The 72,089-nt window shown below is 40.1% G+C and overlaps 1 long non-coding RNA gene across 4 annotated transcripts; it reads left to right on the top strand.

Annotated features, from left to right (window-relative positions):
- The first annotated feature begins 25,845 nt into the window (after nucleotides 1-25,845).
- On the top strand, nucleotides 25,846-51,681 carry LOC137477355 (uncharacterized). Of its 4 annotated transcripts, XR_011000946.1 has the most exons (4): nucleotides 25,846-26,002; nucleotides 46,649-46,785; nucleotides 49,943-50,066; nucleotides 50,658-50,690. It is a non-coding gene; the product is annotated as an uncharacterized lncRNA (long non-coding RNA). The 4 variants fall into 4 exon arrangements; XR_011000948.1 differs by lacking the exons at nucleotides 49,943-50,066; nucleotides 50,658-50,690 and adding an exon at nucleotides 50,758-51,681 and having other exon boundaries at nucleotides 25,848-26,002; XR_011000949.1 differs by lacking the exon at nucleotides 49,943-50,066 and having other exon boundaries at nucleotides 25,848-26,002; nucleotides 50,658-50,756.
- Nucleotides 51,682-72,089: the final 20,408 nt, after the last annotated feature.

Below are 72,089 nucleotides of genomic sequence, written 5' to 3'. Positions count from 1 at the left end.
CAAATAAACACCAGCTAATAGCTGTATTTTCTGCTAAGCTGTACAGCTCAGGTTATCAAAGATATATGACTTGGATTAAAACTACAGTATCCAATATTCAGAATTTAGCAGGAGAAGACATATTTAAAATTAATATATATTATGCTTATTTAGGGGAAAAAAGGAGATTACATCTGTTGCTGCTCTTCACATGTTTTGAGAATTCTTAGTGTTGAAACAAAAATAAGTGATGCATCATGAATAAAAAAGGCATTCAATGATTTTCATGGTATCAAAGTAAAGGCAATAAAAGAAAATAGGCTTGGAACAAATTAAAGAACAAACTTTTTCATTCAGAACACAGATAAACTGTGGAACTTATTCATGGTATCAAAGTAAAGGCAATAAAAGAAAATAGGCTTGGAACAAATTAAAGAACAAACTTTTTCATTCAGCATACAGATAAACTCTGGAACTTATTATCATAAATTACAGAATCTAAGAATGTCTCCAAAAAGGCAAATTGGACAAATTCAGGGAGGACAGTCCTGTTGATGTCTGTTTCAGCTGACGACCCAGACAGAAGTTTATTATAAACTGCTGATTTCTGTGCTGTTAAGAGAAAAACACTCAATAAATAGCATTGCTCCATCGCTCCATCACTGAATATACTTTATGTTCTTGGGGCAAAGCTAACATCAATCAATCATTTTCCATACATAATAATTAAGACAATTTGTTTAGGGAAACGAAACCAGTTTCTAGAAATGCAGAAAGAGCAGAACCTGAGCTCTTTGGATGCTTCCAAAGTAGAGCTAAGTAGCATAATTCATGATTTTATAATTGAGGCATAAGCATCTTCCTGTGATGAATATGCAGCAGTTTTGACTTCAGGGATAAAACCTGCAGGGATATGTTTAGATGTACAACAGCAAAAGGATTTACAGCAATGAGAAAGCACTAAAAAAATCAAGTTCCTGATAACTTGTGTAATTAAAAGATCTTCAAAATGTTCTTTCAACTATCTAAGAAGAAAGAACCATTGTCAGGTATAGTGTCTTTTAGCTGGTGGAAATTTCAACAGAAAATTCTGTAGATGGGTGTGTGTGTGTGTGTGTTTATGTGTTGGAGAGCAATATTGTACAAAACAAGACAAGTGAGGGTTACTCACCATCAGGATAATATGGGGAAAAACAGAAAAATATTTGTCATTGCCTTTTAAGGGACCTCATAACTGTCTCGCACACATTCTCAGTGCTCAGCCCAAGTTTCTGCATGACCACCTCTGTGAACTTGGAACAACGTCAGCACTGAGGATTCATGTGCAGGCCAACATCTGTGCCAGTACTCTGTCAAGCATCAGTACAAAGATGTTATGGAAAGGTTTGGGTGTTTCCTCTGTTGCATTTCATTTTCACTGCACGTCACTATGATGAGAGAAGAACAAAGAAAGATTTTCAGCAGGCAGGCATTGTTCTGGGGAGGATGGGGAGGTGTTCCCAGGTGGAGCAGTGCTCTGAAGGAGCCCTCATTCCTCATTCCTGAACATCTCCTTGGCTCACAAAACAAACCGTGGTGCCAGGATTAAGTTTCTAATGGCACTGAAATACAAATAGGCACAAAATAGACTGAATTCAGCCTCTTGTTTTGAGAGAGAGCATGAAATTATGATTCCTAAACCTCATCAGCACAAAGCGTATCTGCGGCCAATAAAGAAAATAAAATATATGAGCTGGATTTCTCAACGTTAAAAACAGCTCCCAGCCAAAAATGCTGTAAAGATGTCCCTTTCTGTCATGGCTTCATCAATGCATCAGGGGGCATTATTTTGTGGAGTGGATACTAAAATCAAAAATATGATTAAGTCTTTGCTGGAGATTTTTTTATCCCTTCTCCATTTGCTAACAATATGCCAATAAAAAATAGCACAGCACAACACAATGTAGATGGAAGTCAGTTTGAGATGAAAATATACAGCAAGATAAAACAAGAATTGATCTGAGCCACAAAATACAGAGGACAGCTTGAATCATTCCGAGTTTAAAAATATGTCTGTCTTCAATACCTGTCTCTTCCCTTTTTCACATCATCAGAGGCTAGATGTGAAAATAAAATACACTTGTATGGCATAAAAATCTCTTCTTGATATCTTTCCAAACTCCCCTTAAAAATTCTTTAAAATGCCCAGCCTTATGTTAGACACGGCTTCTGTCACCGGCCTCAACGACGAGCACCTGAATCATGCAAGTGCTCAGGAGAGGAAACCCTCTGAAGAAAAGCCACACCTCTGAATGAGCCCAGCTCAGAAGAGACAGTCACATGAGCTGATGCCTTGGAAAGTCCTGGACTGCAAGAGCCTCAGAAAACCTCCAAACCCCTGAACCTTTGTAAACTTCTTTCAAGGAGTCTGGGGCAAGCTGAATTCTGTATGGAGGGGTGCCATGGGATTCATAGATTAGTTGCTTTCTTAGTTTCGGGGGGTTTCTGTTTTACCTTGTTACCTTTTAATGCAAGTGGAATAAATTTGTTTTCTAAAAAAAATAAAAACAACCCCGTTCTGTCAGTTTAGTTTCACAGATGTTTCCATTTCCAAGCAGAAGCCCTTGATGGTGCTGAAAGTTACTCAGCATTGTTGTAATTTGCATAACATTAGCCATGATGTTTTTATTTTGAAAAGTTGAAATGTTTGCAGCTCATCATAGCACAGCCCTAATGGTGTTCAGTACATCTGCTTAAAAAAACAGTTGTGTCTAGGCAATGCTCTACCCCACAAACGTTTTTTACAACTTTTACTGACTTTCAAGGTTTTCAGTAGAGATAGAATTAAAGCCTCTGCTTTATGTACGCACAAATTAGGAAATAATGAGTGGGTAACAAAGCTGTGTGCTTCTATACTGCAGCTGTATCCTTACATCTGCCACTATGCAGCATTATGCAGCCACCTCACGGACTTTGTTTGAATGCACTCATAAAATTAATGTCTCTTTCTGTAGGTGGCAAAGTCAGCTAAACAGGTGTAACAGGAAATTAAAATAGGGAGTAGAAGCAATGATGGCAAGTAAAACACATCAGTAATGGAATCATTGCTCCAAGTCTTTCTTTTTTCTCTTTCTACCCCTTAACACCCCTGCAAATAGGTAACTACTCTTGATTTGATGTTAAGCTGGATCCTAGTTAAAAGCAACAGCAAGAAAAGAGCACAGATTTCAGAGATGAGCTTTGGTTAGCAGAGATGGAATATAATGTTCATCTGCAGCTTTCTCCCCTGCCTTGGTTTTGCTCTTCTTTCTATGTTGAGACCTCTCAAATGAAGCTTAAGTCCTCAGTATCTGTCAAGGTGCATCAGGCTGCCTTTTAAATTAGCAGAAAATTTTATGATAAAGGAATCCATTTCTGTGAACAAGCAGAAAGTTCAAGACTTGAGATCAGGGGTTTTCCTGACAAACGTCTTTGACACTTGTTCTCAAAATCCTGATGAACTTCTTCCCATCTTAATTTCTACTCTCGTTTATTACAAATTTTCTTTTTTTTTTCCCAGCTTGCTTTTTAAAATTGCTTTCTTCAAGTGCCTTGCGCTTGATGTAGCAACTTCCTTAGGGCTTCCTCAAACATTTAAAAGAGCCTTTCTCTTCCCACCTGCCACAGTCCCAGTTCCTGCTCAAACACGCAGCACCAGCTTCTTTGGTATGTAACTCTTTCCAGTTGCATTTGTTTATGAGCTCCTGAGGCAGAAAATTACTGTATGCTTACAAAGCACATACTGCATGTACCACACAAGGAAAATTCAAAAATAAACATATCCACCTCCTTAAAATCTGACACATCTATATGGGTTTGAAAGACAGTAAATCAGAAGTGCATCAGTGTAGTGTTTGTGCACACATTTTTATGCTCTTGATGAAATTATTAGATAAATAACACATGATTAAACCAAGCCAAGTGTGAATCAGGGCGTTCAAAATTTCAAATCACTCCATTAGCCTAGAAGAATTTCATTCACAGCCCCTCTCAAACGAGAAGTGAATAAAAAAAAGGAACTGTTTCAACTTCTTGTTATATCAGCCATATATTTTACTAATCTCTAGCTTTCCAGGCATTCCATAGCCCTGAAACTACAAGCAGTTATACAGAAAAACAGTTGTATGTTTTTAATGATGTCATTTGCTCGCAGCACGATACCAATTAGGCAGCTCTTGGCCATTCAAACCCCAGCTAACTGTCAAGGAAGTGCTGGCTTACCATCCAGCAGTCTAAAACAAAGATGTTTTATAAATATAAATAGAGAAAATAAGGTGCAAGGCAATACTGAACGTATAACTCAGCAGCTTTTAACTGTTCCTCAGGATATGCTTACTAATAGCATGCAAATAACCAAATGTGAGTTTGTAGGCAGCTGAATCAAGGATTTCCTACACAGGTAACTAAAACCTGTGTGAAGAAGTCAGTTGAAAAGAAATGGATGAGGAGGGATTATTGCTGGTTTAATGCATTTATTACAGTAAATGTGCGAGGGAAGGGGGTTGACAGGTAAATATTGAAGCAACCATGTGAAAGAAAAAGTGTTTGCTCTGAGCATGCCATGCTAAGGAGCATTTTCCCTTGTGTTTCCTTGCTAGCCCGTGATGGGCAGGCTGCTGGGGGAGGACATGCAGCACTTTTTGGTGTGCAGATGTTAATGCACTGCTCAGCAGGCCCACAGGACTCATGCTAAATTCAGCTGGAATCCAGTTGTCACAAACTACCTGGCTGCAGCTAATTAAGGACTTTAGCAGCTTCTAAGAGTAAATATTGTCCCAAGGACAATACTTGAAAGGAGATTGAATTGGCCCTTTTTTTACAGATGTAACCACTTTATTCCAAATATTGTTGTTCAGTAGCTGGAGTTCGTAGGATCTGCAAGATTAAAAAAATTATCCTTTTTGCCTTCTGAAGCATTTTTATGTCATAAATGGTAGGTAAGGATTACTGTGTAAAACGTGAGTTGAATAAAAAATAACAGTGTCCAACAATATTGGCTATGATGAGAAAAATGTGTAACTCAGTGAATAGTTTCATTTCCTTTGGATTTGTGTTATATTTTTTTATCTGAAGACACAAGGCTTTCAGGATCTCTCTCCAACTTGAATTAATTCACTCATCCTGAGTAAAAGTACTAATAGGTTCTGGCTACTCTATTTTCATTAGACTAATCACAATTTGATATGCTTGAAAATACTCTCGCTTTGCCAAATTTTGCTGGAATTATCCAAGTAGTTTAAAAGTTATTAAGGCATAACACACAATATGCAAATATTAAAAAAAAAAAATTCCAGAGTCACAGTAAGTAAGTAGTCCAGAAAAACTCTTTGGTGATTTGTATCAATAAAATGGAAAATTTAACTGTTCTGCATGTATCCTGATCAAGTCAGGAGAGTGAAAGCAAGCAGCACAGAAATATATAAAACCGACTAATGATGCCATAATATTTGCAATTAAACAGGAGTAAGTGTCCAAGCTGAGGGAGACTAGGAGGGACACCATGGTTACACAGCCATGGAACAAATTCCCACAACTTGAAATTAAAAATCAACTAAAACAATACTAAAAATTTTAACCTGATGTTTTGATGTCAGGTTTTGAGGTATGCTATTTATAAAAAAATGCAAAGTGTATGATCCACAGAAGGCATTTGGTTTGCCAAACTGACCACACAGCAGTGCCTAGGAAAAATAACTGGTTTTCAGTGGACCACTTTTTAGAGAGGTTTGTTTTTCACCCAGAGCCATTCATTATTGCCTAGCTTCTGACAGAGTCCTGTTTGTTAGAAAGATGGGGAGAAAGAAATGGTGGCTTAGTAAACATTTGAAAAATATATCGGACAACTGTGAAAACCTCCTGCGTATGCGTGTTTGGTGTTTTTTAAGTCAACTTGGTTTTCAAGTCACAGATTTTACTCTGAGAAAACATATTTTAGCTGGTGAAGATTAATTTCTTTCCATCCTGCTGTGTCTGCCAGCACCAGCACTAGAGAAAAGCAAAGGAAAGGTAAAGTAACAGATGGGAGTGAGAGAATAGAAGGGTCATTTTTTGTTTGAAGGTTTCATTCCTGTGTTTTTCTTCACTTTGAGCAGGAAAGAGGTTTATTCTGCTGAGCAGCACGACCCATAAGAGTGGGACCATGGCACTGCCATCCCTTTGTCCCCTCTGTCCCAGGGTCTCGTGCATCCACAGTCACGCAGATAAGCAGTAAAGAAACACAGGCGACTATTTCCTCCCATGCTGAAGCACTGGCAGCCCATGGGATAATGGAGATTTACTTGCCCAGATGTGTGCCAATTAAAAGCAACAATCAGGAGGAGGGGTACAAAAATTGCTGGTTTCTAGAAGTTCTGTCCCTCTTATTAATCAAAGTTCAGGGCTCTTGCTTTGAGTCTGAAACTTAGGGGGAAAATATAGCCCCTTTCTCAACTTATGAGGATTTTTTTCTCCTTTCCATATTTCTTCCTCTATTCAGGATCCATTCTCTCTTCCTTAGGTTTGGCACCTCTATTTTCATTTCCTGAAAGCTCGTGTCTGCCCAGTTTTTGCACCATGCATTGAACTGCACTACAGCAGCCCTTGGTCACTGACTGTATGTGCATAGGCAGCATGACCCAGGCAAAGGAGAAAACCCAATACCCTGAGTCTGACCAAGGAATAAAACAGCACCCTGACATCTGTTGTGCTCACTCTGAATTTGTCATATGACACTTTAGGAAGTCCTACATTTAGCATAATAATTTTGTAATGCACCAGGAGCCGAGATTTTTGCCATAACTGAGGCTTGTCAAAAATGGTGAAGAGTTACCTGCTGTCTTTGCAGTGTGCTGGCAGTGGCTCAGATTGCAGGAGCTGAATAGCACTGGAATCTGGCATCTGTTTAGCAGGATGCCTGAGATTTTATGGTTTCATTTGGCTTCTCTCCTGTAAGGCTAGCATCAGCTTTTATTTTAAACAGAAATCTCCCTATCAGGAGAAAATGCAGGAGATGATACCAAGGGAAATGTCAGGTAATTAAAGATAAAAAATACTGTATTGCTTACATTAGAGGATAACTCATCCAAGCCTGCACAGACAGTTGATGCTGAAGAGGAAACCTCCAATAAGTGAGCATAAACCCAGAAACTTTAGTGCATATGTGAATGTGGTGTAGCAATGCACAAGGTGTAGCTAAACCCTTCCTGCCCTTCCTGAGGGAATTGTTGGCTCCAGCCTTCCCTGTAAAAACACTGGAGCCCCACAGGAGCATTTGCTTCTTGCTGGAGCCCACCCACCATGTCCCACAGAAAGCCACATTGGACACGGGTTGTTTGCAATCACTGTAGAAATTCAGGCTCACCATTTTCATCCATTTTTAACCTATATCTGAATTTATCCTCTTGTTTGCTGAACTTCAGGGGAGGGAGGTTTATCATCTTTGCCTTACAGGAAGGCACCAACATTCTCAAAGGATCTGAACCTCCAGAGTCTCCCAATGTAATCCCTCAGGACAAAGCCTGCCTGCAAAGCCAGTCTGCCCAGTCACACCACAGTCAGGAGTGATAAACCTCACCCATGGGCTTGGAAAATCCCATCTCCAGACTGATGTACAGAGGCTTTCACTGCTCCACTGATGGCCAGCACAGCCAAGGAGCTGCTGTTTGGATAGAAGTCCACAAAAGAGAAAAGATGACTAGGGAAAGATTTATTCAGCTCAGTGAAGAGCTTAGCAAGGTGATTTGTAGGAGTAGAGAGCAGCTTAGAGAAAATTAAAAATGGCAAAAGAATAGGAAAGGTATACAAAGCTAGAAGCTAAACCTGTGTAAAAACCTGAATAGGGAGTAAAGTAGAAAAAGTGCATGAATACAGCAAAGGAAATACAAAAGGCAGGCAACAAGGAGTACGTGAGCAGCATAAGCAGCCAAGATCCAGGCCCACATCAGTGAGAACAGGGGGCCAAAAGGTCACAGAAAACACATTAATGACAGAGATAAGGTTGATATCCCTGGAAGCCTCGGTTCATCTCTTTGTTTCAGACTTCATGGAAGAAGCTGAGGGGATCATGATTCAGCGACAGATTACTAGAGGGGCTGGTGGCAGTGACAGGGAGTGAAATGAAGAGACAATCCTAAAAGGCTTTGAAATTACTCCTGAGTAGATAAGCTGTTAAAGAAAGAATTGCAATTCACCTGATGCCAGTGCACTTATGACAGAATAGTTAAGTGGGACTAGCAAGGTAAACTGGTAAGGAACCTTTGGAAAATAAAATTAAATGTTCACAGTGAGCCTGGAAAGGAAGAGAGGGTGTATAACCCAAAGAGACCCAGGAAGCTACAGAATCAAAACTTCCTTTGTTGCTGATGCTAGCTGGGAATGAAGTTAATAGCCCATTCATAGCATAAACTGGTATGACATCACTAAACTAGTCTGATCCATCAGAATTATAAAGAAATTACATTCACTTGTAAAAATGCAAAATATTAAAAAGGGGGGGTTAAGTATTTCAGCATTGCAGCCTAAAGTAATACATAAGTGTACATTGTTTTAAAAAGTCTATCAGAAAGCTATAGTAACAATGTCAGGCCAGTGTGAAGTGTTCCTGAAAATCCTACCACTCACATCTATTAATGAACAATGCATTTACATCGCAAAATAAAATTCAGAAAAATGTGTGGCAGAACTTCCTCTTATTTAGAGTGAAATGGGAGAAAATAGCTTTAAAATCAAGCCTTTAAGTAGAAAAAAAATCAACCCTAATTTCCATAAACAAACAAACAAGAAATTCCCGAAGAAACACCTAATTTTTTTGTAATCATCAGTGAAAACATAAGAGTAAATCTAAAAAATACCAACAGTTGGTTTCATATAGAGAGGCTGCCATGTGCTAAAGCGGATCAAGATGGATGTAGAGATGAGTGGAGGTAATCAACATTTACTGTGGTCCAAATCTATCTTGGGTTTGCTGGAGGCCCTCAAGGCTAATATTCACATACAGAGAATCCATATTAGGATTCTGCCAAGTGAAAGGTTTTGGTGATAAAATTCCTCTGTTGTTAGAAAAGAAACATGATAATGCAAGTTCACTTATCGTCAGACCTACAGGTACATTTAAATATTCCTAGCATATTTTAATTTTTTTATCATCGCTTGCAGGTTCTCGGATAGCTTAACGAACAGAACCAACCCATAAAGTTACATTTGAAAGCAATAATAATCTTCTCTTCAGAAAAATAACAGAAACTGAATGGGTGGAATATTTTGTGTGTCAAATATAAAGAAGGAATGTTACCTCCAAGTCTCAAATCTGAGATTATTTCAGGAAAAGAAGTCTGTTGGTAGGTACAAACTGAAGTTCAGGTTCTTTGTATCTATTCTCAGCTATCCTTTGACTCAGGGTGTGACCTCTGACAAATGATTTCTAGGGAGACTACAAAGCAGAAGGAAAGGGATCACTCACACTGTGATGAAGAACAGATCAATGCTCCCCCTGACATAGGAATGGCCGTCCTGGCCCATCTGGCCCCCTGTCTCTTCTTTAAAGTGGCCCTAAAAAAGAATCAGTGGGTGTCTCAAGAAGGCCAAAAGATCACCTTAAGTATACAGTGCACTTCTCTGAATCTTCTACAGCTTCCTGAAATCTGCGGTTTAGGAATTTCCTACACCTAGTATATTGGATTGCGCCCCACAGGAAAACAGTAGTTGTGTGCAAGTAACACTGGGATCAAAATCAGCCTGCTAAGTTTACTTTGAAATCTGTGGGAAATAATTTCCCCTGCTGACAACATGGCTCTGAGCTCCCTTGCTTAGCAGTAGTTGAGGTTAGTTCCAATATGTTATACTGAAACCTGGGTATGTTACAGAAAAAGGGACAAAAGATGCACTGAGGCATTAGGAACTGTTTGGGACTTTTGTTGGGATTTTTGGTTAGTTGGTTTTTTGTTTGTTTGTTTTTGTAGGAGGTAGATGCTAAAGAGAGATTCTAGCTGCAGCCTTTATTGGATTCAGAACATTAATTAAATCAGTTTGATCTGCAGGGCTTAATGAGACTTTCCTCTCTGACTGGGGTCACTGTGAGGTCCCAGTGCAGCAGAATCTTATTTCTGCACACTCCTCTTCAACCTCTCACTCTATCCCACCATCAGTGACAGTGGGATGGACAGCTTCAATCTCTTGCTGCTCTGCTCCACCACTGCTTTAGGGACACCTCATTCATTGTGGGCTGGCCTTCTTAGAGAAGTTGTACACAATGCTGGCCTTCTTCCTGAAAAAAAACGGGTCCAGAAAAAACATGCAGATGTCTTGTTCAGTCCAATTAGGAGAGCAATAGATCTTGAGTTCTGTTTTGTGGTAAGACAGGCACACCCATCTGCTGCCCTGTGGGTACTGGAGCTGGTAAAAGAAATAAGAAATTCCATGTTGTGATCCTCAGGATCCTGAGGAATTAAAAAAAAAAAAAGAAACCTAGCAAGCTTTTCACCTAGCTGTGTTGATGTCAGTGAGAAAAACACATCTCAAAACAAATTCCATCCACTCCTGATTCGCAGAAAGCTAACAGTACAGAAAGCCACAGCATTTTCCTGTTTGAGCTGTCTGTTGGGCCTCACAGAAGCGCACTTCCATTACTTTCTGTGAAGGATGGCACTATACCACAAAGAAACTTGCACCTACTCCTATTAGGTAATTAGCACTGAAAGTCATTGTTTTGGGGAACCATTCAGAGAAAAATAAGATTAAGTCCATTTTTCACTCATCCCTGGTTATTAATGGCAATTTTAGCTAAATGTATGAAGAGTGTATCTGATCTCTGCTGTCACACAGCAGACAGATTTTAACTCAATTACTCCCCTCTCACCTTATCTGAATGTATTTTCCTGGATGAAATTAGATCAGCTGTTATCTCTGAACACACACCTCATGAATTGTGGGTGGAAATATCCACAAGGAAAAACAGATGCTCTGGTGATTGACAGAAACCCCTGAAACACTGTCTACTCCACAGAAACAAAGGCAGAGATGTCACAGGGATGATTTACTAGCCTGTATCACACTGGCAGAGAGGCATTTTTGTATGACTAAAGGTCTGGTCTTTTTGCAGAACAAGTAAATATACGTGCCTCAAATTCTATCTAATCTAATTTGCTGCATAAAATTAAAAATATGAGTGTAGCAACTATTAAATCAAGTGATTTAAAAACAGTGTAAGGTGGAATGAAAAAAATCATAGTAGAAAATCCCATAACTGCATGTTTTGGATAAAATCAGTGAGAGAAATAAAGCTAAGTAACACCTAGGTGACTGCAACCAGTGGAGAGATTATATTTTGCTGTATGTAGAGATCAGTCTAAACCCTGCATTTGTTTATATTTCCTCTCAAGTCTTAATATCAGTATTGTAGAGCACATGTAGTGACACCAGAAAGGGCTGCCATGCTCCAGCATTGCAATTTTCCTTTTCTTAAAAAGACAAATAAACAACCCCAAAGGCTTTAGGAAGCTATGGATTTTTTTTTTTTACATAAATCAATAGCATTTTGATCCTAGTTGTAGTGAGTACTAATCAAACTCTTGTATTTTAATACTGGCCTATGGCACATGACTTTGTCTGTGATAGCAATGCCTGCACCACAGGGTCGGATCATGTGTGGTGAATTCCCAGTTACCTGCATCCTGACAGACCTGAAAGGTCACATTTCCTATCAGTTCATTAGCAATTCTGTGCAAAAAGAGATATGAGCTGTGTGTTACAGTGACTTAAAATTAATGGGGAAAGTCTTGGAGTTTGTGAACAATTTATTTTACTTTGGAGACTTGCTGCTTCCCCAGGGAATCTTGCAAGGGCAGGGATGGCACCAGGAAGGCAAGAGGCTGGGAACCCATAAGAGAAAAGTCAACAGTAACAAAAGAAGTACCTCAGCAGGCTGGAGCAAGGAAAGAGATGTCTAAGATTTGGATTTTGATTCATTCTCTCTTTCTCATGTCCCCAGAACATGCACTTGAAAGCTACAGGGCTCTCAGAGGTGTCCTCTCACCAGAGGTTGTGCCAGTGCTCCTTCCATGGCATGAAGTTTCCCCATTCTGCACTTAGTCTGCACAACTCTCTTGTCCTTTATCTAGAAATTTTCTGGAGCATGTGTCAAATAAAACCCTAAGGTGCTTCTCTTCAGTTGTTTGATAGCAGACAGGACATCTCCACTCTGATTTTTACAAAGGCAAAGGTTCATCAGTAAATCCTTAAACAAGACCGTGCCAAAGTGTGTCTGCAGGAGTGTCTTGTATATCACCTGCAAAGTCTGAAGGAAAAGAATTGCTTGATTATACAGCTTTATGTAAAGACTAGTGTTTTCATTACACTGGATTATTCTCAAAAGCCTTTTCATCAAATGACTTCACAGATCTGATCATTTGCATAAATGTTTCCAAAGCTGTCTGGCCTGAGCCTGCCCACAGCAAGAACTGAACATCACATCATGGAAAAGGAACAGAACAGTTTTGGGAGAGGGGCTTCCTTCAGAGTGTCATGTTTGGAAAGCGCTTCCTCCGTCCCTCAGAAGTGATATACTGTGCACCAAGTACTAGAAGGAAAAACTCAGATTTATTCAGAAGGCTGATTTCATTGCTGAAAAAAACCCCAGAAATTTGAAAAGACAGGAAAATACACAATGCTGAGAGATTCATTACTTAGTCGTACAGTGCCAGGTAGACCAAGAAACTTTGCCCAGGCACATAAATTGTAATAATTCTCCCTGGTGTTATGATAAATAATACAACCTGTGCACAGGCTGTACACTTACATGCCAGAATAACCCACTTGGCAGGTGACTGGAGACCAGTATGCTCAAGCTATTTAAATGACCTCTTGTTCTCAAGTTTTATGAAAGAATTAATGACAAGAACCATCAGGCTGAGAAAAGCATATACTGTGTCTATTGAGATTTTATCATTTGATATATGAATGGCCATTTTTGGGATTGAGTGATGAAGTTAATTTTGTTTTAAAGGCCTAGTGAAAATGAAAAGCATACACAGAAAATGATTTTTTAATGTTCTTGGTCATGTTAGAATTACTAAAATTAACACAGGATGTTTTAAAAACATCACCTTACAGGCTCTGGATAGAAGATGCCGCATATGCAGAGTGCCTCTTTCATTGTAACTCCAGCATCTTGTCAGAAGCCATTTAGTCAAGTCAGATTGCTGAGTTGTATTTAGTTGGATTCATCAAATAAATGGAGCTGGCTGTAGATGTAGTGTTTTCTTTTAGCAAGCAAAACTCATTAATTTAATTCTGGAAAAGGTCTGCAAAGAAACTCCAGGAAATTTCACTGGGGGGACAAAATGTATTTTAACTGATGAGGTGTAAAGACTGATAGTAAATGACTGATAATGCAATTGTTGAGCTGTTGTAGCAAAGTCTGATCTTGCAGTAATCAAAAACATTTGTCTTGATAAGCATGAGGAGCAAAAACAAGAAATGGTACTATTCCAGGGTTTCCTAATGAGAATTGAACAAAGGGAAAGGAACCTACTCCTAAGAGAGTAGGTCGTGGTACATTATAGCCCATGAACTTGGGAATTTTTATTCTCCTTTTTCCTGGCAGCACAAGCTTATTTGGAAATGAGTTTGTATAGCATGGAAGCTTAGTGGACAAGTGAGAGCACTGCTTGTAGAGCTTGTAAATTTGAGAAACTTAAGGCTTACAGTTGAAGGAAAATTTATTTTTCAAAGATAAATTCGGCATTACAAATCAAAGAACACTCTTGTGACATAGTAAGACAAAGAATCAGCACAGAAAAATGGATACTTTATGTGATTACACCCATGATACACCAGTGCTCAGCTTTTAGTAAGTAATATAAACTCCCTTACCAGTCTACTAGAAATTGCAGGGGGAAAAAAAGGAAAAAAATCTAAACAAAAACCCAAAGTACCCACAATAAAAAGATACGTCTCTACAAATGCCAAAGCTTTCTAAAAAGCTTTTTAAGAATGTGCTTTCCTGAATGTCTCCATTTGCATTAGAAATACATAGATTGGGTTGGACTGAATAATAAAGCACCTTTTGTGATTCTTTTTGTTCAGCCGTGGTTAAATGCAGCAGTTCCAGGTCACACACTGTGACTTTCAAAAGAACAGAATAAGGAGTCTTTCAGCACACGTGCCCATTTATGAGAATTAGGATCCCTAGAGGAAGAAACTTTTCCTACTTTCTGAACTGATGCCACTAATTTGTCCCCACATACTTTTATGTTGTGACCAAGTAACAGGATAACAGAAGCATTTTTAAAGATTTAAACTATGGTAAATATTTTTGTCAGGACATAGTGTCTTAAATAGATCTGTTACTTCATCTGAGCAATGAGGACTCAAAAACAAGAGCACAGGAGACATAAGGAGAACAGAAAGAGTAAGTTCAGAGCAAGAAAGCTGCATATTTTTTATTCATTCGTTAATTTCTTAAACTACATACTTTCTAAATCTGTGTTCATAATGAGGTACAGAGGCAATAAATAGGCAAATAACCTTTCACCCATGATGAATTCCTACCCGTTTCTATTCTCTGGAAATTGGAGCTTAATCATTCCCTACAGGGTATATGGAGAAGTTAATCTCTTCAAACCACTTCCATGCAAGTTGTTGGCCACGTTCTGTGTTTTAGGACTCAGAAAATAATGATCACAGTGATAAGAATACAACTTAGCCTTTCATTATATTTATTATATACACAAAATTCTGATCTAAATTGCCTGCATAGTTTTTGTGTCCTGACTCTATGCCAGAGGAAGTAAAGATGGAGTGTTTGGCAGTAAATGGGCAAAAATCCCATATGCAGTGACATACCCGATGAAAATCCCACTGAAAGCAGGGAGGAAAAGAGTGAGGGGATTAAAAATGCCTGTTGTAGAGGGAAAATGGACCTGTCTGACAGTTCAATAGTATGCTCTGTGAAAAGCCTAGACAACCTCTATTAGCACTGCTGATGAGATAAAGGTGGTGTTTTTCCTGAGTGCAATGGGGGCAAAAACCTACAACTTGCTGCGCAGACTGAATGCCTTTGTTAAACCAGGAGACAAAACATTTACTGATAACATGGGAAGAAAATCTCTAAATTCACTGGTGATTTGAAGAGCATTTCAGTTTTGATAAGCAGAATAAAAGGAAGGTTAATATTTCTGAGTTTGAGGTTGAATTAAGAAAATGAACAGAGCTTTGCCATCTTGATGAGAGTTTAAAGCATGGAGAGCCTCAGTAGTGTGTTGTATGCAGGAAGAAGCAATCCAAAAATATCTGTTTGCTGGGGCTTTTTATACCCTAAAGTGTTCCCTAGAATTTGATATTTAATTCTTATCACACTGCACTTCAACAACAATATATTATCACCTTAGCAAATTAACCAGAGATTGAGCCAAAAGTAAAATATAGGCACCATTTAAATTGTCCATGCTTTGCTTTGAAGATGCAGAAATTTGTGAAAGTAATATTTTCTTAGGAAATTTTTTTTGGACCAATTTTTCTTACAGTACACTTGCATGGGAATTTCTCTCCCAAGTAGAACAAAATCCAGCCATTCAAAATTAACCAGCAGTTTCATTAACCAACTGTTCATTTTATTTTAAATTAAAATTGGTTTTTCTTCTTGCTGATACTTGCTAAGAGTCAGATCATTCTATCTGGGGATAAACAATTGATTAAATTTATATCTGTGCATCTGCAAGGCCTCAGACAGCAAACTCTGTATCTGTTCAAGTTTACTGGGCCTCCTTTATGCAGCAGAGCCAGAAACAGGTCCAAATGAAGGTGTAAGTTGCTGTTGAGACAATGAATAACAAAATTCAGCTTTTCACCAGGGCCTGATGTTCTTGGAATGTTTCATTAGTACATTGTTAAATAATTGGCAACTTGGTTTGATTATCAGAGCATCTATTCATTAATTGCATCAAATCAGAGGGAGGGCTGAGGGTGATGGTGAGAAGGAACAAACATACAGAGGAGGATGAGGAGGAGGAGTTGTATTAAAAAAAACCCTGAAATGAATCTTCTTTAAAATCTTTTTCCTTAGCAAGATTGGGTGCAAAGGTCTGAATTATCAGTCCACATGCTCTGACAATATGTCAGCAAGGAATCTGGAAAGTCTCCATGTTTTTGTGTGGTCAGTCCTTTCCACTGAGCTGTGTCCCAGTGACCAATCAGTCCCTCCAAATCAGCTGTTATTTATCTCTATTTGTATTCTGAGAGCTTTCTGCAGGTGTGCACCTACCCTACCCACCCCTACCATCCTTAGGACTTGTGAACTTCCCTCTGCCCCGTTCCAGCATCAAACAGGGAAGTGCAAGAGTTGAATTCTGTCCAGAGTTACACAGAGAGAATGGATATAAAAATAGGCCTAAACTGTAACCACAGAGGAAGAACAATTCACCTCCTCAGTCCTTCTAGTACCAATTTTTGCATTACTTTATTACTTAACGTTCTCCTTATCATTTACTTTTACATTTCGTTTTCCACTTAGTTCTGCTTCTGATTAATTTTCTTACAGATGCACAAATGACAAGCTTTTCAAATGTTTGGGGTTTTTTTAACAGAATTTATTTGCCAGATTGGCCTTCTTCCACAAAGTCTAACAACTCCAATGCTCAGAGGCTGTTAGGACTGATTCTTTTCTAACAATATCCATGCAGTCAGGGCTGTGATTAATTCTCCTAGAAAAAAAAAAATCTATGCAGTTGATAGCTTTAAAAAATGTATAACATGGATAAGTGTCACACAGCTGGCTATGAAAAGAGAAGGATATTAATCACAACATTTAGATTAGATTATAGATGCAATTGAACTTTTTTCTCCCTTGCTGCAAACATGTTTAGAAGAGTCAGTGCTCTTCTATTCTAGCAGGGAGAAAAACATGTTTAATTTACACAGATGAAAAGGCTTAGCCTTACTTTCAAGATCATCTCATGAATTTGATAAACATGACTCAGTGGAGAATATAGGTTTGAAGACAAGAATAACCCTTTGTTTAAGATTCAGCAAACCTCTAGAAGAAGAAAAATCTTAGAGGTGAAAGACATCAAACATGTTTGATGGAGGAAGCTGTACTGTGTTAATTAAAATCTCAGACTGGCTTTATGAAGCACGGAATCTGTGACCATTGGAAGCGTCACTGTGAAGCTGGTGCTTGGTTTTCTCTCAGGCCTACCCCTGCTCTTAGCAGACAAAGGGAACACTTCTGATGCCTCCAAAAGAGATCAGAGCATTCCCATATTTCTGCTTTTGGTTCTCCTCCTCCTTTAACAACCTGTCAGTCAAGAGAAGAAGGGCAACAGGGTTTTATTTTTGTTGTGGTTTCAGCAGCTGTTTGCTCAAACATACATGGGATGGGGAGAGAATCAGAAAAAAGGGACTGAGATAAAGGCAGCTCATTAGAACAAAAAATAATTCTAATGAAAAAATATATACAAAATGAGGGATGTGCAATCAGTTGCTCATCCAATGTGCAGCCTGTCCTGAACTGTGGGCTGCAACCCCCAGCCAACTTCCCTGGCTTTATATGCTGAGTGGGGCGCCATGTGGTCCAGGACATCCCTTTATCCAGCTGGGACCAGCTGTCCTGGCTCTGGCTGTGTCCCCTCCCAGCTTCTTGTGCCCTGCAGCCCTGCCGCTGCCAGGGCTGAAAAGCCCTTGCCTTAGCGTAAGTTCTGCTCAGCAGCGTCTGAAACATCAGTGTGTTACCAACCTCATTCTCATTCTAAATCCAAAATACAGCACTGTAATAGCCAGTAGGAGAAAAAGTAACAGCTGAAACCAGAACACTTTTCCAGCTGGCTGCTGGACTGTTGTCAGTTCCTCCCAAAATAAGCCCATGTTTATATTGAATCTGAGGACAGGCTTTCATAGCAGTCTTAGTAGCAGGGAATGGCATTTTCAGCAGTGGTTGCTGGGGTGGTTTTTCAGGTGTTTTTTTAATCTGATTTGCTGCAATAGCCATTGGCTTAAACGGTGTTTCAAATGTAACAGGAGATAGAAGCCAGTGTAAGAACGTCATAAGTAAAACTCTTGACACAGCAGAGATGAAGCAGTGCAGGAGATGCTGCAGTGCTTTACAGGCCAAGCTGTCCATCAGCAGGCTGCACAGCAGCCACTGCTGTCACCCAGTGCTCAGTTACTCACAGAGGGAATGGGCCTTTTCCTGGATGTGGGAAACAGCAAATCCAGCACCTAATTCACAGACACCTGCTCCTCCCTCTTTTGTTTTTCCTCATAAAACTCTGATGAGATTCATTTCCTTAGGAAGCATAAAAGCAATCATTGATAATAAGCAGAAAAATTTTCTAAGTCAAAACCCCCAATTTAATTCCTAAGTATCTTCGTCTAAGCCATCACAGATGCAGGTAAAGAACCTTTTTGCCAGATAAACTTTTTGCTGTGGAATTGTGCCCCTGAGGTAGAGCAAACTTGTCAACAAAGAGTTCTTCAGGGGATTTCAGCATCCCTCAGCAAAGTCAGGACATTTCTATCACTGCAATCACCTTGTTTAGCTGCACAATTTATTTTGTGTTGCTCAAAGAAAGAATGATAAGAACTGTTTGGGGAACAACCACATGTCTTTGGGCTAACTGCAGATGTTAAAGCTGCAGATTTCTCCTGAAAGCCATCTTCAAAATTACTCCAGGTGAGTCTGATTGTAAACTTCTGTTTTACTAAGATGGGCTGAGACATGTCAGAAACCTCCAATTCCTTTTAACCAACTGTTTCTGTTTAGATTTCTTCACATATTTATGTTAAAAAGTCTCAAAGACACAACAGGTTGGTATAGGGAATAAACTAGTCTAAAGTCCCTAACTCTCATTCCAGTCACAGCATTGCAGTTTTCCAGTCTTTGGGATGATTTTAGTTTGATAAAAATTAGTTTTTGAGGAATGCATCTTATACTTTTCTTTTGAAATGTAAGTATTAGAGCAGGTAATGACCAGAAAAGGCAAATGAATATACTTAAAGACATTTTATTCAATATGTAGCTTGGTGCTAAACCATCATTTCAAATAAAATGTAGCAAATTACTTTTTCCCAACTATAAGCACCATTTTTTTCCTGAAGATTTTTGTCATATGACCCCTACCTCACTAGTGAGAATGTGTTATTTGCTCCCCACTAGCTTTTTTAATGGCCACTCAATGGGGTCATATTTCACCTTATTTATTACATCTGCATCTGGTCAAACTGTTCCTAAAAAAAAAAATCATTTATTGAAATAATTTAGCCTTTTTTTCCAGCTCTACAAAATATCCATAAGAAGAATGTGACTTTTATTACTTCATTCCTTATTCATAAGTGTTTGTCAGATCACTTATGTGAACAAATTATTGCCTGTGGAATTTTCTCAAATCTTCCAATCATTCCTTGCCATCTGGTCAACAAGGCTGGCTTCATTAGTCACACAGTCTTATTTACATCCTTTGATATGCAATAACCATCCTCTTGGAGCCCAAACTGGGGATGTCCAAGTTAGAAGCAGAATTCATTCCAGCCTGGGTTGCCTCACAGTAGATCTGCAGTGGACTCTCAGGAGCACACAGAGTAACAAATATTTACTGAGGGAAAACTTGAATAAACTGAATTTAGAGAAACTGTCTAAGATTTACTTGGAAATGTTCTAAAATATTTTTATTCTTGTTTTTTTTTTTACCTCCCACACAAGGAAATAGATCTGTTTTCCTATATGTGTTGAGTTTTTATGCTCAGCCCACTCCTGAAAGGAACAACAAGATCTGCTGGTTGCCTGGAATGCATCTGCTTTGCTTTACATGTCATACACAGGCACATGGAGATGTGTTTGTGTCCTGCTGTGTGTTGACATGTCACAATTGTACACTGGGTCATGAATTCATTGTGCTTCTCACCTGGTTTATGTAGCAGCTGAGGCAGTAAGTTTCCAGCCAGGAATGTTCATATAAATAAACAAATATATATTATGTATTTATAAATATGCCTCTGAACACCTTTTACACAGCATCTGCAGGGAGACATTGCTTCACATTTCTCACAGAGGCCTCCACTTAAACTCTGGTCTCTCTGTGGCCCCACCACTCATGGGTCTCTTGTGGTGAGCACTGGTGGGAGGGGAGGGAGCAGGAGCTGCCTCGGCTCTCCTGCCCTGAAGGTCTGGCTGTCCTCCTGGGGATGCAGGGCTGTGTCCTTGCTCCTTGCCTTTCCTTGGCCAGCTCTGGCTCTGTTCATCTGCTGCTGCTTTATTGACTGCCTGTCCATCATGCAGATGGATTATGAAGTACACATTCTTCTGGCTCAACTTGCCAAAGGAAATGTCACTTTGGCTGAGACGTTAAAGCATTTCCACCACCTCATTCTCTCAACACTATTAATAGACAATAATTTCTTGTTATGTATCTTTTTCTATTAAACATTTTCATTTAGCATTCACACCTGGCAGTTTTCATTTGCTTTTCTAATGGCTCATTAAAAAGCAAATATCATGGTTAAGGAAATGGTCTGGGAATCTAATATGTCATGTGAGCTAGGTGTAGCTGATAATTACCATGTGTTAATACTTGAAGGGCCTGGCTGCTTCTGGGCAACCCAAATCAGTGGAGACACACCAGAGATTTCCTCCCCTGTGTTTGTGCTGTCACTGAGGTGTGAGCAGGGAGCCTGGAGATCCCGCACTGCTGGTGAAAGCAGATTACCTCCAGGCAAGACACTCAGGTTACCAAGTCAGGAACTATCTCTTAGTTAATTCTTGTGGAAAAAAGACAAATGTCAGCAGTAGTTAGCAAATAGCAGCAAATAGTGTTTAGTAAGTAGTAGAGAGTAGTTAGTAAAATATGGAACTTATCACCAAAAATCTAAATGTTGTACATATGAATGACAGAGCCTGGGTTAGAACTCTGTGCTTTTGTATTCCTCCCTTGGGTTGCTATGCTCTTCATGGACTCTTGGATTCCAAAAGGAGGGATTCAGCACTTGGATCTTTGGAAGGGAAGGGCTGGGCTGTGACATTGCTTGAATTCCAGGATAACCTGGGGACACATCTTCTTGGTGTCCCACAGGCTGGTGAGCTTGGCAAGCACTGCCTGTGAGCCTCCTCACAGGGCTCAGCCAGGGCTCCTGCTCTGAAACATCTGTCACCCCCATCACCCTTTGGGTAGATCTGTCCACTCTGTTCTACACATTGTGCATTTTTTCATACTGTACACCCTAAAAACCAGCATCTTCTACAGTTTTTATTTTGGATGCCCTTGGTACATGTATAATAGCTGTTTGTTAGTTTCAGAGAGGAATATTGTTTGAATTATCATTTCAAATTAATACATTTTGTTACTCAACAACAAATTCAAACATGCTGGGGGCCCGATTTAGTTGGGAAATAAAAGATGTCAGTGGGACAGAGCAAGGCCTGAGAGGGGATAAGAAAGAAGAGCGTGAAACTCTAACAATGCAACAGATGGATTCCTGACCAGAGGCTTAACAACCAGTGGTCCAAATCCAATAAATTTTATCCACAAATTTAGCAGAAAACTATTGCCTGTGAAAAACCACTGACTCTGCCTCAGGGCAAAAGACAAAAAAACCTCATCACACACAGAGCTCCAACAGAGGACTCCAAAGATTCTTCTGTCACAGCTGAGCTGAAGGCTTTGATGTATCACCCAGTGCTGTAACCCCTGCCCTAATGAATTAATAATTAAAAAACTTATAATGGGAATACTGAGACAGTTATCAGGCTACCAGAAGGATTAGGAGGAGCCTGATTAATCTAATCTTGGAAACAGTCAGAGAGATTCAATGTGTGTTCATTCCCTGTGTGGTCCTTCCCATCCTTTCAGGGATTTCTGTTCCTGTATAATCAGGTCACATCAGCACCCACAGGGCAGTCCCAGTCCAACTTTCTCATTTATTCATTACATCCTGAAGTGGTTAATTCATTTAACTGTTTTCTGGAAATTATTAAGGCTGTTGATGGGTTTTTTTATACAGCTAACCTCTTCTGTATTGGAATAATTTTTAATATTGTTTCCTACTTCTGCAGTTAGGTTAACATACACTTTTAAATTGAAATATAGATGCATTCAATTCTCTTGGATGTTCACCACAGCTCTCTGCTCCACATGAAGCTCAGGGAGTGTCTTGGTGCCACTGTGGGACAAGGGCAGTGGTCAGCCTTTAGGGGACATCTGATGTCACTGATTTCATTCTTTTTCTTCTAGCAAGTCCTTTCAGACAATTGAGCCTCACCTCCACGTGTCTCTCATTCCTCAAACACCAGAAACGGAGGCAATTCAGTGTCACTGGAGAGGGTCTACTGAAAACCTCTAGAGGTTTATAGGGTAATTAAATAGGAAAATAATTTAATAGGATAATTTTTATGTTTATGCCATTTTGCACATTGGTCCTCTTTTCAAAAGAAAACTCAAAACACAGTGTGAGGTAAGATTTTCCCTCTCTCTCTCTTCTTTTCAAGACAATGCCATAAATATTACACAAGAAGCTAATTCTGCCAAAGATATGCATGTCCAGGAAAGCAGGAAAACTAACACAAATACTTCTCTGTAAAGAAACTCAGGGTTTGGGGTTGTTTTGTTGTTGTTGTGACTTGGTTTTTTGTTTAGTTCATTTTGCTTTGGGGTTTTTGTTTGGTTGATTCTTTTTTTTTTTTTTTTTTTTTTTTTTTTGTTTGTTTGTTTTTTTGTTTTGTTTTGATTTTAAGTCCTGGCTTTTGTTTTTCATAGCATAAAACTGGGAAGTTATTTTTCAGTGGGACATTTTCTTTTTTAGCTCTAGAATTGACACATTATATATATTGCTGGATGCAAGAGTTAGAATGACAACAACTGCCAGAGAAGCACTAGAACAGTGGCTTAGACATAAGGTTAACAGGTTAACCTTCTATGGAAATTCATAAGTTTTAATCTTGACTGTGTTGGGTTTTTTTTATTTTATTAAACAATTCTATGCTTTGTTTCATTTTCTAGTGTAGCATGAGAGAAGCTCTGGCAAGCAACTGAGTCTGTACATGGCACTAGAATTACATAAAGTCTTAACTGTATATTTTTAAGAGAACCAGAAATTACATAAACAAAACTAATGAGGTGTACCATGAGGTAGCAGCCAGTTGGTACCATTTACTTATCTAGATATTATAAAATATTTCTCTAGTGTTAAAAACCCTTTCCCGTTCAGGAGAGGTCAGATGGATTAAGCCAAGTTGAATAACATGAATTCTTTTCAAGCTTGAAGGCTGAATTGATTATGGTGTATCAATCAAAAAGAGATAATTGAATTAATTAAATTTCTTCTTTTAAAAAAATACAGATGGATACAGGAGGGAGGATATATAATTCTGCCCTAATTCAGTCCTATGGCTAGAAAAAGTTTATTGGGTTTCACAGAAATGGCCCCATTTTAAAGCCAAACATGAGATCCACTGTGTAATTTCTCATATCATATATGGGGTAAAAAGTGCATAATCAGGTTGTGGAGTTGGTAGGCTTGTGCTTTTTTATTATTTTGTTTGATATTGATTCGTATTTATAAAAATGTATTTTTAAATGTGATCCAGTCATTTTGGGCAAGACATTACTCCTAGCTCTTCAAACTCCTCAAAGCTTCAAAGAATATATCTGGCATGCGTACACACATAAATTCAGTTCTTTTTCTGAAAAATTCATTATCAGTTCTTATTCTTTAAAGACACTTGGGAAAATAACCAATTGCAGGCCACCTCTGCAGTTTTACAAAAACCACTGTTTTATGGACTGAATAAATGAATTTGGCCATATACCTGACAAACGTGCCACTAAAAATTCTGTATAAAGTTTTAAATTGTAGGAAATATAAATGACTGAGCTATAAATGTCTACATAAGAGGGTCTGGAGAAAATGCTGACAGGCCCCTATCTCCAGTGATGCTGCCAGGTGCTGTTATAATTAGTGCTTTGGAAACAAGGAATTGTTCATTTCTGCAAGCAGAGTATAACCTTGTGTGCAGTCCAGGTCTGTTAATTTGAGACTGAGCCTTATTTCAGCACTTGGACTACTTGAGAAGAAAAAGCTTTTGATAGAGAATTTTGGTGCTGAATAAACATCCTCAGGTCTAGATTTTGGGTTGCCTTACTCAGCAGAAAGTGGAAGGAGTAAGAAAGATATGAGCGTTTTCAGCTCATTTACCATGTAGTTTATGAAATAAACCTATGGGCAGACATTTAAATGAGCAAAGTGCTGAGGAAAAATGGTTTCTCATTCGGCATTTCGGCTGACAGGTTGTTAAAGTCAGTAAGAAAATCATTCTCTTATTCTCTTTTCTTTTTAAAAATAAGAGTGTGCATGTAGCAAAAAAAAAAAAAAAAAAAAAGCGCAACACTGGACAAGGCAGGATTGAAAAAAGGGAAGAGCACAAGACAAGATCTCTCTTACTATGGAGATTCAGTAACGTTTTGTAAGAAGATGCAATTCAGTCAATACAAAAAAGCCAGAGTATGCAGGTTTTCCATCACAGCAAGAAATGGTTTAGTGTTCTTATCCTGCCTCTGCTAGTCTCACTCTCTTTGCAATTAGACCCTAATTTATCTATTAATGAAACATATGTGCAAATATTTTTGACACCTTGGGGTGTATTAGGAGGCTGAATGAGTGCTATTCATCACTGCCCACAAACTGGAGTATACATTCTCTTTTTCAGACTTCCTGAGAAGTAAAAGGTCTAAATGTGACTGCAATATAAATGAAGAAAGACATTAGGGCTGGTAAGGTTGAATTATTCTCAAAAAAAGAGAAATAATAACATGTACTTTTGTACTTAGGGCAAAATTTTCATGTTTCCTATAGGCTGATACACTGTTCTTAAATTGGCAATTGGCTGCCAGTGTGACCCACAGAAAATCAGGGAAAAGCTCACCTTATAACTAATCCATAGTGGAAAAGTTAGATGTATAATTATAGAGATAGGTATTGGAGGAAAATAAAAAAGTTAAATTTGATAGTTAGACAATAGCTGCAGCTGTGAAATTCTGCATCTCACTTTAATGGTTGCACATTAGCCTCCACTACTGACATTATTAACTGTATATCATTGCTGTGAGGAGCATCCTCTTTGTCTCACTAAAATGGGGTTTCTCTAAGCAACAGACAGCCTCAAGGATATTTTGTGTCCAACATTAAGGAATTCTACACGAAGTTGTAATGTCACATGGGGCAGGGCACTTCACTTGGATTTTGTATAATCCAAATCAGGCTGCTGTGCTAATGAAGAGTTTAAGTTCCTGCAGCTGCAAAGGCGGAAGACACCTCAGCTGCGCACTCATGGCCATCATGGCCCTCAGATATCTCACGAGTTCCTACCTTCCGAGAGCCAGGTGGAAAAGCAGCTCTGAACATCTACATCAAAAATTCATTGCTGACACCACCGAATCAGGGCTCTTGTGCACTGCGAGTGGTCTGAGAGCAACAAATGGAAATTTACATTTGGAATCTATTGCCCTCAGTGCTAATCTGGAACAGAAGGTAAAACACAAACAGGGAAGCTGGCTGCAACAAATGTCCTTAACAGAAAAATGTGGAGATAAAACTGATAGTTATCCAGCTCTTGGAGTCCACAGGCAGTCATCCCGATGTTGCAATAACATCTTTCTACCTTTATGAAGATGAAATGGCTAAAAGTCAACAAAGCAACACATTTCTTAATGGAGGGAGGGGGAACTGTGACCCACAGTCTGTCTCTGGCCATGGAACTATCACTCTGTGAAGTGCCATCCCCCCTTCCCAAATGCACATGTGGTCATTTACCCTGTTCACGCCTTTCTTTGTTGGTTCCCCTGGATGGGCAATGCAAATCAGCTGTGCCTCCTCATTTAATCTGAAGTTCACTATCTACAGCTGCTGCCAATGAGCCAAACCTTCCCATGGCCCCTCAGCTGAAAGATTTCACAAAGCACACCCAAACTATAAAAGAGCCAGCACCAACACAGCTATGCTGGTCAGTCTTCTGGATTTCTGTGCTGGGAGTGGCATCTGATGTCTTCTAAAGGTACTTTTGTACAATGTTTTTATGTACCTGGTGTTTTTTATGTACTGTTTTATGTGTCGTGGTTTTTTTACCTGGTTTTGAGTTCAGTATTGCTGCTTCATAAATTAGTCCTTTTATAATTTCTGGGTTTTGTGGGATAATGCTGAAAAATATGAAAGGGTTGTTTTAAATGTGAAGAAAAATGGGGGACTTTTTTGTCCTTGTTCAGTTGTTTATATTTTTAATTGTGATTTAGAAAAGTTATGTGGTGTGACTTATATGCCCTGGAGACTAGCCTAGCTCCAGCCTGACTGTTGAGTGAATTATAGGGTATTATAGAGCACCTTTATGCTCATTTCAGGGTTTCCTATCTGCCTTACAAAGTTATCTCTCTGCTGGTAATTCCTAGGCTGACTCCTTGGTGCTGCTTCTTTTTTTTGCTTCTGTGACTGTGCCACCCCTCCTGGGGCTAATGGTGAGAAGTAAATGTCCATTGTAGAGCAGAGTGCATGGAGAGAGTTCCCCAGATGGGTTCTGTGCTCCCCAGCTCCACCTGGCCTCTGGGGGAAGAGGTCATAGTGATGCCTTAAGTTTTGGCTTTCATATTTTCCGGATTCTGAACTGCATTAGTATATAACTCTGAACTTCATATGAAGTGTTAGCAAGTTCCCCTCAGTTTGGTTGGACAAAATAATCCTTTTCCAGGCAAGAAGCAAGGACACCATTACAGCTTCAGGCCCCAAAAGTATAAGCAACAGGGAATTGAGGAGAGCAATCTGGGAGGATGGAACTTCCTAACCTGAAGCTGCAATTGGACAATTAACCCCAATATGCAAATGGATCAAAACTTATAAAAGTGTGAGAACTCATGATCTGTCATCCATCTTGGCTAGAGCCACAGCCGGGCTCTTGTACTGCCCAAGGTGTATCCTTTAAAGGCCTTTTAATGAATTCCTGTATTATTCCTTTAATTCTGTCTAGTCTCTGTTCCTCTCAAGGCATTAATAGGAGGGCTCTGGGAGTTCTGATTTATTCAGCTTTGAAGGTGGAATTGAGGTTCAAATTCAGGAGGCAGAGAAGTGATAAAATCTTTAGAGGTTATCACTAGACAGAACAATTGATACTACTTTTGTGTCTGGTCTTTTCTGGTGGAATGCTTTACCTCATGGCTGTTCATATGAATGAAATCCATACCTGGTTAATAAATCTATGGGTATTTTCTTGACTTTTTTTCCCCTACTCTTGTCTGTATATAAATCACTCAGGTGATGCTGCTGACAGATCCTGCGGCTATATTTAATAATAAAAGCATGTGTTTTCTTAAGCTAATTACCTTTGCTACCCTTGAGATTAAGTTTCTGCTTCTGAAAAAAAAAGTGTTTTAAACTGCACACTTTGTGGTTTGTTGTTGCCTTTTGGTTCTGTTTATTTTTTCTCATGTAGCAACACAAGGCTATTTTCTAACTGAGAACCTCTTGTGAGGTAAAAGTGAGGCCCATGGTGATTATATCCAGTCAAATAGCAGGACTGTAGGTGGAAATATATATTATATACGAGTGTGCTGAGTGGCACTGTGAGACTCTTGTAAACAAAGCTGCCAATATGTTGCATCTTGAACACTTCAACAATTATGTTGATTGGTTTTTTCCCTCCTCTCTTTGTCGGACAACACTCATAAGGGTTGATGATTTTTCACTGATAAAGCTCCTGAAACTTTCTTTTCATTTTTGTGAAAATACAGAATAAAGGCATATTTAAGACAGCGTTTCACAGAGTAGATGAGCTCCCAAGGGGCTTAGTTTCTTAGGGTTGGCAGATAATAAAGGAAGAAGCTTGTTTTGATGAAAGAGTTTGGAGACTCTGAATGAGTAATGACAACTAGTACATATAGAAGTAGGAATGTTTTTCCCTGGCTTTTGACCATGGATGAATATCTTAAAGCTTGTCAGCAAGATAAGTAGTTTGAAACTGTATTAATGATTGAAGTGAAAGGAGACTGTGGGAGGCAGAAGAGTAAGAAAAAGGGAATTCATACAGTGCTGTGGGTGGCTTTTTTCTTTTCAAGAGCTTCACTAAAGCATAAAGGTGATAAATACAGGGTAAGGACTGAACAGTTGAAAGATTCTGATGGAAAGAAGAAAACATAGTTTGACATTTAGAGAATATCCACGGAGCTGGGCTGAAGAGTAGGAGTATGAAGCACATCTGAATGGCAAGAGCAACAATCTACCTTAATTTGAGCCTTCAGGCATGTAAAATCGTATGAAGAATTGTGTTCCAAATATTGGGATAAATGGGGCCATAACCAAAAGAAAGCTGATAGGAAGAAGCAGCTAGTGAAGGCAGCTAAGAATGGGAGCTGTAGAGTAACAAGAAAGAGTAGTGGAGGCAGATAATTGGCAAGTTGGAAATGGAGAAGTAAAAAAAAGTTCCATTAAGTATTCTTCTGTCATTAATTTTTTTGTCACAGGGTGAATCAGAAAGGGGGGGGAGTACTTATTTTTTTCCTTTATGCCACTTGGCATTTGTAGAACTGGAGTGAACTCTGCTTTTCGACCAGTCCCACCAGGGAGAGAATCCAGCCTGACATAAGTGATCTATTTGGTTTTCATATATCCTGTTCTCCCAGTGGACTTCCTTTGTGGAGTTGAACAAAACCAAAAGAAAAGTGTGCTAATGTCAGGATTGTGTTGAAAGAAGAAGAATAGTTGAAGAGCTATTTCTGTGTGTGTAATTGTGTAGAAGGCAACACTGTGTTTGGCTTATTGTAATGCTGTGGGTTTTTAATGGTAACTGTGTGTGACTTTTCCAATTTACTGTGATATTTATTTTTCCTCTTCTTTCATGCTTTCCTATGCACTGCTCTGAAAGTTCTCCTTCTTACTTAGTGAAACTCTACCAGCTTGTATTGGTGGTTAAAGAGTATCATAAGATAGAGATCATTGTTAACCTTCTTTTCTATCCCGAAGTGTAATTTTAACAATTAAGGTATTTGTGCAATGGGAAGGAAGTAATGCAGCTGAAGTGACATTAAGAGGGAAAACTGCTGTTATTAGAGCTGCTATCAGGTTAAATTAGTATCTTCACAAATAATTGCTTTCATCTATTGAGCCTCTTCGTGTTGGAGTGAACTCTGACCACTCCCATATGTCAGAAATCTTTTCATTAACTCTTTTGGGGAGTATCAGCAAGCACACTGGAGCTTTTCCTTTAGCAATATGGCACAGAGGATTATCTACCAGGCATGAGTGTCTTCTCTACATGCAGTTAAACTAAAAGCATATGCTAGTGTGAAAACCACAAACAGTAGTTTTTTAATTATCTTTTGTGGATGTGTTCAAAAAAAAACCCATCAAATCCTGCCCTAATAAGGTCAGATTCTAGCTCCGTTTTGTATGTAAAAGGCCTGCGAGGGAGGCTTGCTGACTACATTTGAAATCTTAAACCTGGTGACAAACAACATGTTACATGGGAATGCATTACACAAGTTTAGAGATGCCACTGGGTTTGAAATCAGGAGGGACCATGAATATCAGCTGCTTGGGCTTCCTGCTTTATATAAACCATAGAAATCTCACCCAGAAATTCCTGTGTGAGGCCCATCACTTCTGGTTAAGCTGGGATGCAATCTTTTGATGGTTACATGGATTCAAAACTTAACATGATGAAGAATACAGATCAACCCTTGTTAAATTTAATGGGGAAGATAATATACCTGGGTAACAAAGGTAGCATACATTTGTTTAAGTTTGACATTTGATACTTCAGCCTTCAGCAATCTGAAGAGGTGGTAGAGCAGCTTGTTTGCCTGAACAGTTCTAGTTTAATATGGCAATATTTTCATGTTTACAGTGCTATGCATCATCTGGATTCAGTGCCTATCTCCCAGCTCTTCCTCAGAGCTGCACCCTTTGAAGGTGATCTCTTTGTTCATGGAGGTTGCATCATCCTCACCCTCAGCAAAACCTGCCTGGGCTTGTTTGAAGGGGACTTTTGTCTGTAGCTGGAGGCAGTAAAACACAGCTTTCAGCAGAGCCTCTTGTACTCCCTGCTTAAAAAGTCAGCTCTGTAGGAGCTCCAGGTGGATCAGACAGTTTGCTGATTTTCCCTTCCTAGGTAGGCTGGCTTCAGCATGCTAAAGTTTAGCTCTGTTTACTGAGATTATCACAATAAGAGTATTGGCAATCCTACTATTTGATATGCTTCCAAACAAATATTCCAGGATGTCTAATTTTTTTCAGTCTTCAAAACTTGTCTTGGCTTATCCTGAACAGCAAAAATCACAAAAGTTAGCATAATTCTGCGCAAGTAGAGGCATGAAAATGTTAGAGCATCATACCTGATATTACTTCCTGAGAGGTGATTGTGTGGCACAGTTGTGTGCTGTGGAGTTTTCAGTAATGACACATCTGAACTTCAGGTGGATAGTAGGTATTTGAGTCTCTTGCTGAAGCTGGCTGATGTCTCTGTGACTGAAGTTCATGCTTTTAACTATCAAAAAGGACTTGTTTAAAGACCTTTTTGTCAGGGATTGCCCAATATTACTGTGATGGAAGGAGAGTTCAGAAATTCATTGGTTTTATGTTGCAGCTTTTAAACTCTCTTCATCATTATAACTACCCTGGGGGGCCAGTAATGCTTGGTTTGTTGTGTAATTCTTCACATTTGGCGTCATCCATGGAAGTTTTTTAGCTTGCAACCATAGTAAACTACACCTGTGAACTTGTGAAAAATATTAAATTCGAAATATAGGGTTGAAAAATCAGAATTAGCTAAAAAGTGAAAGGAGGCATTGTAACAAGACTGGAAGTAACTTAAAATCTGCATCAAAATCTTTTCTCCAAGTGAACTTGAGAGTGTCAAACTGAAGCAAGTTTAATTCTAGGTGTGAAAATGGAGCATGAAGCCTTCAGGAGGGAGCAGGTTCTACTGACTTGAGAATGCTACTGGAGTCCTCATATTTACAAAAGCCTTGCATTGCGGGGAATTGGTAGCCAATGATAGCCATCTGATAAAGTGGGTCCAAAAATTGTCTCTATGCCACATATGGTTTTTATCTAAACAGTTGTGTTATATTTTAAACTTGGAAATGAATTCTATTTATTGAACAAGAAGATCTTTTTGAGTGGGAGTGCTCCATGTTATGTGTTTGGGGTTTCTTTCTTACTCTCATTTCTTTTTACTTAGCAGGGTAGGGGGTACTAATGTTACTTCTGAGTTTGTTAATTTAATAGAAGTTAGAGGCACAGTCACTCAGGCAACAACACATAATCACATAATAAACAGCAAGACTGCAATAAACATATTGCTGTGTTAGGCATACAAGGAAGAAAATGTGCAAATAACAATGCAGTGGGTGTATCCCTCACAGGCTGAGTTTTCTGTCAGAGCAATTAAAAGAAAAAAAATCAATGGCACACAGAATGAAAAGAGGTGAACACAGAAACCTCATCAGTGATGATGAGCTTCTGTGGGAGCATGCTGGAGCCAGGCTGGGAGGTGTTTTTGTAGGGAAGATGCAGCTGGTTTTAGGGGATGACTCTGGCTCACGGAAGGGAGACTTGTATGAAGATATGGAAGGGCCCAGCCTGCACTTGCTGCATTAACCCTCTGTGTACAGCCAGCTCGTGTTTGAGGACATGTGGAAGTGTCTTTGGGAAAAACAGCATGTCCTCTGTGTGACATTCACATTCTCTGGACAGAGAGACATAATTCTGTCTCTCAGGATTTTTGGAGAAGCACAGAGAGAAGAGAAAACAATCTTTATCTCTGCTCCTTTGTTTTGCCCACGTGGAATGTGGTATGGAGATTGTTTACCTGCAGTGATTGCTGGATTGGATTCTGGTGAAGGTTGTTTGGGTTCAGTGACCAGTGGGATCCAGCTGTGGCTCGGGCTCTCAGCAGAGAGTCACGAGTTTGAGTTAGATAGGTGAGAAGCAAGTATGTAGAATAGTACAGTATCTCTTTAAATAGTATATTAATGTAATATAGTACAGTTTTAATAAAGCTATCCTTCAGCCTTCTGATCTGGAGTCGGACATCATCATTTCCTCCCTGAGCTGGGGTTCGCCACATTTTACTGTATCCTGTGCTCTTTAGCCATGACCTCTGGCTACTCCCAGGCTGTGCCAGCTCCTGAGGGCTGTGCTGTGTTCTCTGTGCTGCTGCAGGCAGGAGCAATGTGGGTGTTCTTGCAGCACAGGGGCTACTGTCTCATTTAGCAGGCACAACACATGCACCTTTTGCCTTGTAGCCACAGCTCAGGGGTGGGGGAAGCAGCTTGCTCTGCCATCCCTGCCCAGACAAATGGTAGCAGCTCTAACTGTTAATTAGCAGGAGAACAGATGAAAGACACCAGACTAGAGAAGTGATAAAGACCTAAATAGAGGTGTGTTTCCCCATTTCTTGGTTTGGGACACTTATTCTTAAAGATCTGTATCATTAGGAGTATCTGAGAACACACCACTTGATGCTGACAAACGCAATCTTCCAGCGTGTCCTGAGGCACAGCAATACCTGGTAATCCTGTTTCCTCCAAAGCTCTTGATTCATGGAGGGTGTTTTGTGCTCTTTGTGAGCTCCAGACTCCCACCTTCTCAAGAGGGAGAGAATGCTGTAGATGTACAGTGAGAACAGGAGAGATGTCTGATTGCTAAGGATCTAATATAAATTTCTAATTGATAGGAAAAAGACTTTGTGGGTTTTCATAGTCTTAATGATTGAATGTGAAGGTATTTTCAGTCTGCATAGAATATTTTTCAGCACCACCTATTTCTGTACATTTTACTCTTTGGAATGCTGAACAAATGGAGCTAATGCTTAATGGAGAATCACTCTTCTTATTTTTGGCCTGTAAAAGGGAAGTCTGTCTTGTCACTATCTGTTAGTGACTTGATTGAGCTATTTACTGTTTTGCTATATATATTGATCTAATGCTGGCACTGAGGAGATGGTTTACAGTGACATGGGTGACTCAGGCATAAAAATCCAACGTCATTCCAGAGCCCACTGCTGGCTGAGGAGCAATTGTGAGCTTTGCTGTCAGAAGGGATCATTAGGGTTTTGCCCTTAAGATGCTGTACACATGAAATGTGTCCAGTGCAACAGGGAATGTGGTGACCATCACACCAAACCCTGCCTCTGATGGCAATAACTTCCTCCAAGCTGCTGTCCCTGACTTACGAGTGCACCTTGCCTGTTTCCCCCTGAGCTGGTTGAGCACCAGTGAGTGGGATTTTACTGCAAAGCCTTGGCCCAGTAGCTGATCCCATCACAGATGTCCTGGGCTGTCCCTGCTGGAGCTGCACAGCCCACCAGGTGTGTTAGCTCCTGCTGAGGAAGTGTGGGAATGTGCTGTGTGTTGTTGCTAATCAGAGCCTCTTTGGAGTTTTTCAGTATTTTAAGGATGTGGTGATAAAGGAAACCTGCTGGAACAGAAAGATTGTAAGAAAAACAATGCCACCATGGCGATAATATATATTCTGTGATGGGTTGCACCAGTGTAGTTCTTGATGAACTCTGTCTCAAATGTGTCTGAGTTTATGCTGCACTCCCACGTGAGGAACAGAAAAAAAAACAATCAAAATGTTATTTTAAAGCACTAGGTGTCTAATTTCTGTGAAAAAGGAAAACTGAGGTGAGTTGTCCCTGCTGCCTCAGAGCAGGGATGGGTGTGAGAGAAGCCCCCACCACTCACTGAGCCCTGCTGGCTTGGGACGTGGTGTAACAACAAATGAGTGCAGGATCAGACCTGCAGCAGAGAGCCGGTCTCAAATTCATGCTGTTGCTTCAGACAAATAACCAGGAGATCTGTTCCTTTTTACATAGCACTCATTTAGCATGCCACACCAATAAAATCTCATTGTCTTGTATTCAGTTAGGATGTATTCCTGTTTGTATTTCAATTTGATGGGTGTATTTCAATTACTGGTTCTAAGCAGCTCTGGAAAGATGTCTAGATCCTCAAAATACTTAGAGATTTAACTCCCATTTTACCTGGAGGCTTCCTAAAAGTTTAGTGTGGAAAAAAAAAAAAAAGCTGGAAGTATAGAATGACTTGGATTATTTTTGGTCCCAGTGTCTGCAGAATTATAAGCTGTGGAAAAAATAGAAAGTATTGGCTAAAGAAGAGGCAGCAGGAAACAAAACACCCTTTCAAACATCCCCACTATGTTATTCTAACAACAATAAAAGAAGGGAAAATAAAGCAAAATGGTGTTTGAGTAAGGTTCAGCAGTTCAAGGGGACCCAGTGTCCTGTGAACCAGCCAGCAGTGCATCAGTTAAAGCCTTTGGATTTTTTCTGGGTAAACATAAATGTGATTCTTCTATCGAAGTAGATAATGTGTGTGTCATCCATACAAATAGCACAAATGCATCTTTGCTAAGCAGCACTTAACAAGTTTTCTGTGTCATCCCCTTTTATTTAGTGCCTCTTACATTTGTTTTTCTTTCATCTCTGAAAGCACAGATCATTATATGCTATTTCTTAGATGTTGATATGAAAGCATCACTGTTGCTTGAAATTTATATCTTAGAATCAGTGAAATACTTTGCCATCTAGACACATCCATGTTTTTCTTATTGGTGCTGATCTTCTGAATTTTTGTGTGGCTTCCTGAGGAAGGTGACTTTTAATGTTCCTGGCAGTGTTAGACTGACAATTTCAGCTGAAAGAATTGCCTATCTTGTTATCTGTTGAAGAAGTGGAAAGTTTTGAGAAGAGAAGAAAAACCTGCTATGAAACTATCTCTTGCAAACATGGTATATCTTTTATTATTAATATGAAGGGAATTTATTTCTTGGCCTCCTCTATATTATCTTGTCTTACTTAAGCAAGTACAACAATCAAACACTTAAAGCATTGAAAAAATTTGCTTTTCTGGTTGTAACTTAGAATTTTGTTAGTTAATGTTAACAGAAATTTCAAGGGCTTTGGTCTAACATGAAGCATAAATTATTTTAACAATCTACTAGTGTGTGTGTATATACTTGTGTTAGTTCTAGATGTTTTGACATGCAAGGCATGGTTAAATTTAATGTCATTATACTCAATAACTTCAGAAAAACACAGTAAAGGTTAAAGGGAAGTATGTTATTAGTAAGGTATATTTTGAAAATGTTACATGGGGACATTCTTTGCTATTCAGTCACTTAGTATTTCAGATGTATCCTGGAATATGGCTTTTCAAGAAATAAAATTACTCCTACAGAGTTAATTTTGAAAAATATTTCTCTCTGTTTCAAAGACTCTTTAAAAAAAGGTTCAGTTATATCAGTAGTTTTAATTTAATTTGGCTCTACCACTGACTGGCAGTTATGCTATCTAATGATGCGAAAGTTTCCAAGAAAGTTTAAAAGATTCTGCCCAATAATATGGCAGCTGTTTTGTCTAGAGAACTACTAGAAAATAATTTCATTTTTTGTGATGCATAAATAATTTTCTTTGTTGTAACATATGTTTATAACACATGTAAACTGAACATTTTATGTTTACCTTAAAATGTTAAAGAAACGTGTTGCTTTCCAGCCCAGGTCACTTACTAGTGTTCTCAACCGTCTTATGGCTGGAAGATCTAATTTTAAAAAGCATTTATCTTTCAGCATGGAGCAAGCTGGTTTTCTCCTGAAGTGTTCTGAAAATTGTCAGAGACTGGAGGGTGCCCACTGCTGGGTGGCAGCAGAGCCCAAACCTCTTCTGGCTGCAAACAGGAAAGGTGACATTGGCTCTCACTTCAGAGACAAAATCTGAGCTCTCACTGGTGCTTCCTTCAGCTACGTCTGTTGTTGCTTTCTCCTGCTGAAGGACAGGATTTGTTGTCTTAATTAAGCAAGCCATGCTTAAGGGTATTCCTTGTTAGCACTCTGCTTTCTGTCCTGATGCCTCTGTGTTCTGGAAGAGCTGTGAATGTTCTCTTTCAGCTAGAAGAAATAGTAACATAAGCATTATTCTGAGATCTGCCTAAGTCTTTAAATGCTGTGCTAGGTTAATTTGTCCTCTTCCAGGGGCACAGCTATTCCTCTGCTGGGGCATTTCTGCCCAAGGAAAAAGAACTTTGGTGCTCCCTGTGACAGTGCTGGCTCAACCAACAGCTCCTGTTGGCTCTTGTGCTCTGCTGGCATCCCGTTCCTTACTATCCAGATAGAAAATCTACCTACAGGAGAAGGCACAATCTGAACAATCCTCTTCTCCAGCACAGTAATAAGTGTGGAGCCTCCCACTGCCTGGTTTTGAGGATCTGTTATGGGTTTTGCTGCGAGTTTTTTTTCCTTTTAAGAGCTGGAAACTCTGCTTATAATTCAAGTTGCTGGAACATCTGACAGAAGATGGATATGAAACCCTATTACCAATCTATATACAATTAAATAACAATTTATTGTGACACTCTGGCATTCTGTCTGCATTACCAGCTATTAGATATTAACTCAGAATGAAGGAAAGCAACCTGGAAAGATGAAAATAAGCAGATTTGGTACAAACACAGTAGTAGATTTAACAAAACCCAATTTACTAAAGCAGAGCCCATTTCTCCTATGAATGTAACAATAATAAGGATTAATTTTCTCAAGAATTTCACATTAGACCTATTTTGAAGGGAAGATAATTAATGGGACACTAATCATTTGTAATGCTACCTAAAATAAGCTATTACCTTATCACTACAAAACCTATTTTTTTCTTCACACACATTAAACTTCTTTTCAATAAGAAGAATTACACTTCCAATAATGTTTATCTGAAACCTTTGAAAGCATGAAGGTAATGTTCAGGAAGAAGACCGTTCAAAACAAAAGCAGCTTCAATCTGTTTTGTTTCTGTCACCTGAGAGCAGCATGGCAGTGGGTGGCTGGCACAGATGCATCTGTTGGGGTAAGAGCCACCAGGTTCCTTTGTGCCCAAAGTCATTTGCTCTCAACTGCTCAGCACTTACAGAAGCCCTGACAGTCCTTTATCACCCCTCCAGCCTGCTAGGATGAAAATAATAACCCAACCCCCCTGCTGAACAGGGGACTTGAACTGGAGTTTATACTCTCTAAACCTTTGTCACTGCATTAATATATTCCTGATATCAGTGTGTCCTAGGCTTGCCATTCAGCTGGCTCTGTCCTTCCTCTCCCATGGACACCCCTGTGGTCTGAGTACAGCCTTCCTCCCCCAGCAGCCAGGTCAATCCTATGGCCAAGCTTTAAATGAAGCTGTCATTGGGAGTTTATGGTACCACAGGAAGTAGAAAAAAACCAATTGCCATCCCTAGCTCTGCTTCAAAGAAAGGCATAACTGCTCAAGCCCAATAAAATATTGAGGGGTTTGATCTATTTAAAGTGCAGCCTGTGATGTTGTTCCCTGGGTGTGAACGTCTGGGACAGCTCTCCAGCTGGTGGGAGCTGGCACTGCCTCACTTGCTGGGCAGGGATGTGCAGATTTGCTGCAGCTGAGGAGGAAAACAGCTCTGCAGTTGGAATGTGCTTTCTCGTGTACAGAAAAAGCTGATTCTAATCCCAAGTTACGAGTGAAAGTTGAAATGTAGAAAGATGTTTCTTTTCTCCTTTTGACAAGGTTTCCTGCATGTTTAGAGTAAAATAAAATGGCTTTGTTTTCTTATTTCAGTAAGTGCTCTGGTTCTGGAATGCTCTGGTATGTTCATGCAACCCAGCCTAGGTGGGGAGGGGTTGGTTGGAGGAGCTCTCCAGTGTGAAACCTTGCCTGGCTATCTCCAGGCAGAAAGTTTCTAAGCTGAGCACAATGACCAGAGTAAGATAAATTAAATGGCTTGGTTCTTCTTAAACATTAAAAGGAGGACAACAGAAAGCAGTTCATTTTTCGTGCTATGTGCAGCTCAAAATTTATCACTTATAGCTATAATGAGGAGAGTGGGGTGGGGAAGGTTATCACCTCCCTGCAGGCAGGGGTAAGATGATTTGATGTGTGGCGCTCCAGTCTCCAGGCCCCCTACAGCAAATTGATTGTTTCTTGGCTACTAGCTGGTTTTCCACCTTGTCACCTTCCTTAGGTTTTCATCTGCTGTATTGTCAGTAGCACCTTCCTTCCATGATTTACTGGGAGCAGGGAAGGTAGTAACTTTCACACCCAATACATCTTTGCTATCTTCCTGAGAATCCCTTGCACCTCACTTGTTGGCAATGGAAGCCACCAGTTGTCTTCTGAAATGCTCAAAGCTGCTGTATTTGTACAAGTCTGCCATTTATTGATAAATAACCAAGCTGTCAATAACAATTTAAGCGTTGTTTTCCCTCCACTTTTATTGCTCCTGGTGACTTGTATACCCTTCAGCAGATGTGCTAGTCTTGAGTGGTATTAAAGAGTAGTTACATTTTTGGCTAATGGAAAACTAAAACAAATAACACACTAGTAAAATTAATCATATTTTTCTCATAATCCAAAGGAATCCAGCAATATAACTGTCTAGGGCCTGACTTAATGATTAGCTGAAATTGTTTGTGCTGGGTTTTGCATGGAGTTATTATGGCCTAACTACACTCCAAAGTCTTTGACATTGCTTGAGAGATGGGAAATAAAAAGGCTCATTAACAATGAAGGCCTTCAGGAAAGCAAAAATTTAGCATAAAATCTATAATCTAGAAGGAAGTTTTTCAGGTTGAGAGACAAGGAAAAAAGTAAAAGAGGGAAGGGGCCATAACTTTGAAACAGCACTAAAATTCAGGTGGCACTTTGTTTAGCTTTAGAGATGCAAATGCAGTGAGCTCAGGAGCTTAGGTGCAGCTGCTGTATCTGAACTGCTGTTGGATACAATACAACTTGAGCGTTGTTAAATGGATTGCTGAGCCCTCTTTCTTTCATGGGGTTTAATATTGTATCTTAACTTACTGGTGAAAGGCAGTTAAAAAGCCTCATATGCAGGTATTAGAGAGCACTGCAAGTAGGAACAAGTGCAGAATATCACTTCCAGCATCATGATTCAGTAGTCTCTCAGTAATGTTTATTCGGCCCCTATGTCCTGTATTGCAGGCAGAAGTGTTGTGTTTGACTCCCACATCAGTGTCTCCAACTTGGTCCTGCCAAGACATAGAGCCACGGGGTGTTTTGTTTAGTTTTTCTTCTCAATCTCTTCCCTCCCTTCTCTTTGAAGGGAAAGCAAGTTAGCTTCTCTCACCTTTATTCACAACATCTCAGAAATGTGTTCATGCTCACATCTTGCTTGAAATCCATTGCTGTTGCAACTCCCATTGCTTCCTCTTCCCCATGTGCAAGCCACCTTTGCTGCTCTCAGATCTTCCCATATGCATTCCTGTGATTTATTGTCTATACCTTTACATCATTCAGGAGCATTGCCTGGGGTGCACTTTGTAGGAGGAAGCTTTTTGGGTCTGGTTTGGGGTTCAGCTCTGAGCTCAGAGCAGGCTGGGTGGGAAGGTGATGCTCTGGTACAGAAGGCCTGGTGAGTTAAGCACAGGAAGGCAAAAGCTAGACATGTCTTAGGGTGATCCTGGCATGTCCAGCTGGATTTCAGTCAGTTCCCAGAAGCTCTAGAGGGGCTCCCAGGAGCACCTGTGGGAGAAATAAATGCCAGCTGACTCTTTAGGATGAAATTTTGAAACATCTATGTATTGGTGCTGGCTATGGTATGTGTTTGAGGGCTGTCCAAAGAACCCTTGAGCCTTTGGTGGTTCTCTAGCACCTGAGCCCTCTGTGACTGTGTGTTCCTCTCTGGCACAGAGAGGAGAAGCATACTGGACATGTTGCTACCATTGGAAACACCCAGTAAACCATTTACCAGGGAGATGCATACCCTGAGCCTCCCCTGAAAGCATTTTTCACTTGGTGCTGTTCCCAGCATTAGAAATGCAAAGGTCTGTTCTGTGTATTTTATGCAAAGCAGATTGAAATCAACATCACACTTCATTTGGCTCCCAGCAGTTGAAAGGAGAAAACACACAGAAATATAAACATATTTATTTTGGAGTATTTTTCACAGGGAAAATCAAGCACCTGAGGAAAGCAGTGGGTTTGGGCACTGGGCACACTTAGGATGAAAAAGTTACTACATATTCCAAGCTGCAATTTTTGCAGATTTGCAATAAGCAGTTACACACACACAAAATCTTCAATAGCTGTGGGGTTGAAAAGGCACAATGCAGTTAGGAGTAAACTGCATAAAGGGGCTACCACAGAGGTGCTGTCAGCCAAACTTGTCCATTGTAAATTCCCTGATTCTCTTCACAGACAGAAAGGAGGATTTTCTGTCATATGCTCAGCAGTAAGGTACTTGCAGGAATTTCACAGGTCTGTGGTAGTGAAAACCTCACTGACCATGTATTTGAACGTGTTTGCTAATGATTTCTGTTAATTGTTACAAGGGCTTCAAGTTCTAAAAATGGGCACTCATGATTTGCAGTCTGTGAAACTCCATTTCATAAGAAAATGGCATTTCCCTTGTAAAGAGCTGAGAGCTTCTTCTCTGGGAATTTCTACTAGATACAAATTGTACCATTTGTGGGATTCTCACCAGTGTTGAATAAGTATGTGATACCCTAAAAAGATCTGTGTTGCTGCCTGCAGAGACAAAGCTGAGCAGTCTTCTGCTCATCCATTGCTACCAGTTTCCCAGTCTTGCTCATCAGGGAGGAATTCTTTCTTTGATCTTTCTTTTCTGGCTGAGATACCTGTAGATGCTCCTGTTGTTCTTTGCATCCCTTGTCAGGCTCAGCTCCACCTGTGCCTTGGCCTTCCTCACCTTCACTGACTTTCCTCAGTAAAGTCACAAGAGGCACCTTCCTTCTAAAAAACATCTGTCACTGAGCTTTGTCCTTTTCATGTTCTCTGCTCCCCCTGGCAGGTTCTGTTTTCTTGGTGAAATGTATATTATGTCTGATAGCCCCTGGAATCATGGTGATGTCATATGTCCTATAATGTCTTGCAGAGACAAATGGCATTGGCTCTGTGCAAGTCCTTTCACCTCTTTCCTGCCTGCAGGAAAGTGAGTTGATATGTGTTGTTCCTACCCCCAAGTGCAGAGCAAATACTGATTGCAGAAGGCAGGTGGCAGGCTGCTGTTGTCCAACTTCACAGTTTGGTTTTTTGTTGCATGACAAATTTCATCTTTGGATTTTTATAGCTGTTAAGAGGCTTAGGTAATAAAAAGCAATTGTTGAGCAAAACTTATTTGATTCTGATAGAAGATCCTTGGGAAAGGGAAAGCAATCTATCATCTGTACTTGTATGAAGAGTACAGCATGGCTGTCCTCTGCTGGCTCCATTCTCTGTGCCAGTTTCCTCTAGCCTAAGTGTTGCCACATCTCAGTTTTCTGAGATACAGCCAACCACTGCTAAACCTTCCATCTGCAAGGCAAAAATCCCTCAGCAGAGAGAGAACACCTCGGCTTTAAACTTCAGAGCAGATGCTGTCCATTCTGTCAAGCACAGGTTTAGCCAGGTATGTGTTGGCTCTTGTAGGACCACAGCAGCAGCCACCAGCAGTGCTTGCTTAAAACTTCAGGGATATTTAAAGTTTTTTTTTTTTTTTTTTTTTTTTTTGTTTTGTTTTGTTTTGCTCTCCTCAGCGCTCTGCAACATCTCAGTCCCACCCTCTCACACATCTGGCAGATAATAGTAACAACCTTGGTGCCAAATTGAAATCATAATGCTTCCCTCCTCTCTTGACTGCTTCAACTAAGCCACCATCTCCCAGGCTAAGTAACTTCCTACCTCCAGCTTGTCAGCACACGATGGTGTCTTACCAGCCAATAATTTTAACACAAAACAATCTTTGCAAATGGGACCTGTAGATTATTTTCACAGTGAAAATCATTAGCAAGGATAATTAACTAAGACTGTGGTGATGAATAGTGCTGCACTACTGATCAGTGTAATAAAGAACAGAAGCCACTAATTACAGATAGCAAGCCTTGAAGCCAAGCAGAAATTTAATTTAACGTTGCTACACAGACTCCACACAGTCTAATGTAACTTCGCAATTATCATAATACAGTCTTGCCACAGATGATGCTTCTGGGAACATTCCAGGAACAAGGATGTCTGTCCATCAGAATAAAAGGATTTGTGATCTGTCAATTACAGCATCTTGAGAGAACAGGTTAAAACTCTTGTACCTGACCAGGTGCTTGGCTTTTGTGGCTCTCAAATGGGTGCAGAGCTAGGATGCATTTCCATGAGCTCCAAAGTTCTCAGTGTCTCTGTACTCTTTTTAAAGCAGCACCCTGATGTTGTCAGAGATGTTAGATGCACACTTTCTATTTAAAGGCATCTCAAAATGTCTGGTTCACCATGTCAAGCACTCTTTTCACTTGGCATGTGCCACAGTTCAGCACATTAAAATGATAGTCTTGGGAAATACAAACTGATGGGAACCAAGCTCATTATTGCCACGTGCTAATACAGCAAACTGTCTTTGACACTGGCTGTGAAACAGCCTTCAGCTGCAGCCAGGTGTTTATTTCAGACCCTGGAAGAGGCTGCATGAATTAAATGTGCCTGTTAGTCACCAAAGCAATGGGCTGCTTCCACAAATTAAGGCAAACCCCATTTCCTGTCAGCTCTCCAGCCTTCCTTTCGTATGCACTTGAGTAACACGCTGGGGGAAGGAGGAAGCAATGGGGGTTGCTAGTTTTGCATCTATTTGATCACAGGTTTTGAAAGCTTTTTAAACCCCCTGCACATTATCTTTGATTACAGAATGCAGTGATTATGAATGGGGAATTCATAGCCCTGAATATGTGCTGTCCTGTGTACAGATCAGCTTTGCTTCAGGAACTGCAGGATTTGGAGCTACATTGGCTGAGTGGAGGTGGAATAAGTAGGATTTTCTATAGAATAGCTGGTTTTTGACAGGAGGATTGACTGCTCTGCTGTAAGGTCCTCCAGTAAGGTAAAAATATCTAAAAGGAGGTGGGAAGAATAAGGTACAATAATCCTCAAAACACTTAAAGGCTGGATAAAAAGAGGTGGGTAACAGTGTTCTCCACGTCCAGTCTGTAATGGATGAGCATTAATATGTTTGTTACACAGACTGGAGGAAAGCTGTACATCTGAAAGGTGGTGGGAGAGTCATTTGACTAGCCAGGAGTTCACAAGGCTTTTTGAGGAGTCTTAAAATAAGGTGGACAAATGCCTGTCAGCAGTTGTGTGGATTAAAATGCTGCTGCCTTGAGATAAAGGAAGGGACTGTGTGGATTTGAGGCCCCTTGTAGGTCTATTTTGTATATTTTCCTGTGATTATTGTTCAGATGAGCAATAACCCTTTTTGCACCTGTTATGTAAAGCACCAGCATGTTTCAGGATTTCCATTTCAATTTCTGCATTCTCTAAATTTGCTAGAAGTAACTATAACCCCAAAGCAGGGTGGGGCAAAGTATCTGGAAGCACAGACTGAAGCAAAACTGGGGTAAACTACATTAAAAGAAAAACCTGTGACAGCCTACCCAGCCAAATGGACGTGGGGAATTGAGCTGAATTCTGGCCAGGTGCTCTGTGACCCTTGTGCTACTTCTGAGTGCCTCTGTTTGCACTGAATATTGTGATTTTATGCACTCCAATGCAGAGACTAGTAGTTGAGGAGCTGTCTATTACTGTGTGGGTTTTTTTGTTTGTTTGTTTGTTTGTTTTTGCCAGAGCTGTGTACAGAGGAGCCAAACCTGTTTTGGCCCCTATCTGAGCCCAAGGATCAGATATAAAATCAGGGTCAAGGCAGTGCCTCACCACTTGTGTTTGCTTCCTTATTTAATCCATATAACAAGTCAACAAGAGTGCCCAAATTGGTATGGTGAAGGAAATAGTGCAGTGTTTGCATAACTCATCCCAGTTTTGTGCTTTCAGCAGGAACTGCTTGGGCTGGAAGTGAACATAGTGAAATTCCCCCAATTTTCACCTTTCTGATAATCTGAAATCACTGTTTCTACAGGCTCCTGCTACAGTGACACTTCTTGAAAGGCAGTTTTGGGAGTGAGTCTATGGGAGAAATAAGGATAATAATGACCTCTGTCTGAAAACTGATAATTGAATTAAACTCCCAGGGTTCATTTGAATGGGGTAGAATTAGTGTGGCTAGTCAAGAAAAGGTACAGCCTGATTAAACTATTACCATTGACATCATGTGGTATTAGGGTAATAATACAAATGAGTTTAGCCCTCAGTAGAACATGAAGAGAGCAAAAAGGTTGTGGTCTACTTCTGTAGAGATGTATCATGATCAAAGGGAGAGCTACAATGGAAAAGTAGGCTAGTCCTCTACTGCATCTCAGATGTCAGCTCAGGGCTTGCACTTAAAATTATCACTTAGGAGTATTTGTTACTCTTGCAGTAAGAGACCTGCAGGTGAAGCTTTGAGAAGTAATATTGCCATAATGAAAAAAAGAAGGGATCATGACTCCTGTTTTGTTACTAATAATGGTATAAAAATAATAATTGCAGCCAAAAATGTCTCTTTTGTCGATAAAGATTTGCATGACTTTTACTTTTTCCCTATCTGAGGCTATGTGAAGGAGTGAACTGAGATCTCTTTAAGTACTCAATTTATCTAGAACAGGTAATTAGGCTCACTCAATTAAAAATAATCCTCCTTTCAGAAACTTGTTTTGAGATATTTAATGTTGCTGGAATGAGCTGGATTAATTGTAGCAAGTTGTCAATCAAGTTGTTTCACTGAAGCAAAAATAACCTGTAGACTTCAGTCACTTCTTTTTCAATGGAGATTTTAACACCTGTCTTCAAAATCTGAATGATAGTGAAATATGTGGTTTTAGATGAAGAGCACTAGATATTTCTGCCTGTAGAGGTACAGACAAGAGAAAGTGTTTGGTGTGGATGATGGCAAAGGCATTGGCCCAGGAACATCTGAACTAACATGCAGAAAAGCATCAGAAGTTCTAAATTTGATTTTACTGGCAAACTTTCTCTACGTAGAAAGGAATGCAAGGTGAGATTTTTAAATTGACATCTTCCCTTATGCTTAATAGTATCCATTACCAAATAAAATGTATATCCCAATATAATCCTAGAGGAAAAGCACAGGTTATAAGAGAACAGAACAGAGATGAAATTCACCAAAGGTGCATGTTGCAATGAATTTTCTTATATATTTATGAAAGTAGAAAATGCCTAAATTTACCTCAAAGCAAAATATGTTCTGGCTAAATCTTACTTTTCATTATGTCTTGGAGCAATATTTTTAGTAAGGAGTGTGTGGGAGAAAAAACTGAGAAAGTAAAACATTCAGGTAAATGCTTAGCAATGCCCTATGTGTCATGTTGTTTTCTTGAACATTTGAATATTTAAGAGCTTTTTAAAAACAGTGTCTGGACTTTAAAATTAAGTCTGTTTTTAGTGGGTTCTTCTAACAGCCAAGAGGTTAAATTCCCAAAAGATCTCATTTTTGAAGGAGACAGGACTTCTTTATTAGAAAGAGATGGTTTATGTTCTAGGGTCATACACCTCTGTGGTTTGGAAAGGCTGGAAATGTAATGGATTTAGTGGTAACTGGTTATGATTTTATGATTATCTCATGGTCCTCTTCCTGGGTATTAATCAAGGTGAGTGGTTAAGGAATCATAAGAAATGTCAGAGGTGGTGGGGAAAAAAATAAATATGAGACTGCATAGATATGTTTTTATGGGGTAAGGCACATCATTTCAACTCATTTGTAAGAAAATTTAAATATGGGCACAGGAAGACTGATCTGGTCCAGAAAGAACTCCCAAACCCTGAGACTTCTGCCACCATCAGTAGCTCACACTTTGTGTTTGGTATGGCAAATTGAGGCAGGAGAAATGAACTGCTTTTTTTGTCTTGCATGAGTAGATTATCCCCAGCTCATAATCAGGAAGCAGAAACATGCAGTCCTTCCTCAACGAACATCCAACAGAGCCACAAGGAAATATGTAAATGCTACCTTGCTGATACAGATGGATGTGAATAACAAAGCCTGGTTTAAAATAAATAGGAAAATACATTCATGCAAGACATGGATATTGTGTTTGAATGGACCAATCTGTGCTCACAATACTTTTAGCAGCACCCTTCATGCCCTGAGAGTGGAATGTAGGCAGGCAGCAAGTATAAATACAATTGTGTCAATCATCTTTATTATCAGAATGTCATTTGAGATAATTCACTGAGAGTTGTGGAAGAATTCCTGAAGTTCAGATAGGAAATGGTTTCAAATAACACATACCTGTGAAAATGTGTGTTAGATTTTCAGCTATACCTAGCATCTGCTGTTGACTTGAAAAAACCCCCACAGAGCATAATGGGAAGTATATGAAATAAAGTGTTATTTTTCCTTGGCACCTTGTTATTTACCAAAAAGTGTTTCACTAAATTCAGCTGAAAAGATAATTGAATTGCTGTATCTCTGGAGAATCCATGTTGATTCAAAGGAAATCTAGATTATGATTTTTCTATTTAGTTTTCTCTGTTTCCTTGAAAGAACTTTTAAAAGTGGGAAATATTGTGGGGTTTGAGCTCTGGGTTTAAATTGCAATTAGATTCCAGCTGGAGACTGCAAAACACAGCAGAACCCTTACAGGGAGAGAAGTTGCCTTGGCTTCTATTTTGAGACTCCTTAGCAATATCACCTTGTCACAACAGCTGTTCTGAGAGCCGGGATTGGTGTGAATTTCTCCTCCACTGCCTGGCAAGCTCTAAAGTTGTAATACATTTTTCGGTTCATTTTAGGTTCAGGTATCGCTGGGAGCAATCTGCATGTTCGTCAAAAGAACAGGATGCAAAGATTGCAAAGCAGGAATTCAGGAACTTATGCAAACTGCTCTCAGTTGGAAGCCTCAACTGGGACTTTAATGCAAAAGCACCAGGTAGAGAGAAGATCAGTTGCTAAATCTGCCAGAAGAAATGTTAAGAGGGACAAAACTGCTGCCAAGTCGCTCCTTTTGCAGGCTGGCTAAGCTGGCAGTAGGCCTGAGGAAAGGTCTGAGTACACAAGAAGCAATCCAGTACCTGTATCTTTCCTGTGGTTTGTTAATCTGTGATCTCCTTTGGCAGCAAAGCCTCTCGAAGCTACCAGGCCTTTAGCTGTGCTCTTGGAAAAATGATGTCCTCAGTTTCAGAATGGAAAGCCACAGCAAATGGCTGGGCTAAGTAGGTAGAAAAGGTTTCTTATGAAACTGAAGTGACTGGTGTGGTGAATAACAGGGGCTTTTGAGATGATTTTTCTAATAATGTTGTTTAAACACTTCTGCCACTGCTGGCTGGTCCTTGCTCTCCCTTTGCCGTTTGGTTGACTTACCCAGGGAATATTTTGATCCGGGGTGTTCTTTCAGGTGGTAATTTTGACCATAACCTTTAGAGGCTTTCTCAATTTCACAGATGAAAGCTTAAAATCCAGCAAAAATATTTTTAGTGTCCGTATTGGGAGCAGTCTGCCCAAGCCTGGAGGTCCTTGAGGAGAATGGGTCAAGTGTTGGTGCTATTTTGGGAAACTCTTCTGTCCTCTGCCCCTCGGTGCTGGCTCAGGGTGCAGTAGGTGACAGCAGCTGCCAAGTGCCAAGGGTGGCTGTGAACTGCTCAGCTCCGGGTGAAGGCCATGAGTGAGAGCCCGAGATGGAGGCTTTCCAGAAAAACAGAAGATGGTTTAAAAATATAGTAATCCTAGCTCAAAAAGATGATGATAGAAAATACACATGTCAGTTACAGATTCCTTTGCTTCTGAAGATGCCTGATCTTCAGGCATCTCTTTCTGAAAATGTAGACAAACATTTTCCTGCTCACAGAGTGTAGATGTCTATTTTGAATCCAAGTTTCCTGCTCTGAGCATCCTTCCTAAAGCCTATCACAGTCTCATAACAAGCAGCAGGGTACCTTGGGACCTTCGGGCCAAGATTAATTCACTCAGCTCTGCAGCCTGCTTGGTGCAGGGCTCAGATGAAATATCAGTGTGAGTCTAAGAGGAAAGGGAACATGCTTTCATCCTGGTTGCCAGCCTTGGCATCAGTTGTTTTATTCCTGTAAATATTTGCAGATTTGACAGGACAAATCCCCAATGCCCTGGTACCCACATAACTTTTATCGCTTTCTCTGAGAGCCGTGTCTCAGTATCCCACAAAAACCCTGCTTGGGAAGGAGAGAATGTCATTGCATTACTGATGCAGTAAATCCCAGAGTCACCACCTTCACAAGGAAGTTAGGATTTCATTTATTGCTGCCTGACACAGGGGCAAACAGAGAATCAGAAATAGATCTGAGGTAGTCCGCATTTGTTTTCACCTCAGACTTCCTCTGGCAGATCTGTAGCACCAGCCGAGTCAGCGTAGCCTGTGATTTAAAACATAAGTTGTGACTGTGCATGTATCCAAGCCTGGTTTTGGAGAACCACCAGGTAGCACTGTTAAGAGCATGTAAATATCCATTATTCATAATGAGCAAAAACTGTGAGGTTTGTTGTCATTAACATTTCTGTTGGTATTGCTAGAAGAGTAAAGCAGTTTGAACAGAAGGACAACCTGTTTCTGAAAAGTGGGACTGAATATTTGTGTTCAGAGTAAAACCAGATTTGCATCTTTGCTGTTTTGCAGGTTATCTCTTTTCAGAGACCTCCCCCCACTCCTCCCAAAGCTGTTATTAGGGGACTAAACAAATTTTCCAAATATCGTAGCAGGGATAGCATTGAAAATAATTATACCAGGAAGAAAGCTTTTGTGAGCTGATAGAGTTCCGGTCGATAACATTATTTCTATTTATGAGCAAAAATGGGTTCATCATCTCTTTCTGCAGGTCTGTGAGGGTCTCTGGGACTCCTCTGCACCTCTGCATGGGAGCAGCTGGTTGCGGTGCCATTTTTCAAGCTGTGTGGTTTCCTCTCTGGGGTCAGGCCTGGAGGCAGGTGCCAGAGAGCCCCTTGGCTCCCCCTGGTCATCAGGGAGCTCTGCCCATGGCACCTGAACTGCTCTGGTCCTCAGGGCTGGCAGGGGTGCAGGCAGTCACATGCTGGGCTGGAAGAGGAACATGTTGCCACAGGCTCCCTCCAGCCCTTCCCTCAATTTTCCTGCTAAAACCTGGTAATGTGGAAGGCTGAAAGGCAAATGCTTGAAAAAGGCACATCTATGGGCCGTGGCCCCTGCTGGAGCAGCAGGGCCTGTGCTGAAAGCACAGGGCAACAGAAAATGGTGACAAAGCAAATTAAAGCCAGTGCTGGGATCATCTTTCAGTCTGTAGAGCTCACACCCACAGTAAAGAGCTTTGATACCAAGGGAAGCTGCTCGTTTCAAAGTATGAACACAAAGCAGAAAGGAACTTGCATCTCCAGTATTAATATTCTAGCTAGTGCTGGAACTCTGGTAGCTTGGTTTGGCAAATCATTTATCTTTTCTCATTAGTGATTGAGTCTATCTGTGCAAATATTTTTCTCTGTAGCTTTTGTGGAATTTTTCTTCCCCTCTGCACCAAAATACTTCCTTTTTTTTCTCCCTAGAGAATAAAGAAAATAGATTTTCTGACCATATGGCTGTTGCAAAGTGGTTTCCCTGGCAACTGTAACCTACAGAACTTCTTAAAACTTCTTCCCTCTGTGGATATTTTTTTTTTCTTTTTACTGGTTTGATTTCAGAATCTTCTCATCTTCTCCAAAATCATTACAGCAGGTGGAACAGAGGTTAACCATGAAGGCCCTGGAGTGTGCTAGGGCCCTGGTGTGCCTTAAAGAGTTGGGATTCATTGGCTCAGATTTGCTCAAGTATTTTCAGCTCTGCAGATGTTTGGCTCGATTTGTAGGGCATTGAATAAATTCCTCTTGGAATTAGTGTGGGATTCTTTACATAAACACTGGTTTCTGTGACAAATCAAAAATCTGCTCCTAAGCAATGTGTAAGAGACCATTTCTCACAATAAATACAACTCCATCCTAAATACCCATGTGCACACAAACATGGGCATTTCCCTGCTTTCAAACACCTTCTGTAAACTATAGTTTCCACCTATTTCTTCTGTGGATTTAGAATTCACTATATTTTTCCCTAGACAAGAATAGAAAAGATGCTTCAGGACTCTTGTCCCGAAGGAGTCAAATTACAAAATCAGATTATAGGCAACATGGGGAAATGAAAATAAAGGAGGGTAACTTGAAAATCACCTGAATTAATCAGTAAGTTGTTAAAAACCCGTTAAGTAATATCATTATAATATTAATAATGTTTTTCAATTTCCTACTGTCTTTGAGTGAAAGAAACGAAAGAAAACAAACAAAAAAAATCCAAAAAGTCCTGCTGCAAACAAATCCCCCAGATTCTCATCATTAGTCAGTAAAACACACAGGACAACAGATGCTGGATTTGAATTTTTCCAGGGTAATTAATGCATTCACTGTCCCCAAGAAGAAGATTTTAAAGCACATGTTTTTCAGCCAGCTAAATAATTCATCCTCAAACCCTGTTTTACATACAGTGTTAGAAGGGAAAACACAAAAGAATGCTGAAATAAATAGTCATGATATGCTACTAAAGTAGGCAAAACATTTTAGGAATAACCAAACTCAGTGTTTAGAGAAATTATACAGGAATAGGAATCATTGCTTCAGTGTTTAACCCTTTGTATCTTCTGCTCAGAGTGCTGCTAGGAACAACAGAGGATTTACTCTGGAAAACATCAAAAGCACTCATATAAAGGCATTTAGAGATGGACTTTGTTGTATTGTTTGGATATTTGCTCAAGTATTTGGGGAGCCTTTCTCTTTCAGTAAAAGTCTGTTACTTCTGGAGCCTGGACCAGCTGTTACACTTGTTTTGTCCTTCTGGGATGCTGTCCATTTACCTCTTCCTCAGATCTCAGCCATCCAGTCTTTTCTGATCCATCTGTGGATCACTATTTCTATCTTTATTCCTATGGACATGGACACAAAAGTCAGAACTAACTCTGCCTGCTTTTCCCTGCTGCTCCCTTGTATCGTTACACATTGTCCTGAAGGGACATCTCCCATTTGGTGCCAGATGCAGTTGTCATCCCACCTTTGGCTGCTGAGCTAATGTAGATTGTTGCTGTTCTGCAGGAGGAAACTAACTGGAATATCCCAAGAGCTATAAAGGAGCAGCCATTTGATTTAACTCGACTTATTTACCATGGAAAAATCTAATCTTGGGGTATAGTTTAATATTGGATTGACTTTCAGCCAACATAAGAAACCACCTACAGAGACATGAAGAACAGGATCCTGTCAGCCCATATGTTCTTACAAGACGCACCTCACTGTGCGCTCAAGGAGTTAATTAATTATTCAGGCATCTTCAAACACAACACCAGGCACCTTTACAGAGCTCACAAGAAGCGAAACTTCTGGACAAGACTTTGGCAATAATCTGTTGATGACAACTGGGTCAGAGCGGAGACTTGCTAAAATCCTTGGTAGCCTGAAAATACCTGGTACTGTGGAGTGGCTGTGGGACAAGTGAGCAGCTGGCCACAGGGCATGAGCTGAGGGTGGCAAGGGCACTGACTGTGCTCAGCTCTCTTGCAATTTCTCTCCAGAGAAAAACAAGAGAGAGTGAAAAAAATGCTACTTCTCCTTGACATTAAGAGCATTTTTGTGTTTATAATGTATGTGGCCATTATCTTGTGAGATTAGGGTTTTTTTTAAAAATCAGGATAACTTGTGAGCAATTACTTGTTTGTCTGTTAATGTCTCCTAGATTAGATTCACAAATAATAAAATATTTGATTTTAAGTTATTTAGGAAGGAAAAAGTGAAATCTAAGCTACTTTCAGGAGCTGTCAGGTTTGCTGAATGATGTAGTCAACAAAAGCTTTTGAGATTTCAAGAAAAATGGGCTGAGCTATTAGCCTGGAAACTTTGCTTATTTATGGCAAGTTACAAAGGGATTTTTGTATTTTAGTATTTCTCACCTGTAGAGGTGTTCCTGTGAAGAAAGGTGAGAAATATGATGCAACTTAAGCCATTTCAAGGGTATACTTAGACCTACAGAAAGACCAGGTTAGATATTCAACACCAAATTCTTCTTGGTTGCTTAGTGCTGGCTGTATAGCACATTTCTATTATTAACTCAAAGTATTTTCTGGAGCAAATGTACTTTCAGGTTCCATTAGTACATGCTCATCTCAGATACCTGATTGCTGCATAAAACATTTTGGTTTTGCTTGTCTTCTTGTATTTGCTGAGCCCTGTCTTATTCCCTCTTCTGGCACTGTTTGTGGGGTCTGAGCTGGATCAGCCTTTGGCCACGCACGATTGCTGGTGCTTGTCATGTTGATGTTCTCTGTCAGCCACTGCTGCCAGTGCAGAGGGCAGGGATTGCCTGCAGTGTCCTCCCCCTGGCTGTGACACCCTTTGCTGAGGCCACTGTGGTTGCACCCTGAGCACAATAACCCGGTGAAGCTCTTCCATGGCACGTGGGCACTGGCAAAAGGCACTTCCAGAATGAGAACTGGAACACCCAGCACCAGTGAGCCCCTGGTTCAGGGGGTTTGGCTGTGCCAGTGCACCCTGGCTGGAGCAGCTGCCCTGGCTGAATTGAAGGGTCCTTGCAGGTGGTGGCAGGTGTTGTAGAGGCCCCTGTCCCTGCTGGCACATGCCAGGACAGAGATGCAGCACTCGTGGCAGTGATGCTGCCCACCAGAGCTAACTGCCTGTTATAGATGTGTGGTTCAGTTTCCACAGAAAAAAGTTTTGTCTTGTTTATAACCTGCAAGACAAGACAGGCAAGTCACTAAAGGTTTGACAGATGTAGGGCAAGATCCTCACGTGGCAGCAGCTCCAGTCTCTCTCCTTTGTCTCTATTCCCCTGTAAGAGCTATTCCTGACATCTCTAACCAGCAGTATTGGTGAGATACCTCAAAGGTTTTCAGTGAAAGGATCTCAGGTGTTCTTGACACTCCCCTCCATGCAAATTCACTTGCTGCTTTCACTGCTTTCACGAAAATCTGTATTTTATTATAATGCAAATAACAAACTCCTTCAAATATTCATCTCTTCCCACTCACACACTTCCTTTTCAACTCTGTCAATGATTTCTTTTTTAGTCTGTTTTTTTCAATCGAGTTTTGATGCTCTGATAAAGAGCATCAAAGGTCTAGTAATGTGTCAGTGCCTGATTACTATGTCAGAGTACTATGTTAGAGTAAGTCTGTAGAAATTGAACTTTTCTGAAACCTATAATGTATTCTACAGCTTTAAAGGCACTGCAGTTACTTCAGTGCTTTTAGCATTTTCTGCTGGAAAACTAATATTTTATTGGAATAGTTTGTATACAAGCATGAAAATGTTCCTGTGATAAAGTAGCTGAATATTTAAGAATTTCATTACGTCTTTATGTATTACTTCAATGAAATAAGTCTGAACCTGTAACAGGAGTACTGTCAAGGTTTAGATTGTTTGGCAAAGGTAGCACAGAGTTCTGTTGTGGGTACTAGTGGAAGAAAACTTTTTCTTGTCCTTCCTCGCTATCCATTCCAGATTGTATCAACAAAATATCACATTTCCCACTGTGTTTGGTAAAGGGTGCTGTAACATGGAACCTGCATCATCTGGAAAGAAATCTTTACCTCTTGAGGGATGATTATCTGGGTGCAAAAAAGGTGCTCAGATTCAGGCTAAATTAACTGTATCTCCTGGGACAAGTCATCTTTGAATTAAGTCACCTCATTTTCAGTTACATTCTTTGTTCTATTTGTAGTACTTTCATTATAGACATTAATCAGGAAATTAAGAACACAAGCTTCATCTTGGAAGCAGACACAAAACCACCCCAGATAATCTGATATCTAAAGCTTCTGGAGGAAGGTTAAGATAGCATTTCAGCAGCCTTGGTCTTCAGGATTGAAGAATTTAAGACAGACCTTTAAAAAAGGTATTTTCTAATGAGTTTCTTATATCATCATTTTGTGGAATCAGTCTCCATCAATATCTATTCCTTAAAGCTTTGTGCTCAGGGATTAAGTCAATATTAAGAATATGGAGACTCTATCAAAGATAAACTGTTATATTTAACTTTGATGCTGCAATCAAGATTTTCCAAAAAATTGTAAATGGCCCTTGACTAAATGAGACTTATTCAACTGGATGAAATTTAATTTTTGTGTCAGTTGGCAGGATATTAACAAGCTTGAAGCCTTTTCTAATTCATCAACTTTTGGCAGAGTAGTGCTGCTGAAAAGGATTAAGTGCTCCAGCCTCTGCATATGGTGCTGAAGGGAAGAGCTTTACTTAGAGCAGATCAGTAGCTTGTAAAACTATCCTTGTAGAAGAGGTCTGCAAGAGAGGTGGGGGATACTGACCCTATCTGTTGTTCAACATTGAATTATTTGGGACAAGCATCCTTACTACAGAAATGTTCAAATACCCCATAATACTTTAGTGAGTGAAGGAATGTCCCTGGCTGGAGTAACAGAGTGGGGTTTGTTCCCTGGGTGCAGGGAATGGATCCCACTTGCAGGCAGATCCCCCTTTTCGCAGGGATTCCCACCGGCTGGTCCTGTGACTCTGTCAGTGACACAAATCCACCTATGCAGGAAAAACCTGGGGTCCTGTGGCACATAGAAGTGCACTGATTTTTTGCAAATTGAGATGGAAACCTTTTAAACCAATATTAACCATCTTTTTTTTCTACGGTATTGGTTAAAATAAGCAATGCCAGGCTGTGGCAAGTTCTACCACAGCACCAGGCAACTCTCTAATCTTCAACTTTTTTTTTTTTTTTTGTGACATGAAACACCTTGATTCTAGTACAATTAATACAGGAATTATGTTTCTCTGCTATCCTTTACTTCTACAGAGGTTTGGCATCATAACAATCTAAAACATAATCTGTGTATTGAGATTTTGTTCTGTGGTAAGTTTAAAATGTGATTTGAAAACAGGATGAAAAGCTGATAAGTAATACAAGGTGGAATTAAGGAAAGATAAATAATAAGAAAAATAATTATTTCCCATCTCACCATCCATTTTATTAGCTGCCAGCCTCTTTGTCAGTTTGTCACCACAGATTGTTTTCTCCTTTCCTGCTCACTCTCATATTTAAATTGATGGATATTTGTATTGTGCTTGCTGGCACTATCTTATCATTTGTACAATTGCGTAAGTTCCATTTCTGTACATTGATACAGAAAAGCAGCTATAAGTTGCTGTGCCTGCCAAGGCTGACCTTTAGTAAAATTTAAATATCATTTCTGAGCACAGAGAGAAGGAGGTGTTTTAGTGTCTGCACCTTTGGAGAAATGCCACTGTCCCACTGTGGAAGGGGCAGCATGGTGCAGAAGGGATGGAAAAGTTCTTGTACAGGAAATGAGAGCCTCCCCTCCACACCAGCCTTTGCTTTCAGCATGCACATGGTATTTATTCTGATTGAAAGCTTCCCATGAGAAAGAAACCCAGGATGCCTGACAAGTCCTGCCAATCCTCATTTGCTGTTTTCTTCTCCACCTTGTGTTCTGCTTTAGACTGTTCATTGTTATGTGGGTGCATTAGAAGGTGTCTATGAACTGTGATATTCAGTTTGTATTTTTTTCCCATCACATTAAATGGCAGTCTTTTATTGATTATAAAGCTTGTCATACAGTCCTGCTATGCTAGGTCAATTAAATTTTTTTGGTTGCCTTTGTAAACTGAAGACCTCACTTTTAACATCGTGTTTGGAATACAATTTATCTAAATATGTAGATTTTACTTAGTTTAATTTAGGACCGTTGAGGAAATAATATGTTCTGTGTGATGCATTTTTTACTTAAAGATTTCTTTGACTCCACTGTCCCCTGTGTTTTCTCTACTGACAGCATCCAGAAATACCTCCAAAAAATGAAAAGTGAGATATGTTCTCTCCCTGTTTTGCTTGTTCCAGCAAACATTCACTTAGCCAAGTTAACGAAGAGCTCAGCAGCCACACAAGGCTTGTTTATGTTGTTATGGGCTGTCTGTGTAATCACATCCAGAGCCAACAGAAACCTAAAGGAAAAAATTGCCGAGCTGCAGCTGGAGGACTGCAAACAATCCATGACATTTGGTGAAAGTTTAAATTAACATATGTTACAGCAGACAACAAGCAAACAGCTGGGGAATACGACAGCTGTTATCCATAAATAATTTTACATTTTCAGCACCTATATTTATATGAAATTTTACTGGGTAAAGATGCAAATCAGCATTTCATTACTTGACAACGTGACTGCACAGTAGGAAGAGCCCTGGCTGGCTCCAGTGTGTGCCACGTGCTGCACAATCAGCCTCAGGTCCTCCCAAGCTGCCACCTGAAACCCAATGTCTGAGCTCTTAAGCAGTGAAGAGTTTCCGGATTTTCAGAAAGGTTCTCTCTCTACTGATGGAAAAGGGCTGAAATTATATTTTTTGTTCTTCAGCGTTTGTGTTGTTGGGCTCCAGATTGATGTGTGGCTGGTGTTTGTTTTTAGTGTTTGTATTGCTTTCTAAAGTTGGGCAGGGGGCATATTTTACTCTTTAGACAGAGTATTTTCTAGTTATTGCATCTTAATTTTTGTCATTCTTTCTCCCTCATACAGAAAGATACAAACTTGGCAACTGTGTTCAAAATATCTGTTAAATATACACCAGAAAACTCACTCCTGACATAATTCTGTTAGCCAGGTGGGAAAAAGGGCTTCTCTGTTCTTCAGAATTGAATCTTTCTGGTTCAGAGTTCATGTTAAAATAATCACAAGATATAAGATTAAGGATTTGTTTATTCAGCTCCTTACAGACCTGTAATAAATGAGCTTAACTGTGAATTATGGATGCTTATGGAATATTATCTAGTTTTATAGTCAACATTAATACAAAGGTTTCATATTAATTTCTTCCAAGTTTTCTAGCTAACATCTGTTCACTTAAAAATTCTCCTGGGCAACTATACAAATTATAATTGATATTTTCAAAAAGTGATCAGACCTCTGTACAAGTAGCTCAAAGAAAACTTCTGTTGCATCAGTTGTCCAGCTGGGTATTTTTCATTAGAGTGGGTAGAAATGTGGCTTTTGCTATCTAAGAATTTTTAATCTTGCACAGGAAATTTTTTTTCTTTGCAAACCTATACAGCAATTTATGTATTTTAAGTACAAAGGCTCCTATTGGCAGCTGATTATGCTAAGGAAAATATTCACAGGGAATATGTGGAGCTTAAATGCAAACAGATGAATGAAACATGGTCTTTTTATCATTAGCACACTTGGCATATTGCTTTTAAATAGCTCTAATACAGACAGAAGATACATTAAGGAAGCTATTTAATTCAGGCACTTTGCCAAGAATAGGCAATGATGTTGTTTACAGTTTATTAATACTGAATAGAGTGAAATTATATTCAGTTTTAGTATCAGGAGAAAACATGGCTTACTGAAAGGTCAGACAATTGAAAGGCTGCCCAGATTGTACAAAATGCAGAGCTGAGGGTGTGATCTGGAGAAGCACAGTAAAAGTATCAGAAGAGAATCAAGCTGAAAGGAACCTGATCTGCAATTTTCCTCCTGTCTAATTACTGTATCACATTCCTTGCAATGCAAATTATTCTATATGCTGACTCTCTTTAAGCTGAGCAAAGGCCATATGAGAGTAAGTGGAAACTGGAAAAAATAATTGCAACTCCAGGCTGAAAATTGGTGTATCTGACCCAAAATTACTTAGAGGCAATTTGCCATGCCTGGCTTTAACAAAAGTGAGGATCCATTTAAAGCAACCAATTCACAGCAGCAATGACAGAGATTTGCAAAGCTGTACCAAGTTGCCACAGTTACTAGGGAGGAACAAATTGGGTCATTTGTCATTGAAGAGAGTTGTTTTTTTTCCTGCTTGTGATATTTCTTTTCCCTGCACCCTGTGTTGTGAAAACCTGTTACCATCCATCCTCGCAGTCTTCAAATGTGCCCTGGAAAAGCTGGCAGGTTCAGTGGGTCTATCTGGGATACAAAACATTCAGAATAATCCATCACTTCTCCCTTGGTTTTGGTATTTCATTTTTCCCCCCCTTAAGTTGTCCTTTGGTGTCCTGGTAGCTAAAAGTGATAAACTCTAGTTAAATAACATCATTTAGTGACAGAGAAGGCTCCCCATACTGCTTTGTCCTAGAGACAAATGGAGACTTGTTTTTCCATCTAATGGGAAAAACAAACAAAAAATCCTTCAACTGGATGGTTTCTGAGGGAGTTGGGAAGAAGATGACACACACCCCACTGTGTTGCAAGTAATCTCCATATGGGAAAAAAAAGGAGTGATGTGTGAGGAGTGTGAAATTGAAGTCAACACTAACATTTATAAATACACACAGTATTAGTAATGCTAATTTAACCTCTGTCAATACTATCCATTAAAATATTTTGGACAAAAGACTCAAACTATCCTGCTCTTATCTGGGAAGGAATCTTTGTAGCCAAAAGATGTTCTCATATTGAATATAATTTCTTGAATCAAAGATCACGGATTTAAATTGTTGAGATAGATCTTAGCTTCAACACACACTGGTGCCAAACTCTTCTTGCCCCAGTTATTTTAAAGCACAATTTGCAGTAGGGACCTGATGGGAAAATGCCTTTCCTTTTCTCACTCTCAGGACTCATTAATGGCTGCAGTGATTCTCTTCTGGGGAAAAATGGTATTGCTGTAGGGTCATAGGAGCACCCACTAGTAAGGCTGGGGGGATAGTGCTATTTTTTGACTCTGCATCCCAAAAAAAAATATTTTTTTTTTAAAAACCAAAATACTTTAACAGCCTAAAAGTCTTAGTATCACACAAACATTCATAATTCCATGTGTCCTGTGGATACCTGCATAGCCTGAAAAAATGGAGAGTCCTTTCCACGCATATCTGTGTTTCTGCCCTTCCTTTGGTTTCCCTCACTTAATTTCTGTCCTTTCCTGTTCTGATTTTCAGTCTGGGATAATGACAGTGAATTGAAGGCCACATAAAATGGTTTTTATTTATTTTCAAATGAGGAAAAAATGGTGTTCTTGTTTCTGATTTCTACAGCAACAAGAAGAATGTGTCTTGATCATCATTAACCTGACTGAGATGCAAAGTAGCACTTAAATTGTTCCTTCAGCCATTATGTATAACATAAGTGGTCTTCTAGACAGACCAAAAATCGAGTGCATAGTTTATATATCTAGCAGCACCTTGTGAAAGCTCACTACTCTGGTATTCTCAGATGAGTCAGGAGCCAAGTGGTCATTTCAGTGCAGAGAAGTGAGACAACAGAGTGACCACTTAGAATGGTGCAAAAGGATATCATGAACTAAACCTGAACAAATATGAGTGAATGTGACCTTTGATGTGTTTAGCTTTACGATCCTTGGTTAGGGGTTTGCAATCAATGTGCAGTAGGAAATTGAGAATGTGTTGGGTTTCGTCATGTGGAGCTGCATGGTGACAAGGAGGTGTGCTCAGTGAAAAGGAGGATGTTACTGGTCAGAAACACTGGTTAATAGGAAATAGCTACCAAAAGTGCGGGCTCCTGCCCTGTGTGAGAGGAGAGGCCATGTGAAAGAGCAGTAATTGCGTATCTGCCAGAAAAAAATCCTCCCAACAATGAGGAATGCAGTCTGGGAAGGTACAAGTTACTAGGGAATATGGAATTGCTGCTGCTCACAGCTTCTGTCTCCTGCAGGGAGCAGGAAGATTTAGGTAGAATACACTGATGCATGCAAAGGAAAGCCAGCAATTGGCTGGGAAATTAGAGGCCATCTACAACCATTTAACTTTATTAATCAGAGGTGTCAAGCACTGAGGAAAAAATTGTGTACTACAATAACATGGTTGATGGTGACCACTATAATGATTATAAAACTCTTGGAATAACGATAAATATGAAGAAATACTGTAACAATTTCCTTCTCACAAAGTGAGTAACTGTGTGATTAGTGGAGTTGTGTTTTGAAGTTTGAAAGAAATAAATAACTGCAAGTCAGTAGGGAATAAAAATACCTCTTTTACAAAGAAAATTAATTTCAGCAGGCATCTAAAAAGAACTGATCATGTGGGCCATGCAGTCAAGAGCAAGGTTTTTCTTGCTCTGCTGTAGCCTGTAGGTAGTGAAATCTCTGCTCTGAAGGTTGTTACTTGTCACACTAATTCACAATGCTCAATTCTGCTGCTAGCCAGACCAGATTTTATTCTTTGGTCTGGCTAGATTGTTACAGCATCTACAAAGAGTATGTGTCTTTTCTATAGACTTTGAAGAAAAACTCACAGACCCAAAAATCCAAGCAAATTAAGTCTTGACCTTCTTTACAACTCTTTCACAAATGAGAACCTCCTGTGGTGTGGCCTTGGACAGACACTTGGCAAATGTACCCTTGAATATTGGCTCTCCTACTCAAGTATTTGTAAACAAGAAGTGCTACTGTTCACTCACACGCATATTCCAGGGGCAGCACACAACTTGCATTTAATGTATTACTGAATACTGGGATGGTCTCATAATTGCTCTTCCACAGGTCTATACCCTGCAAGTAGATAGTTAAAGAGAAATAACATGATGGCAGCTCTCTGTCCCTAATTCATTTCTTTATGCATCTATTACCACACATAGTTCATCTAATGGCACTGATTAAGTAACTAGCTAATTAGAACAATATAGATTTCCAAAAAAACCCTAACCCCAGACCTGCTAGCCCTTCTGCTCAATAGACAAACGGAAGGAGGTGGGAGCTGCCCTGGTACATCACCAGGGATTCCTCATTTACAACTCTGATACATTTCTATTGCCTGAGGATCTTACCCTCGAGATCTGTGCTTTTCCCTTCAGCAAGCTGACAAAATTCCCCATCTTCCATGTTTTAAGTCAGAAGGGAATGAACTTGGAGAATAATGAGGAGAAAAGGAGGCCCAAAGACAAGAAAAGATAGTAAGGAGGATTTCCAACAACAAAACCCAAAATATCCTCTATGGTATATTTTGGCTAGTTGTTTGTATTACCCTAAGAGTGCACAAGAAATACCCTGACAAGATGGATATCAGTGGAAAGGTGGAACATTTTGCCCATCCTGAAACTTCTCTAGGTTTTTTACTTCTCCAGGGCAGTACTGCCATGTTTTCTTAGAGGGGTAGTTTTGTGCATGTATTTGTACAGGTTGTGCTTAGTGTTCTGACAAGGAGAATACCCCATTTTTTCTCATAATTTGGCCCTTCCAGGGATATTAATACATCTTCTCTTTTCCTGGCTTGGCTGGTGTTGCTGATGTGACTTTAGATCTCAGACTTGTCTTTTGCTTTTGGTATTCCTTTCCTTGGAGAATGAGGATCATTTAAAGTGTTGATGGAGAAGCGGCATCAGGTAGCACAAGCTGCCATTTTGTGCAGTGAAACAGATTCCAGATCAATGATTCAGTCTGTAAAGCAAGCTTGCTGCTGGCCTTTGGGATGAAAGTCATTAAAGACAATGTAAAGAGATGCCCTGAGTATTGCTGCTGCCACCCTGTCCCCCTGTTCCCACTTACTGCTCAGTCTGCAAACACAAACTTTACACCATTGTGTTGGTTACTTTAGTAGAGCAATCTATCATCCCCACACTCTACTTTGTGATACTCCTTTCATAAACTCTGCAAATGAAACTTTGCATGAAATTCCAGATTTCTGTGAGCACTTCACCTTGCTGGACAACATTGAGTTGTTTGTGGTGAAGATCCTCCTCACTTGGTTCATGTAGTGTGGCTGAAAAACAAAATGCTGCCTGCACCCATGGAGCCTGAGGAGCCTTAGGATTAGATCCATCTCATCAGCTTTCAATTCAAGTCAAAACTTCATCCCATCTCAAAGTAAATTTGTTTACAAGGAGAAAAGGGGAGATGGAGATGTGGTTTATTTTACTGTGGAGAGAGAGAGAGCTTGTTAAAATGGTTTTTGGAAAGCGCTGGCCTTTGTGGAGGGCACATGCATCTTTGTGAATCAAACCTTCAGCTTTGAAATTTGGGAGAGGGAGGGCAGCCCAGGATGACGCAGGAGGTTGTATGAGAATGTGATTTTTGCTGATGTAGTTTTCCAAGGCTGTTAAATAGCTTACATTTTTGAAAATCAACAGTTGCGCATATGGATTTTGAATTGTTTCTATTTTTTTACATTATTCTATATCTGCTCTTTGTTTTGGTAGCAATTTGTTTAATAACAATTTTTATTGATTATTGACTGTGGCAAAAAAAACAGACCTAATGAAAAGAATAACTGGTATTTCCTTCAACATTCACCTCAATGGTCTATTCAGTTTTTCTCATTTCCACTTTCTCTTTAAGGATGTAATTCCTAGAAGTCAGGCTTTGATACTGGATCTAGTGTTTAAGAGTTTGTTCTATACAGTGACTACTGGATGATTTCCAATGTGTAAGAATTATGATATTGAAGGATAAAACCAAATGAGTAGAAAATATTATGTGGAGTAAATATAAAAGATGTCTAATCTGGGTTTTGTTTTTTTCTATTTGAAGCATGTGTGACTACAATACTGTATTTGTTCACAACATAACAAGGTATTATTTTGTTACATTTGATCAGCTGTGTTCTGCTTGAGTTACAGTTGTGATTTTCTCCTCTGCATATAAAATAATTTTCCTTTAAGCAAATCTGATATCAGTATGGAAGAACGGGAATTATTCAAATTAGGTTGAAGCACCAAAGCTGGCAAGTGTGTCACAGAATGAAAGAAGGTGCAGGCAGAGCCTGTTTCTGTTTAATGCCAGTGCACACAGGTTTGAAATGTGAGGATGCACTTACTGCCCAGGAAGCTCTGATGAGCTCCTTTTCCCCAGTTATTTTGTGTCGAAGGGCTGCAGCATCTGTGCTGCTCTCCGAGTGTGTGACTGTTTCTCAGTGCACTTGCATAAAAGGGAGGTTTGTTCCCTGGGACAGGAAGGGACCCTGCTCGTCAGGAGGAGGGATGGAAGCATGCTGAAGGAACCTCTATCCAGGCATGTCAAGCGCTCAGCACGTTCTCCCGCTAAGCTGAGTCTATCCCACTGCAGGCTGCAGTGCTAACGGCTCACAACCACAGTGCCACTGAGATCACTTTGTGACTGAGCAATCCCTTTTGTGACTTTCCAAGTCACAATGTCAATTAGGCTGCTTGGATGGGGCACAGAAGTTTTTTACACTAAAAATGGACTTCCAGTTCTGTCTTTTTATGGTTGGAATCCCTAATTAAGGTTCTGCTTTCTTAGAATTAAATGTTAGAAATAATTTCGCTCATGTCTAAGGTGAAAGAAAAGATGAAGCCCAGTTGGCTATTGTGCCATCAAATAAAATCTTAACTGCTATCCATTCCCCCCAGGGGATCAGATGAGAAGTGGAATGACTGAAATTGTTCGTAATCATAATTTGAACTTTGTTTCCTTTTCTATGTATTTAAGCAATAATTTTCTCTTTAGCTTTCCTCATCTCTGCTTTGCCTAATTACTGCACCATTAGTATCTGTTCTTCTTGGCTTCAAACCCCCTCTTATTAAGTTTTTTATGGTATTTCTTTAAGAACACAATTTCCCATGTCTTTCAGAATTATCAGCTGAAACTGTTGTCAGTAATTAGCAGATCAAAAGAGCACAGTGACCTGCATGTGATATTGCAAGTGCTGTGGCAACTGCTGCTGATATTCAGGGTGTTTATTAATTTCCAGGAGTAGTTGTCCTTTCCCAGCCACTATATTTCCTTACTGAAGGCTGTGTGACCAAAAAGGACACAATGTAAGAGACATGGTCCCTAAACTGGTTTGGATTATCCTGAAAGATTCTTCTTCCTAAGTGCCTTTCTTTTCTTGTGCTGTTCTGGAGGGCTTTTCCGTTTCTCCCCAAGTGGAATCTGTTCCAAGAGAAGATTTTTGCATTTTACTTACGAAGAAAAGATGTTAAAATGCTTCTATTTGCCCTCTGCCATGATAAGAATTACACCAGAAAAATGTTGGCTGTTGTAGGAAGCCAAGAATTGTTTTTTCCCAATGGGTGTTCTAGAGAGAAGCAAACTTAAACTATGGGAAAATGGCAATGAACAATATCTGCCTGTATCTAATAGGAACTACTCACTGACCTGATTTTTAACCAGCCAGACCACTCCTAATCCTCTGCATGATCTGAGAGTATCTCTTCATGATGAAGAGTGGGTTATGAGTTAGGCTTTGATACAATTTTTATCCAGGTCACAATTTTACCCCAAAGGTGAGAACAGAGGTTTTACATAACTTTGGCACTGGCTATTTATTTTTCATAGAGAAGAAACATGAGAAAGGATTCTGGGCCTATGTTTTAGGTTCAAGCTAAGAAGAAAATAAGCTTTGGAATAGATAAATTTTGAACTGAGGCAAATAATGTGAGTTTTAGAAGAATGACATTCTAGAAAAGACCAAATTTCAGCTCCTGATAACAAATGCAGCTCCAGCTGCAGAAAGATAGCAGGTAAATAATGGGGTGATGTGCCTTCAGGCCTTAACCATTCTGAAATCACCTTGGTGCTGGTGACTTGGACAGGTGGCATAAGAAATGTGTAGGACAACATTGTTTCTGACCACATGTACTGTGATGAGAGGGTGAGGCTCCCAGTCAAATCAATAAAAAACGAAAAGACATGAAAATGCAAGAACTGGCAGCACATTTTGTAGAGACCAACACAAACTGAGGCCAGGTGCCTGAGCCTTGTGACTGCAACTGTGACAAAGGAGAAATGCCATTTCACTGGTTCATCCTCTGTTTCACTGGCTGTAATGGACAGGAGATAATGTATGTTTAACCCATTGTTTCTTCCTCTTCCAAAGTATTCCTAGTGGTTCTCTTCAGCTGTCCTTCTCCACAGCTGCCAGGGTCAGTCCTCTCCTGTGCTGGGAGAGTCCCTGGAAGTGTGCACACTTTGTCATGGAGGAGTTTGCTTTTGGTGCTTTGCCAGCACAGTACAACTGGCAGATTTATTAGCAAACAGTCTTTGCTGTCAGGCAGAACCATGGGCTACCTTAATTCACTGAAAGTGTCAAGAATTCAATTTGAGAGCTCTTTATCCTGACGTATTCTGACTACATGGTTCCCAGAAGTGGATTCCTACATCCTGCACATCACAGTATGGTACAAAGGCAGGTATTCTGCTGTTTCTTTTAAACACTGACTCACACCTTAAATTTAAAAGTATTTTAAAGTAAAGATCATAAAGAGATGAACTAATGTACTGTAGTCTAACTATTATTTTAAAGAACAATTGTTCTGTGAGCAGAACCTGCTTTCAAAAATGGTTCTTTCCAGGATTTTTACCTTATATTCCCTAACATCTTACTGCCAGTTACAACCAGTTTCCTCTGGTTCTTTCATTATTTCTTGACAATCTCCCCCTTGCAGGAAGCCTATCTGCCTGCAGCATCCCCAGTTCATTTGGCTGGACAAATTGCTGTGGCTCGTTCAGAGCACATGTGTGCTGATTTGCTGGCTCTTATCTCTGAGAATGGGAAAAGATCTTTCCCTCAGCTGAGGCAATAATTTGGATGCCTTTTCAACAGTCAACTGTTTTCATCATATTTGCAGGGGTTTCACACCTCTAAAAGCTATGCCTTTTTAAAAGTGGCCAGGAGGTTCAGGGATTATTAAAGAAACAGCCATATGGAGAGACTGCACAGATTTCCCCTTGTCAGGAAACTGGACAAAATAACATGACTATGAATGAATTTTGGGGCAGGGGAGAATTTTTAATGCTAATCTAAAAGAAGTTTGTTGTTGTGCTTTCAAAATCAAAACTTTCAGAATTGCATGTGGATTTAAAATTCTTGTAGTGATTCATTGATGAGGATAAATGTAGAGTCTTTGAAAGAACTGTCAAAACTTATTTGAGTGAATAACAAGAATTTTTTCATTTTGTGTTTCTGAACATTAAGTAGTGGCTCTTTGATATCCATAGGAGCATGCATATTTTATTTGCCACTGGTATAGGGGAAAATTTATTTTTAAAAATCCTAGTAAAATGAGGATATGAGGGTTTTGGCAATATAAATGTATTGGTACAGAGCAATGTCTTAAACTGCACCAATGGGTTTTATATTGCCAATTGTCTGTCTGGAATAGAAATATTAATATCAGGGGAAGATACAATATTTCAGTGCTAAGAAATAAGAAAGCTTAGCCTTTATGACTTTCTGAAAAACAAAGCAGAGTGATTCACAGCTCCAGAGATTAAGGCAGGAAACAGACACTGGTGCTTTTTAACCTCCTTCCAGAGCACTTGCTGGATGTAATTTCCAATAGGGACTGATGGGTGAACCCATACAAGAAGAGCATGACTCAAAATAAATGTTTCCAAGCAGATAAAACAACTGGCAGTGCCCCACACTCCCATTAGCTCCAGAGACAGCACTCAAAATCCTTTCAAGAAAAAATGTCTATTGCCACAAAATATTATCAAATGGAATGGATCCCCTTTATTACATGGAAAAGATGAAGTAACCTTCTGAATATACTGTATTAAACAAAAAAAAAGGTTGAAATTCATAGAGTGAAAAATTATGAGCTTGGGTTTTTATAAGATTTGAAAGGTCAGGAGGGTAAGCAGATGGCTAGCTGTAGAATTTATTACGCTTTTAGCAATTGTTTTGATGTTCCAGGTGAAACCTTGCAAGCTTATGAAGCTGTAAAATTCTATGACCCTGCATTAAAGTGAGGATTATGCTCATAATATGCATGTGATTTTAGAGATCAATCTATCACACATTTATTGTCTGCCAAAAACTCACAGGATTCAGTGTGATTAATATCTTGAACTACAATTTTTACTATTCTGCAATAGTTCATCCCTTTTTTTATCCATTTTGCATCTTTTTCCTTTATGAAAGTAATACAACCAAGCTTATGATAATGAAATAATACTCTGGTAGTGCTGTGTGACTTTCCAGCAACCTTTCAGTGCTCAAAAATGCCCTGATTTTACAAGGCATGTAAAAAGTTGTGTTCAGTGATGGTTTTTACACAGAATTTCTCAGGTACACCAAGCTATGCTTAGCAGTATTAATAATGAAAGAATGGTAAAAAAATTCCTGGTTTCCTATCTGAGTTTAAGAGCATAAATGCTTTGTTTCTGCCTGAAATAAGTTGTTAAACTTTTTTTCCCAAGACAGCTAATGTGGTTGAATTTCCCATGGTAATAAAGACAGGGTATAGGAAAATTATCAGTGGCTTCCAACTAATGCATCTCGCTGTTGGGTTCAGGCTCCTGTCAGGAGAATACTGACCAGGAACAGCTGGTGGGACAAACAAGGAGGTCACTATTTTCAATATTTTCTTAAACCTAGGAAAGAATACACTGTTTCAGGATTCCCCAACTCTTGAAAGAAATGGCAAGAGCTGTATTTTTTCCTCAGTTGAAAAGGCATGCAAGTTTCACATGCCAGTGGCTCATTTTATGCACATGCCCATGTGCAAAGTCTGTGGAGAAGCCTTACTGCCCTGTTTATGAATTCAGCCAGCAGCTGGATTTGTTCCCTTTTTTGCCAAGATGATCTTTAATTTTTTGTTGATCTTTAATTTGTTTGTTGTGGTTTTGGGCACTGATTGCTGAGCTCAGTTTTGGGTTGTACTGGCAGGACCTCGTTCTGTTTTAATGCCCAGCCACTAGCAGAGCTCTGCCTTGGGCCCAGTCCTCTTGAACATCTCATGAGCAGCTTGCATGCAGGACTTGAAGGGATATTAAGTGAGTTTGCAGATGGTACAAGACTGGGAGGAGCTGTCATCCCCCAAAGGCAGATGAGGCCCTTCAGAGAGGTCTCAACACATGAGAGAGGTGGGCAATCACCAACCATGTGAAGCTTAGCAAAGGCAGCTGGTGGGTTCTGCACCTGGGATGGGGCAACCCTGGATGTACAGACAGACTGGGGAACAAGAGGCTGGAGAGCAGAAGGGGAAAGGTGAGGCGTCCTGGACCTAGGTCCTGCGGGGAAACCCGCCAGTCGCTGGTCTACAGGAGCCCCAGATGACTAAAAGCTCGAATCCACCAAATAGACGGGTTGGCACACGGAGCGCTGCAGTTCTCAGAGGTTTATTCAAGGCAGGAAAAGTTAAAAGGAGCAAAGGGAGACAACCTCTAGAGAGGGGAGCTACCCTGAGCGCCTGAACTCCGAGGTCTGGGTGACCAGAGCCCTCAGAGCCCCCCTCGAAGGAGGGGACAGGGGTTATATCAGGGAGAGAGGAGGCAGGGTTGGTGTACATACATCCAATAGGGTAAGATCTTGTGGGAGGGATAAGGACAGCACAAACCAATGGGAGACAAGGGAAGGAGTGGTTACAAGGAGGGAACCAATAACAGAACTTAGAACAAAGAACCTTCCAGAACCTGGGATGGTACCATTGCTTAACTGACATTAACTGGGGAGGGTACACCAAATGATGGACATAGGGAAAGGCGGGAATCCTATTACCACGCCCCTACACCACAGTAGTTTCCCATGGTAATCCCGGTAGATCTCTTCTGCAACCTCCTCCCACAGAAAGGGACCTGGAGATCCTCATCTGTGGCAAGCTGAACATGAACCAGCAGTGCCTTGGCAGCCAGGAGGGCCAAGCGTGTCCTGGGGCCATCAGGCACAGCATGGCCAGGCTGGCAAGGGAGGGGATTGTCCTGCTCTGCTCTGCTCTGCACTGGGGTGGCCTCACCTCCAGTGCTGGGGGCAGTTTTGGGTGCCACAATGTAATAAAGATTTTAAACTACTAGAGAACATCCACAGGAGCGGCATGAGGATGGTGAAGAGCCCTGAGGGGAAGCCGTATGAGGAGTAGCTGAGGTCACTTGGTCTGTTCAGCCTGGAGAAGGGGAGGCTGAGGGGAGACCCCATTGCTGTTAAAACAATTTCCTCCCGAGGGAAAGAGGAGGGGCAGGCACTGATCTCTGCTCTGTGGTGACAGTGACAGGACTGGGGGGGATGGCCTGAAGCTGTGTCAGGGAGGGATGTTAGAAAAAGGTTCTTCACCCAGAGTGTGGCTGGGCACTGGAACAGGCTCCCTAGGGAAGCTGTCAAAGAACCAAGCCTGGCAGAGCTCAAGAATGCTCTCAGGCATAGGGTGTGTGTGACTCTTGGGGCTGTCCTGCCTCCGGGGCCAGGAGTTGGATGCTGATGATCCTTATTGGTCCCTTCCAACTCAGCATGTTCTGTTATTCCATTCTTTGATAGCGATTTGAAGTTTGTTACCTAAGCTGAATTATCAGTAACAACTAGATTTCTGCTCATATTTTGGTTTTTTTGGTTTTTTTGTTTTTTTTTTTTTTTTATGTATGGTTTCAAATCAGCCAGAATCAGTGTCCAAGCACTGAATTTAAAGGGTTGCTATTTAAATAATTCCACCCTGCCAGAATTTTCCACAGGCAAAATCACCCTGTCCTCAGTTCAGCACCTTTGTGTTGACTGGAGTTGGTGCATAGTTTCTGCACATAAATGAGCAGTTAACTAAATGCTAATTAAAAGCAACATGTCAGTTTATTGTGCTCAGTAGGAGCAGTCACAAAAGAACATGAACCTGAATTAATTTTTTATCCCTTATACACCAGGAGGCTTGAAGGGAAAAGCCTATTAAGATAACTCAAGTGAAAATTTAAGATGGGCCTAAGAAGCTTCTAACCCTGTGAAATACTTCCCTAGAGCCTCCCCATACCTACACAGTAGCTCCTCTGCCTGTCAGATCAATATGCCACAACTTCTGAAAACCAAAATCTCTCTCAGGCTCCCATCAGTCCTGGTGCCACCAGCCAGCTCTGGGCGTAGTCCTGTGGGGTTTGTTGATGCTCCTGAGCCCTGAAGGCACTCAGCTCACTGGAGGGATCCATTTCCATACTGATTAATCCTACAGGCCTGATCCAAAGTCTGCTGCGTTCAATGAGGGTTTACATTTCGGTTTGATAAGCTTCAGGTTAAGCTTTAAGATGTGGGATAGAAGCAGATAACAAGGGCAGGATGAAAGGTAGATGAGGCAGAGGAGTGTGAAAAGACCTAAAATATGAGAAGTTCGTCTCACACACAGAAGGAATTCAGTTGGTTTCTCTTGGGCTGCCTTGTAACGCCTTGGGTGCCCAGCTCCACAATTAAAGCAAAGAAAAATCTGATTATTGCTGACAGCATTCAAAAATGAATCCAAGTACCACAGACAGAGCTTCAATGGCTCATTGGAGCCATACCCATTTGCTGCAGCAGAAATTGTGAGTTCACATAATCATAGATGCATCTTTTAATGCTTCCAGCAGCAGAGAAGAGGAAGGATTTTCCTATGGGTTTAAGTATAAAAGAAACGGTTCTTTTAGATGTCGAGTAAATGTCAAATGTTTGCTGCCTCCTCTGTTTCAGTGAAGCATTTTAAATCCAAATGCATCCTTGAAGCAGTTTTAACCCCTGGTGTCTGAGGTGTGCATGGTTGACCATGGTGTAGCACACAACTTTGATGAAGCCTTCCTCTCTGTAGATCTTTCCAATCACACTCTTGATTTGTGCCCTTCCTTGGTCATTCAGGTCATGTGGCCTTATTAATGTCTGATGACCACCTTCCAAATTAGCAGAAAATTCACTTTATGCTGGGATCCAGCATACACTGTCAGTGAGAAACTTTTCATCAGCCTTCTCCTTACTCCTTTACCCCCTACAGTCACTGTGGCATCAGGATGATGGGGTAGAAGAGTTTTACTTCAAAGGAAATACTGGAGCACATACTGAAAACATCATTTACCCAGAGGATACAGAAAGACTTCTTATAAGCAGGAATAACTTTACTAAAAAATCTTTAAGCAACCAAATATTGTTAAGAGACATATTTACTATAGGGGTCAATCTTATTACACTTTATTGTAAATATGTGGTTTGTTTCTCTGTCCCTCTAGTCCTCCAAAGAGTATAAGGCAGAAAGCAAAAGCTTAAACTCTGTTTTGGCTCAAGGCAGACTCTTAATATGCCAGATTGGTAACCTCTCTAAGAGCTTTAAGCTGAGGTAGTCTGAAACACCGGAAAGCTTAGTTTCACCACAACACAAGGGAATTCCAGGCATTTTCCACATCTTTGTAGTAAAATTACAAATGGGGGTGCCAGGACATGTGTCAAGGAGAGGGCTGACAAGACTGGAAGTCAGTAGAAAACATGCAAGCATAACGCATTGCCACACATCCTTTACCACACAACCACATCATATGTACCAGTCTTTTGTCAGATCATTTGGCTCACTCTTTCCATTATTCTTTCTTCCAGCTCATTCATTTTTGTCTGGCTGAGAAAAACAAATATCAGACCTTCATGAGAGACCATGCTACCTTTGGCTTTACCAGCTTCAAGAAAAATTTGTAGTCTTTTGACAATCTAATTGTGTAAGGCTAACTGATTTTAATTGTCTCAGTTATTTTCTTGTAAAGCCTCAGAAAAGTTAGCAGGTTTTTATGCTTTACTCAAAACTCATAAGAAGCATAAAGCCCCCAACATCAACTAATGGAGTTACTCCCTCAGTTCCAAATCCATCCTTCCAGCTTCAGGGACTTTGTGACTGGGATTATCTTCTAAAAGCTTCTGAGCCGTTTCCTTCTCTAGCATTCAGAATGCCCTCACTTTGCTGGTGCAAATGAAGTTAAGGTTCCCATGACACTTGCACGTCATTTTCATCCAACTTCTACTTGTTCCCTTCCCCAGCAATGCACTTTAATATACTAAGAACGCAGTGCAGTGGTTACACTCAATTAAACCACTGGCTTGGTTCATCCCTCAATATCTTAGGCTGTGTGTAAGCTGTTACTGAATGCATAAAATATTATCCACTGAGTTGTTACTGATCATCTGTAGTGTTTTAGTGTATAAAAGGATCTCTTCAGCTTCAAGACCTGTTGTTTTAGCAGGTTGAAAAAAATTGGTGGGCTCTTTCCCATCAGAGAGCACAAATCCCTTCCTGATAAATGCAGTTTTTTACAGAATGCCAACAATCTGCAGTGATTCAGGACCACATGAACAGAAAAGAGCTTAGCCACAAGTCTGTGACAGAGGTTTGAAAAGACATGTCATGAACTCTTGCTCTGAAATTGAAAAATCTCTTTCAACCGTAGGAGATTCCCCACCACCTATAATTTCTTATTTCCTTTTTGTTAGGTGCTCCTGACAAGTAGAGAAGCACAGGCCTGACTTTATTGCATTACCATGCCAAGCCCTCTGGGAGGTCCCATTATTGAGGGAGTTCATTTCCTACCTGCATTAAAAAACCTTTCTAATTGATCCCT

The sequence above is a fragment of the Anomalospiza imberbis genome, chromosome 7, assembly GCF_031753505.1.
Source record: "Anomalospiza imberbis isolate Cuckoo-Finch-1a 21T00152 chromosome 7, ASM3175350v1, whole genome shotgun sequence".
Lineage (NCBI taxonomy): Eukaryota > Metazoa > Chordata > Aves > Passeriformes > Viduidae > Anomalospiza > Anomalospiza imberbis.
Note: the sequence above shows the minus strand (reverse complement) of the source record. Positions and strands in the feature narration are given on the sequence as shown.